Genomic DNA, 72,089 nt, shown 5'->3' with positions numbered 1-72,089 from the left:
TTAGGAAAGGATTTGAACACTGAACAGAGCATGTTCTTCGAAGCCGTTGGAGTTTATTGAGTGGGAGTGGGACTGGGGAGGGTGATGTGATGCAATCATTCCCCAGAAGAATGTTTTTAAATACATAAAATAAATACCTGGTAGAAAAACAGAAGGGTGTTAGAATAACAGAAGAGCCCAGATCCTCAGCAAATAGTTCAGCAGAGTTGGAAATTGTATCATGAGGAAAGAAATAGGGCTTTCCTCTACCCCATCACCCAACCTAGGAATCTAGAGAGGGTCCCCTGGGACTTGTGGATAAACTCAGGCAATTTGGGGAAGGTGTTGAGCCCAGAGCCCTTGCTTTTGCTGCTGCAGAAATGCTCTAGGCAGAATCCAGCCAGAGCAGTTCCTGAGGCCTGTGGCAGCTTTCCAGTACAGGAGAAACACCTTCCATTTCTCTGCTCTCCTTCCCCCCACACCCCAACAACTGAGGGAAACAATAGACAGATAAGGATAGGGAGAGCACTGCCCTAGGGAAGTCTGAGAGTTCTGTTCTGGAACGGCTTAGTGTAGGACCAGGCAGACCCTGCTCATGTCAATCAGTTCAATCAGTTGAATCAAACATAAGCCCCCAACTTAGACACTAAGAAAAGCTCTAAATCCCAGAAGGCAGACCTTGGTTTGGGAGATAATGGTGGTAAACTCTGAAGAGGAAAGTCGAGGTAAAGGAAAAAAGGAAAAATTATTCTGGGCTGGAGGACTTTAGGATTACCTGGAAGAAATAAAACAAAGAGAAAAGACACAGATTTGAAAAACTAGGGAGGGAGGAATGGCAACACTTCAGAACAGAGAGTGGCAAACCTCATTTAAGAACTGAATATCCTGAAAATTAGGATGGGTCAGACAGAAACTAATGGCTCACTAAGACAAGAAATATTAAAACCAAAGTATTAAAAAACAAATAAGCAGAAGATGAATGTAAGAACTATAATGTTAAGAAGCAATTAACTAAGAAAACAGATCAAAGACAGATAATCCAGGAATTATCAGACTATATGAAAATTAAGATTAAAAAAAAAGTGTAGATACCATATTTTATGGAATTACAAATGAAAACTGCCCAGAACTCTTACAACTAGAAATCAAAGTGAAAATAAAAATGAATCCACTCCTGAAATGGAATTAGAAAATAGCCAAAATCTAGGATTTGGGGGTCAAAGAAAAAAAAATTACAAACAACCAAAAAGAAAGTATTCAAGTGACAAGGAGTTATAATAGGGATCACATAAGACTGGCACATTAAAGAAGAAGAAAGCTTAGAATATGAAGCCAAAAGGCAAAAGATAAACTCTACAAAAAAGATAATCTGGCCATAAAATGGAGTATAATCCTATGGGGAAAAAATTGGTCCTTAAAAGAAAAAGAGAATTTCTAAGTACCTCTCATAAAAAAGACTGAAATAAGTAGATACTTTGAAATCGAAATGGAGGCTTCAAGAGAAAAGTATAAAAGTATCAATATCTGTCTAATTGAAAGGGAATATGTTGGTATGGGGGCAGCTAGGTGCCAGAGCTGAAGTCAGAATTACCTGAGTTCAAATGTGACCTCAATTTACATTGTGTGCTTAAAGATATAATGAAAAATGAAATCATATTAATACTTAGTAAATATATATATATATATATATATATATATATATATATATATAAGCCTAGATATTATAAATTTATAACATAGATATTGATGAATACTGACAGGAAAAGTTAAGCAAATTGAAAGTGTAAAATTAAAATAGGAGAACTTTCAGACATGGATAAACCTAACCAAAAGGCAAAAGAAGTAAACTACTTGAAGCGAATTTTAGAAAAATATAAGCTGATAAATTTCTGGTGATTTCTTAATAAGAATACTAAAGAATTTATATACATATCTTAGTTATATCCGGTACCTTCACAAAAATCAACCCTTGGAACCAAAAAATATAGAAAAGCAGAAATACTAAACAATTTACTAATAGTGATACAATAAAAATTATATTAAACAGAGTCCTCAAAGAAAAAAAATTAAAAAATAAATAAATTCTAAAGAATTAGTGAGTCAAAGAACAAATCACAGAATAGAAGAGCTCATTTTTAAAAAAATGACCATTCATGTATACTTATTGTGTATCTAATTTATATTTTAATATATTTAACATCTACTGGAGGGGAAAAATTGGAGCAAGAAGTATGGCAATTGTCAATGCTGTAAAGTTACCCATACATATAATCTGTAAATAAAAGGCTATTAAATAACAAATAAATAAATGACCATTATGAGAGATACCAAAACTAATGGGATATACTTAATGCAATTCTAAGAAGGGGGGAGGTTCAGGAATTATATATTTATTTTTTTCTAATAATATTTTTTTATTTTAAAAATACATACAAAGATAGTTTTCAACATTCACTCCTGCAAAACTTAGGGTTCCAAATTTTTCTCCTCCCTTTCCTCCATCAGCCCCTGCTATATGATAAATATATGCAATTCTTCTATATATATTTCCACATTTATTATCCATATTTTCTTGCTGCACAAGAAAAAGGGAAAAATGTGAAAGAAAAAAGTAAACAACAACAAAAAAGGTGAAAATACTGTTGTGATCCACATTCAGTCTCTATAGTCCTCTCTCTGGATGCAAATGGCTCTCTCCATCACAAGTATATTAGAATTGGCCTAAATCGGTTCATTGTTAAAAAGAGCCAAATCCATCAGAGTTGTTCATCACATAATCCTGTTTACTGTGTACAATGTTCTCATGGTTTTACTCATTTCACTCAGCATCAGTTCATATCAGATCAGACTTTTCCAAAATCACCCTGCTGATCGTTTTTTTATAGAACAATAAGATTCTATTACATTCATTTGACACAAATTATCTAGCCATTTCCCAACTGATGGGCATCCATTTAGTTTCCAGTTCCTTACCACTACTAAAAGGGCTGCTACAAACATTTTTGCACATTTGGGTCCTTTCTCCTTTTTTATGATTTCTTTGGGATACAGTTACAGTAAAGACGCTGCTGGATCAAAGGGTATGCACAGTTTGATAGCTTTTTAGGCATAGTTCCAAATTGCTCTCCAGAATGGTTGGATCAATTCACAACTCCACCAACAAACCAGTTTTGCTACATCCCCTCCAACATTTATCATTATCTTTTTCTGTCATCTTAGCCAATCTGAGAGATTTGAAGTGGATCCTCAGAGTTGTCTTAATTTGTATTTCTCTAAACAATAGTGATTTCGAACACTTTTTCATATAACTAGAAATGACTTTAATTTCTTCATCTGAAAATTGCTCATATCCTTTGACCACTTATCCATTGAAGAATGGCTTGTATTCTTATAAATTTGAATCAATTCTCTATATATTTTAGAAATGAGGCCTTTATCAAAACTCTTGGATGTAAAAATTTCCCCTCAATTTTCTGCTTCCCTTTTAATCTTGGCTGCATTTGGTTTGTTTGTACAAAACCTTTTAAATTTAATATAATCAAAATTATCCACTTTGCATATTATAATGTTCTCTCATTTTTCTTTAGCCATAGGGAATTACATCTTTAAAAACTTTTGTAAAGAGAAGAAAATACAAAGTAATAAGTTGGACATGCAATTAAAGATACTTAAAAAAAAAACCAAACCCAAATCCCTAAGTTTAAACCAAGTAGAAATTCTGAATGTTAAAGAAGAAATTTTTAAAAATTGAAAGCAAATAGATCATTGAATTGATAAATAAAATTAGGAGCTTTCTTTAAAAAAAACTAATAAAATAAAGTCAGCTAATCTGATGAAAAACTCAGGAGAAGAAAACAAATTAAAAAGAGATGAACTTATAATAAATGAAGAGGAAATTATTAGGAATTATTTAGCCCAATGATATGCCAACAAAGTTGATAACTAGAAGGAAATGAAATACTTATGAAAATATAAAATATCAAGAAAAACAAGAGAAAAATAAATAACTTACATAAACAAATACCACAAAAAAATTGAATAACACATAAATTAACTCTAAAAGAAAAAAACAACTCTGGAACCAGATGGCTTCATAAAAGGGCACCATCAAACATGCAAAAGACAAGTAATTTGCAACAATAAGAAAAGAAAGTCCTTTTAAACTTATTTACATAATACTGATATGGTCCTAATATCTAAAACAGGGAGAAATAGAGCAAAGAAAGATAACTATAGAACAATAATCCCAAAGTTAAATGACACAAAAATTTAAACAACATTTAGATACAAATAGGGTACAACAACATATGAGAAAGATCACAATCTATGACTAGATAGGATTTGGACTAGAAATTCAGGATTGGTTCAACACGAACAAGTCTATAAATATAACAAACTATGGTAATTTTATTTTAAAAAATTATATCAATAAATAATAAAAGATTTTTGACAAAATACAATATCCATTTTTATTAAAAACTCTGGAAATCATAGGATTAAATGGATCTTTTTAACATAGTAAATCCATCTAATCCAAGAGCATACAGTATATGTAATGGTAAAGTTAAAATAAGATTTTCCAATAAGATTAAAGATAAAGCAAGAATTTCCATTATCAATATTATTTTAATGTAATGTTCGAAATGTTAGTTATAGCCAGAAGTCAAGAAAAAGAAATTGATGGAATAAACATTGGCAAAGATGATACAAAATTAGCACTTTCTACAGATGATGTGATGATATATATAGAGAACCTTAGAGAATAAACTAAAAATTAATTGAAACAGCATTTTCTGTGAAATTGCCAGTTATAAAATAAATCCAAACAAATCATCACCATTACTGTACCTAAACCAACTAAACCCATTCAGAAGACTTATAAAAGGAAATTCTCCTCAAAATAAGTACAGAAGCTATAAAATATTTGAGTGTATATCTGCAAAGACCCACACAGGAACTATATAAATGCATCTATTAAGTATTTTCTCTAAAGAGACATAAGTATTTATATAAATATTAATTGCTCCTGGGAAGGTCCTGGGAAGCAAATAAAAAAATTATAATACTACCTTGAACAATCTATTTATCCACTCCTGTACCCAATAAAAATATAAATGGGATATTTTTTAGAACTTAGGAAAAACAATAATAAAATTCATAAAAAGGTCAAGAATCTCAACGATAATAATAGAAAAAATGGGAACGAAGAGGATCTATCAGTGTTGGATCTCAGAACAGTAATCATTAAGGTGATTTTATTGGTTCTTAAAGAGAGGCTAATCAATGGAATAGATCAGGTATACAACATATAGAAATCAGCACAGCAGCATAAACCCAAAGACTTCAGTTTGGGGCATGGGGATAGAACAGGTGTTGGGGAGAGGATGATTCAATAAAAATTTGGGGGGAAACTGGAAAGCAGGCTGGCAGAAATTAGGTTTAGATCAGAACCCACGTTGTATGTCAAGATGAACTCCAAATGGAATATTCTTGTTATTGTTCAATTGGTTCAGTCATATCTGAGTAACTCCATTTGGGGTTTTCTTGGGAAAGATATTGGAGGGGATGCCATTTCCTTCTCCAGCTTATTTTACAGATGAGGAAACTGAAATATACAGGGTTAAGTGATTTGTCTAGGGTCACACAGCTAGTAAGTTTCTGAGACTAGATTTGAATTCAGGACGATGTTTTTTCCTGACTCTGACCAGGCACTCTATCCACTGAATTACCTAGCTATCCATCAAATGGATGCATAACCCAAAAATAATAGATACATGATAAACAAATGAAAAGAACAAGAATGAATTTTTCTGAACTATGGAAAGAAGAGGTGATAAATAAACAAATAAATAAAAGGATCATACACAAGAAAGTGGATCATCTTTTGATGTGGAAAGGATCTTTTGATCATCTAAAAAAAAAGTTTTGCATAAACATATCTAATGTAGTAAAAATTAGAAGGGAAACAACTATTTGTGGGAAAAAAATCTTTGCAACAAGTTTCTCTGATAAAAGTCTCATTTTCAAGATGTACAAGGAACCAATTCAAATGGATAAGATTAACAGTCATTCTCCAATAGATAATTGATCAAAAGATATAAATGGGCAGTTTTCCAAGAAAGAAATCCAAGTTATCAATAACTACATTAAAATAATTTTTTTCTTCATGATAGTTTTTTATTTTCAAAATACAAGCAAAGATATTTTTCAACATTTACCTTTGCAAAATCTTGTGTTCTAAATTTTTCTCACTCCCTTTGTCCCACCTCCTCCCCTAGGTAGTAGGTACATGCTAAACATGTGCAATTCTTCTATTCATATTTCTACATTTATGTAGATGCAAGAAAAATCAGATCAAAAAGGAAAAAATAAGAAAAGAAACAAAAAGCAATCAAACAACAAAAAAGTGAAAATACTATCTTGTGTGATCCACATTCAGTCCCCATTGGGGTCCTCTCTGAATGCGGACAGCTCTCTCCATCCCAAGTCTACTGGAACTGGCCTGAATCACCTCATTGTTGAAAAGAACCACTTCCATCAGAATTGGTCATTATATAATCTTGTTGCTGCTGTATATAATGTTCTCTTGGTTCTACTCACTTCACTTAGTTCATGTGAGTCTCTCCAGGGCAGCCACTCAGTGAAAAATAATTTAAATGCTTTAAATGATTAATACTTCATTTTCTTCGTTTTAATTAAGTGTAAGAAGTAATCTATTCATTTCATTTTGGCAGCTTTCCTTTGGGCTTCATTATGCTTTGCCAATCCCCTTGTAACTAATTTTTGTGTGTTGCCTTCCCTCATTAGATGGTAAGCTCCTTGAAATCAGAGACTATTTTTGTTTTTCATATCTGCATCCCCAGATTGGCACATCATAGGTGCCTGTTAAATATTTATTGACTAAATAGAGAAATGCAAATTAAAGCAATTTAGAGGTTATTCCTCACACTCATAAGTTTGGTAAAAGTGACAAAATTGGAAAATAATGAAGATTGGAGATGCTGCAAGAAAACAGATTCACTCCCAAAAAGAGAAAAATTCCACATGTGCAAAAATGTTTATAACAGCCCTTTTTGTGGTGGCAAGTAACTGGAAACTGAATGGATGCTCATCAGTTGGGGAATGGTTGAATAAGTTATGGTATCTGAATGTAATGGAATATTATTGTTCTCTAAGACATGATGAGCAGGCTGGTTTCTGAAAAGCCTGCAAAGACTTATATGAACTGATGCTAAGTGAAGTGAGCAGAACCAAGAGAACATAAATATGTGATGATCAACTATAATTGACTTTTCTTTTCAGCAATACAGTGATATATTCCAATAGTCTTGGGATGGACAGAGCCATCTGCATCCAGAGAGAAAACCATGGAGACTGAATATAAATTAGTATAGTATTTTCACCTTTTTTGTTTTTCATTTTCAAGGTTTTCCCCTTTTATTCTGATTTTTCTTTCACAAAATGAATAATATGGAAATATGTTTAAAATGATTGTACATTAAAAAACTTGTATCAGATTGCTAGCTGTCTTAGGGAAGGGGGAGGGAAGGAGAAAAAATTTGTAAGTCAAAATCTTACAAAAATGAATGTTAAAAGATTGGGGGCAGCTAGGTGGTACAATGGATAGAGCACCAGCCCTGAAGTTAGGAGGACCTGAGTTCAAATCTGATCTCAGACACTTAATACTTCCTAGCTGTGTGACTCTGGGCAAGTCCCTTAACCCCAATTGCCTCAGCAAAAAGAAAAAAAAAAGAATCATTTAAAAGATTATATGATGATCAACTGTGATGAACTTGGCTCTTTTCGGCAATGAGTGTTTTAAGGCAATTCCAATAGACTTGTGATGGAAAGTGTCACCGCATCAACAGAGAACAATGGAGCCTGAAGGGGATCAAAATATAGTATTTTCACCTTTCTTGTTGTTGTTATTTGTTTGTTTGCTGGCTTGTTTTTTTCCCTCATGTTGTTTTCCCTTTTGATATGATTTTTCTTGCATGGCATGATGAATATAGAATATATTTCAATTCTATTGACTGGAGAAAAAAAAAAAAATAAAAACTATGATTAAAAACATCCCAACAAGAAGTTGTTTTTGCCAATTGGATATAACCCTGCCTTTTTTCTCTTTTTGAACTCATTGGCCACTCTGTCTTAAAAATACACAGTGCACAGTTCAATCCAATTGCAGCCAGGGAAGAATATCCCCAACTCTCAAATACCGATTCTCCCCAGAAACCGTCACAGGCTTAAAATGACTCTATTCTTCTTTATTTCAAGACTGTCTAAATAACAAGGTATGTCCTGCCAAGGATTGTATCTTTCCCCTTTGCCAAACTGGGTTTGTCTGCCCTTTCCAGGCGTTTCCGAGTCCATCTCCCAGCACAGAGAACACAATGTTTGTCCTTTCCAATTCCCCAGAACTATCTTGATGGGGCGTCTCCCAGCTCAACTGCTTGGCCCTCTTTTTCCTGACTTTCTTTCTCCAGGTTAAAGCCCTATAGCATTGTCCATTGTGGGCATCCTTTAAAAAACAAAACAAAACAAACTGAAAAGCTCTTTCTCCTCAAGCAAGGAGATCCACTTCTGATGTAAGAAATTCAATTCATGGTTCACAGGCTCCAGGGCTGGAAGGGAACTCAGAGGCCCTGGAAGTCTAACCCTTTGATTTTACATATTAGGTAACTGAGGCTCAGAGAGGGGAATGTATCTCTTTAAGCTTGCACAGAGAGTGGTACATGGTAGAACTGGTATTTAATATGAATGAATGAATATAAATTCGTATTAACAGTTTTTCCACTATGACACACTTAAAAATCATAGGATTTATAACCAAAAAGGGGCTTAGACACTACCTAGTTCACCCACCCCTCATTTTACAAGTAAGGAAATTGAGACCTAGAAAAGTTACCCAAAGTTACTCCAGTAGCAATCATTCAATCAGTAAACTCCAAAGTGTTGGAGATACAAAAAGATGCAAAAGACAGTCCCTGCCCTCAAGGAGCTTACAATCTAATAGAAGAGACATCAAGTAAACAAATATGTACAAAACAAGCTATGTACGGGACAAAAAGGAAATAATTAAAAAAGGGAAGATGCTAGAATTAAGAGATATTGGAGAAAGCTTCTTGTAAAAGAGGGAATTTTAGTTAGGACTTAAAGGAAGCCAGGGAGCTCTATAGGTGATCGTGAGGAAGGAGAATGTTCCAGGTAGGGGGGACAGTCAGAGAAAATAACCGGAGTTCAGAAATGAAAAGTCTTCTTTGTGGAACATTCAGGAGGTCAGTGTCACTGAACTGAAGAGTTTATGGCAGGGAGTAAAGTATAAGAAGTCTGGTAAGGTAGGAGGAAGTCAGGTAATAAAGGGCTTTAAATACCAAGAAGAAGGTTTTGTATTTGATCCTGGAGGTGAGAGGGAGCCTGTGGGATTGATTGAAGAGACCTATGCTTTAGAAAAACTCATTTTATGACCAACAGGATGATTTCAGAAAGGCCTGGAGAGACTTACACGAACTGATGCTGAGTGAAATGAGCAGGACCAGGAGATCATTATATACTTCAACAACAACACTATATGATGACCAGTTCTGATGGACCTGGCCATCCTCAGCAAGGAGATCAACCAAATCATTTCCAATGGAGCAGTAATGAACTGAACTAGGCTACCCAGAGAAAGAACTCTGGTGATGACTAAAACCATTACATTGAATTCCTAATCCCTATATTTATGCCCACCTGCATTCTTTATTTCCTTCACAAGTAATTGTACAATATTTCAGAGTCTGATTCTTTTGTACAGCAAAATAACGGTTTGGTCATGTATACTTATTGTGTATCTAATTTATATTTTAATATATTTAACATCTACTGGTCATCCTGCCATCTGGGGGAGAGGGCGGGGGGTAAGAGGTGAAAAATTGGAACAAGAGGTTTGGCAATTGTCAATGCTGTAAAGTTAGCCATACATATAACCTGTAAATAAAAGGCTATTAAATAATAATTAAGAAAAAAACAACAACTCATTTTAGTGGCTGAATAGATGGATTGGAGTGGGGAGAGGCTTGAAGCAGGTAGATCCGCAACAGTTATTGTAAGAGTCCAGGTGATGAGGGCCTGCACCAGGATGGTGAACAATGCCAGAGAGAAGGGGATGTATTGAGAGTTAGTTTAGGGTGAAACTACCTGGGAACCAGTTTGGATATGGGGGATAGTGAGGAATTCAGGAGACTCCTAGGCTGGGAGCCCCAGCACTGGGAAGATGGGCTTGCCCTCTATTGCTATAGGAAAGGTAAGGGGTGGGCAGAAGGTGGTTTGGAGAAAGATAATGAGTTCTGTTTGAGACATAATGAGTTTAAGATGTCTACTGAACATCAAGTTTGAGTTGTCTGAAAGGCAATTGGAGATTTGAGATTGGAAGCCAGCTGAGAGGCTGGAGCGGGATATTTGGGAACCTTAGCAAAGAGATGATGATTAAATCCCTGGGAGCTGATGAGATCACCAAGAGAAGTAGGCTAGAGGGAGAAAAGAAGAGATTCTAGGACAGAACCCTGGGGAACACCTATGGTTAGAGGTCATGTTTTAGAAGAGGATCCATCAAAAGAGACTGAGAAGGAATCAGAGAGGTAGGAGGAAAACTGAGAGAGAGTGATATGGCTAAAACCTAGGCAGAAGAGAGTATCAAAGAGGTGAGAATGATCAGAGGTTGCAGAGAGTTAGAGAATGAGGATGGAGAAAAGGCTGCTGGATTTGGCATCTCAGAGGTCATGGGAAAGAGCAGTTTGATGGGATGATAAGGTTGGAAGCCAGAGTGTAAGGGGTTAGGAAGCAAATGGAGAAAGAAAGAAAGAGAGAGAGACAGAGAGAGAGAGAGAGAGAGAGAGAGAGAGAGAGAGAGAAGAGAGAGAGAGAGAGAGAGAGAGAGAGAGAGAGAGAGAGAGAGAGAAAGAGAGAAAGACAGACAGAGACAGAGACACAGAGAGACACAGAGAGGCAGAGACAGAGAGAGAAGGAGGAAGGGAAGAAGAGACAGAGACAGACAGAGATACAGAGACACAGACAGAGAGACAGAGAGAGGAAGAGGGAGAGGGAGAGACAGAGACAGACAGAAAAGGTAGAGTGTTTTATTATAAAATACCTTCTTGAGGAGTTTAGCTACAAAGGGCAGAAGAGATATAATATGATGATTAGTGGGGATGGAAGGATCAAGTGAGGGTTTTTTCAGGATGAGGGATACATGGGCATGTTTGTAGGGGGGTGAGAATAATCTAGTAGACAGGGACAGATTGAAAATAAGTATAGACTGGGATGACACCAAGGGACAATCTGTTGGAAGAGACAGGGTGGAGTGAGATTGTTTGAATAGATGGAAGGGTCAAACTGGAAAGGAGTAAGGCCATTTCTTCATGTGAGATGGAGTGAAGAATGAGACAATGACAGAAGATAGATCATGGCAAACAGTGGAATTATTTCTCCCGCAAGGCTGAACTATTCTGACTGATGAATAAGCGCACCCTTGAACCTACTGTATCACTCTGGATCCATGTGGACCAGATTCCCCATCCCATCCTTTAACTTCCAGATGGCATCTTGACACTGCACATAAGCCTTCCCCCTTGTTTTCATTCTGAGAAAGAGAATTACATTACAATACTATTGCTACTGGAAAGGGTGCAACAATTAATTGCTTTATGTCTACTTGTACCTCTGTGACCATTAATATTAAAGAGATTTTTTTTAATTTTATTTTTAATTTGTGGAACTAAACAAGCATTTCTATAATATAGTACAATTCTTAAAAGATGATTGCACATGAAACTGCAAATCTGCTATGCACAACTTGCTATTCCTTTCAAATATATAATAAAATTACGATATAAATTTATTTTTTTTTCCTCTTCTCCTCCAGATTATTATATTAGATCCAAATTCTTAACTCTTTTTGTATTCTGGACCCTTTGGAGGGTCTGGGATGCCTTGGGACCCGCTCTCAGAATGTGTTTTAAATGCATAAAACATGGAGGATTGCAAAGGAAATGAATCATATTGAAATAGAATAATCAATCGATAATCATTTATTATTACTATATGCCAAGTACTATGCTAAATGTTCAGGATACAAAAAGAAGGAAAAGATATTCCCTGTCCTCAAGGCTCTTGGAATGTACTTGGGCCAACAATATACAAACAAATATATGCAAAGCAAATGATCTATCAGTAGAAATAGGAAATAATTAACAGAAGGAAAGCATGAGAATTAAGAGGTAGATTTCCAGTAAAATGTGAGATTTTAATTGAGATATAAAGGAAGTCAGGGAAGTCAGATATATGTAGTTTTGTGTGTTATGTGTGTGTGTGTGTTTTTTTTTTATGTCCAACTTTTTTTTTTTTTTTAGTTTAAATGAAAACTTTATTTATTTATTTTATTTAACAGCCTTTTATTTACAGGTTATATGTATGGGTAACTTTACAGCATTGACAATTGCCAAACCTCTTGTTCCAATTTTTCCCCTCCTTCCCCCACCCCCTCCCCCTGATGACAGGATGACCATTAATGTCTAAATTCATATATACCTATTCACATATACTTCTCTTGATCTTAAGTTAAGTATGCTGACCTGATCAAAAAAACCCTTCTCTGGCTATTGCTTTCCTATTTATGTTATATCACTTTATTAGTGTATAAACTCCTTTAGGGCAGGGTCTATCTCACTATCTGTATCTCCAGCACTTAGCTCAGGGCTTGGCACATAGTAGCTTTTTGATTGAGTGAGTAATTTCCATTACCCTATAGTGCCTGCCAAGTTTTTTCTCAACTGTGTCCCAGTAATCACCTTTTGTCTTTCCCTAACTCCATATACTCTTTATTTCACCTCTCCCTTCTCTGAATTATTTCAAGGGGAATTCCCAAAGTAGGGTAGGACATATGACTGGGAAACTAGTATCTAGGTCATAGGATTCCAAGGCCCAATTAAGAATAAGCTCCAGACTGTAAGTGTGTCAGGACTGGACTTGAAGGACCCCTTGGAGATGGCCCCTGGCAGTTTCCCACTCATTACTAATCACCAGGCCTGAAAGCCCTAAGCAAGGGACCTCTGACCTAGCTCTGCAGTCTTGTCATAGCTCCTAGAGATATTTGGACTAGATACTAGATGACTCGTTATAGACACACCAGAAAGGAAGAAGTGAGGGGAAAATATTAATAGTAACAGATGAATATTGAAGTTGTCTTGGCCTGAGATCTACAATATCAGAGGAAAAGGGAAAATTGGAGGCAGGAAGTTCGATGGGACCCTAAAAACAAGCTAATAATAAGGAGCTTCCACTACATTGAGAGATGTGGCTTATAGAGCTTCTGGTTCTCAGGATTCTGGTTTCAGAGTCCAAAGGCCCCTTATCTAATCCAATCTTCTCACTTTACAGAACATCTGAACCCAGAGAGATTATGTGCCTCAGGTTGCCTCAGAAGGGATTTAAACATAGGTTCCTTCATTCCAAATCCAGCCTTCTTTCCATTGTACTCTGTTACCTGGTCAGAACCCATTGGGAGTATTGTGTACCATGGTGGAGACAACTTTTTAGTGAGAATCTTGACAAGATGGAGGACAGTTAGTTGTCCAGGGAGAAAGTCCACAGTGGTGAACGACCTTGAGGAAAGGCAGATCAGTCCCTTCCCAGACTGGGAGGTGGCTATATGAGCAAATGGAGACTACCAGAACACTGGATTTATGGACGCAAGTCCCTGACTCCAAATGACTGCTACTAATCACTAGTTAACCTTGAATCCAAGGGTTAAAACTAGAAGAAATCATAAAGGGCTCTAAATCACTATTGATCAGAGAAATGCAAATTAAAACAACTAAGGTACCACTACACACCTCTCAGATTGACTACAATGGCAGGAAAAGATAATGACGAATGTTGGAAGGAATGTGGGAAAACTGGGACACTGATGCATTGTTGGTGGAACTGTGAACTGATTCAACTATTCTGGAGAGCAATCTGGAACTATGCCCAAGGGGCTATAAAACTGTGCATACTCTTTTTCAGATTGGGTCTGTATCCCAAAGAGATCATAAAGAAGGGAAAGGACCCACATGGGCAAAATTGTTTGTAGCAGCTCTTTTTGTAGTGTCAAGAAACTGGAAAGTGAATAGTGCCCATCAGTTGGAGAATGGCTGAATAAATTATGGTATATGAATGCTATGGGATATTATTGTTCTGTAAGAAATAATCAGCAGGATGCTTTCAGAGAGACTTGGAGAGACTTACATGAACTTATGCTGAGAGAAATGAGCAGGACCAAGAGATCATTGTACACGGCAACAGCAAGATTATACAATGATCAATTCTGATGGATGCGGCTCTTTTCAACAATGAGATGATTCAGAACAGTTCCAATGGTCTTGTGATGGAGAGAGTCATCTATACCCAGACTCAGAGAGAGAACTGTGGGGACTGGATGTGAACCACAGCATAGCATTTTTACCTTTTTTGTTGTTTGCTTACTTTTTCTTTCTCATTTTTTCCTTTTTGATCTTTTTCTTGTCCAGAGTGATAATTGTGGAAATTTGTAGAGAAGAATTGCACATATTTAACTTAGATTGGATTACTTCCTGTCTAGGAGAGGGAGTGAGGGGAAGGGAGAGCAAAAAAATTTAAAACAAGATTTTGCAAGGGTGAATATTGAAAACTATCTATACATATGATTTGAAAATAAAAAGCTTTAATAATAATAATAATAATAATGAAAGAAGGAATCTTAGAGGTAATTAATCTAATCTGCTCCTTTTTACAGATGAGAAAATTGTCACCCAGCCCAAAGAGGTTATCAGTAATTCAAACCAGTGGCAGCCCCGAGATTTAAGCATACATCTTCCAATTCTTCATATAATACTACTCTTGCCACTGCAGGGTACAGAGATATCCAAAGATGGCAGGCTATTGTTTGTTGAAGAGGGGAGCATCCAGTTCTATCTGTCTGGATAGATCAATGTAGATTTAGATAGACAATCAATGTCATTGTCTGTCAAATTGAGTTAATAACTGCATTACCTACATTGTAATACTGTATAAAGTGTGCTCTACAAACATGAGTGATTTTTATTTTATAATTGAATTTAACACCCTTGTTGGTAATTCCTGGACATATTGCAGGTCCAAAAATTGATAAGGATTGATAAGGATTTGAATAAACCTTTAGCCAATTCATACCTATTCTCATTGTTTAGAGATCCTAGATGAGGCAGCATTGTGTAATGGGATTAGAGCTAGATTAGTAATCTGTGGGATCTTGGGTAAATTACTCAACCTATTTGGCTTCTCTGAATCTTCATTTCCTTACTCATAAAATGAGGGGTTTGGAATAGAAAACCTTTAAAGTCCCTCCCATCTAATTCTATATCTTCCTAAGATTTCTGCAAAGTGCCAACACAGAAGGTAATTCTGCTATGTCTCACCAGATGCTTTTCATGGATTGTTACTATCTGATGGATGCAACTGCTAAAAGGTTGGTCCTGGAAGCAGGAAAGCCTGCTTTAGATTCTGCTATTGATACCTAGTAGCTATGTGACTCCTAGAAAGTCATTTAATCTTGTAATTGGAAACATGTAAAATACTATTAAATAAAAAATTTTAAAAGAAAATCACAACATTATAATTGGAAATATATAAAATACTATTTACTAAAAAAGTAAAATAAAAAAGTCACCTAATTTTTCTTCCTCGGTTTCCTCATTTGTGTAATGGAGATAATAATTGAACCTATTTGCTATGATGTTTGCTATGAAGCTAAAATGATATAATAAAAATAAAAACACCACACAAAATTATTGCTATGACCAAAAAAATTCCCTCTTGGTTAACCTTCTGGTGATGACACATAAAATCTGTCATGGGACTATTAGATAAAGTATTTCCTGCTTGGTAAGGCCTGCCAGAGCTTGTATTCATATGGCATCACCTTCAAGAGCTCACGTTCACCTTCCCATTCTGATGAAACATTGGAGTACGACTTTAATGGCCAGTAGAGAAACATAAGTACTATTTGATCAGATGTGGGAGAGATCACTTTTAGATGGTGAAAACTGAGGCAGACTTCAATCTGATGGGTGAAGAGGTGAAGAGGTAAAGATATATCTGTGGAATAAATCCAATATGTCATTATTGCCAAGTTTAAGGCCAAAGTCAGTAAGGCTGGAGAGCAAAGACATGCTCACAGGGAAGAGTACTCCCTTTTGCTTAGAGTACTGCAGGTATGATGGTGTATAATAGGACACTATATGTGAAAGCTTGGGAGGTATCATATAGTGGTGGGTCTTGAGTCTTGTTTATTTAATAATTAGCAGGGAAACATTAAAAGATTATGAGTATAGGAGAAAAGTAATCAGATCTATGCTTAAGATTAGTTCTATGAAGCAATAGATTGGAGAAGGGTAAGGGGGAGGGGAGAACGGTCATAGGAAGACCTCCAATAGGAATACACTTTCTCTTGTTTACACAAGGTAGTCCAGAAGGGTTGTGTGGAGGGGGTTGTTTTTAAGTGGTGGGAGTGAAAATGAAGAAATATTATACTCCTATGGGTAAAGGAATAAATTTATTCACAACATTTTGCTTTATTTTTCAAGGAGAAATTAATGCTTGTTAATTGAAACACAAAAGAGAGAAGTTATTTAGCCATTCATTAAATAGTCAACAGGCAGTAGGATTCTAAGGGAAAAGTAAGAAGGAGAAAAAATAAGTAAAGGAAGAATAAGTTAGTGAACAAATAGCTAGAAAGAAGTCCTGGAAGATTGGTGGACTTCTTTATGAATGGCAGTCAAGATAAACCTTTCTCAAGATACAAAGATTCATACAATCTAGAACTAAAAGTTACCTTATAGATTATTGTGACATTGATTTTCAAACTTTTTGGTTTCAAGACCCCTTTTGTACTCTTAAAAATTATTGAGAATCTCTGAAAGAACTTTTCTTTATGTGGGTGATAGCTATTGGTATTTATCATGTCAAGATTATTATGAAAATAATTGACTTTGTGAACTCCTTTATATGATCTTACTGCCATAATGAGTATGATTGATTGCTAAGAGTCTGCAGATTACACTTTGAAAATTGATGCTCTAGCTCATTCTCTTGATTTTATATGTAACCTGTGATCTGGCATTCCCAGCTCCTGGTTTACAGAAACTGGGTTCAACACTGTTGGGATTCAAAAATGCAAGGGGAATCCCAAAATATACTGGGCTTCTGGACAGGTGTCCCAAAATAATTTAGAAGCTTGGATAATTTCTAAATCGAGATTATAACTGTAATGTTAATTAGAGAGAGCTAAATTCTAAAAGAGGAAAATAGCAAAGAGCAGAGAATAAGCAGGTACATATATAGGGAAAATTAGAGATGGAATTGGGAAGAATAGAAAAAAGAACAGGTCAGGATAAAAGACATTATGGGATTGGGGTCAACATGATTGGTGGGAAGTTTGGTAATGGGGGCTAACAACGACTCCCTTTCTTCTCTCCTGAAGCAAAGAGCCCAGGTGCAAGACAGAAGCCCAGATTTGTGGAAGACAAGCCAGACATCCTTGAAGGATAGCTTGGTGGAATAAAGATATCTATCTAACTCCCTTTCTTTCACACACATTCTCCAAGGCTGTCACCTGACTCCCAATATAGGAACTACATTCCTAAAGTGAGACAGTTTGATCTGGTGTTTCTTGAAAAATTTTGGGGTCCTTACTGTTATTGGGGTTTTTACTACATCAAGATCAGATGCACCAAAATAAAAGCCTCTTACTTATTTTATCATCAGTTAACTCTGGAAACTCTCCTAATATAATTCAAATAAAGCTTGTATTTAGGTCTCTATCATCTACATCTCTCTAATAAAAATATTCCTAGAATCTGCATCAATACCAGTTATTATTTATATACTGATTTAAGATCTGTAAAGGACTATACAATATTATCTCACAAGGATTCTATAAGGGAAGTGCTATTGTTAGTCCACAAAATTCTATTGTCTTCTCAGAGAGCCAAGGAGCATAAGATCCTTGGATAAAAAAGGATTAGACACAGGGAATCCAGTAGGGAATCAGGTCCCTGAAAATGATAGGGCTTGAGTGGATGAACTCCAAAGTCCTTTCCAGTTCTAAATTTGTGACAAAGATGACAAAGCTGAACGAGCTCTGTAACCAGGCAGTACACCCATAATTTGCCTGTCTATATATAATTCATGCCCTGAGAATCCTCAACCGTGTACTCTTATTGCATTTGTAAACAATCTGCCTTTATATGAGATGGATAATGAAAAGGGTGGACACTTGAGAGATATTGGGGGAAAGCTGGAAGACTGCAGTTCCAAGAGTTCCAAGTTCCCAAATTCTAGTAAGGTATTATTATGATTATGTGGATAGAGAGCTGGATCTGGAGTCAGGAAGAACTTGAGTTTAAATCTACTCTTAGGTACTTTTTAACTGGGTGACCTTGGACAAGTTATATAGCTGTTTGCCTCAGTTTCCTCAGTTATAAATAGGGATAATAACAGCGCCTATTACACCGAATTGAGATTGTGAGATTCAATTCAATTAATATTTATTAAGCATCTCCTGTGTGGCAGACACTGCACTAAGCATTGGGGACACAAATAAGAAAAAGAAAGATAATTCCTGCTCTCAAGTATACAATCTAATGGGGAAGGTAATATGTAAAAGAAGCTGAAAAAGGAAGAGATGAGTTACCAGGGAGTACCCAGCTCAACCCCAAGATTTTGCTTGAAGCACAGGTAGAGTTGCCAATGAAAATTCTCAGATTCTGAGTCTATAAGGGAAGGATTTGGGAGGAGTTTAGTGCTTCATTCCCAGCCCTCCAATCAGAGGGGAGAGACCTTGGAGGAGTCTGGAGGATGATTATCAAAAAATCAATTAGCATGATGATGAGATTTCATGTGATCAGGTATCCTGGGTGGGGCATCCTAGTCTCTGGAGTCCAAACCAAGTAGAACTACTGGTGAAAATTCTGAAAGTACAGAGATAAAGAGCTTAGCCCAGTGCCTGGTACATAGCAGGCCCTATATAAATAAATGCTTGTTTCTTTCCCTTCCCCTACTAAGAAGTTTATAAATGTTTGTAGAGTGGCTGATAGCAACAGGATATGATAAATGCCTTAGAGAGGTACTGAATCAGACACCATCTATGTAAAGTGGAGATCATCACCCCCTGGAGGGATCTGGGAAGACCCAGACAGAAGCTGCTAACCTAATTAGTCTTTTGTAAATTAGCCTTTTGCCAGAGGTTGGAGGCCATTCCAGATTTAGGCAACAACAAACAATTCTAGAAAGCATTTGAACTCAGGTTTTACTGATTACAAGCTAGATACTGACAAAGTAAAATGTTGTGAATAAATTTTAGTCCTTTACCCATAATAGAACATGCTATATCAGGTGATAGTAATGGTTTTCAGTCTCTTTTTTTTAAGACACCCATTTGATTTTTATTTTTTCTTATTGTTCAAGGGAATTTTGAAAAGCCATTTTGAAAAAAATTATAATAATAACAATAAATATATTTACATAGTAAAAAGAAAAAGAAAAACAAAGCAAAAGCCTAGTAACAAATGGTCTCTCCCAATTTCAAGGTTAATGTACTAACAAATATTATCAGCTATCTTGGTTTTAGTGCAGTTTTACTTTTGGGATTAAGTATACTTAATATTTATTTTTATATTCCACTTCTACACCCTCCTTGCCTAACCTCTTCAGCACATAGTATCTCAATTGTGTTATGCATTAAAAAAGATTTGTTGAATTGGGTTGAGAATATTTTTCAATAGTATTTTATTTTTCCAAATACATGTAAAGATAGTTTTTAACATTCATCTTTGTACAACTTCATATTATGAATTTTTCTTCCTTCTTTCCTTACCTTTCCCTTCTCCAAGACAGCAAGAATTCTGATATAAGTTAAATGTGTGCAATCCTTCTAAATATTTTTGTCATATTGTATCAAAAAAAAAAATCAAACCAAAAGGGGGGAAAAATGAGAAAAAAAAAACAAAGGAAAAAAAAAGGTGAAAATACTATACTTCAATCCATATTCAGTCTCCACTAGTTCTCTCTCTGGATGCAGATGGCATTTCCCATCCTAAATCTATTGGAATTACCTTAAATTACCTCATTGTTGAGATGAACCACCTCCATCACACTTGATCATCACATAATCACATAATCAGTTCATGTAAGTCTCTCCAGGCCTCTCTGAAATCATCCTGCTGGTCATTTCTTAAGGAATAATCATATATTCCATTACATTCATATACCATAATTTATTCAGCCATTCCCCAACTGATGGACATCCACTCAGTTTCCAGTTTCTGGTCACTACAAAAAGCGCTGCCACAAACATTTTTGCACATGTGAGGCCTTTTCCCTCCTTTAAGATCTCTTTGGGATACAGGTCTAGTAGTAACACTGCTGGATCAAAGGGTATGCAGTTTGATAACTTTTTGAGCATAGTTCCAAATCGCTCTCCAGAATGGTTGGATCTTTTCACAAGTCCACCAGCAATGCATTAATTAGACTAAGAATAAAAGAAGAAATCCTTTCATTATAATTTCTCTGATTAAGAGAACTTTATGTTAAAATCTCTTTTTGATCCTATATGCTTTTGAATCTTGGAGGACCACAGCTTTTGAGATACTGGAGTTGCAGGTGCCCCAAAAGGCAATGGAAGCTAGGCCCAAGAATATGGAGCACCCACTAGCCCTACTTTAGGCCTGGTCCTAGCCATCAACTAGGGGAGTAACCCCTGTGGAGAAGGAATCTGCCTATTTTCCTTAAGGTCTCCAGGAACATCAGTGACCACAGCTCCTGAAAACACAGAGAAGAAAGTTCTTCCCACTAAAATCATCGGCATCATGAAATAGTTCAAGAAATCTGATTTCCCCACTGGCAATGCTGCTAATGATAAGACGATGGTACCATCTCTTTGTCATTGCCTTCTAAGAGCCCCGGAATGGCCTTTCCAATTTGACTTGCAGCTGAAACATCCTATCAGTTTTGGGAGCTCACTGGGACAAGGCTAACTTTTTTATTCATGTCCCCAGCTTTTAACATAGAGCTAGGCCCAATTCCTAGTTTCTAGTGCCTACTTCTATTGATTATTTATTCTGTATATAGCTTTTTTGGTCATTGTTAGTCGCATGCTGTGTCTCCCACTAGATTGTGAACTTTACATCTTGATCACTTAGGAGAGTGCCAGAGTAAATACTTAATAAATGCATATTGACTGATATAGCAATTTTTCATTCATTCACTTATTCATTCTTAGCGGGTAAAAATCGGTTAAAGGACCTTTCTATGACCTACGGACATGGCCGAAAGAATACCAGAGGTGTATGATCAGGAAAGGAGATGAGCCAGTCAATGCAATGGGATAAAGGGCTAACAGTTGGACAGCCAGGGTATCTCCTAGCAGCAAGGAACTATAGCAAAAACTAGAAGAAGTCCTTCAGTCTATCAGATAGATTCTCTGGAGAGAGTCTATGGAAGAATAGACCTTTATGGGAAGAATCACAGTGATAGGAAGCCAGGGATTGCCATCTAGACCTCTGCATGCATTGCCCAATTACAGTAATAGGCACTGAAACACATAGGATGCTGTCTAGGGGAGGAGAGCAAGGGGAAAGGGAGGGAGGAAAAACTTGGAACACAGGGTTTTGCTAAAGGCGAATATTGAAAACTATCTTTGCATGTATTTAGAAAATAAAAGGCTATTTTAAAAAAAATTTTAAAAACCTATAGGAAAGAGCATTTTAATATTAATTTTGCAAAACAACTTTCCAAAGATTTTATTACAATCATTAGATTATTAGGATGATATTCAGAGTAGCATCTTTCATCATTACCCCTATTCTGCCTAAGAAGTTAGCACGGTGTTAGGTACAGAGCAGTCACTTAGTCCATGTGTGTTGATTTGACCTGGCTCTTTGGCCAGTCTCCTGCCAAATCATGGGCTGAGCTGGGAGCCATCTCAGAGAGGAACATTGCTTTGTCTGTTCTCATTATGGACCTTCTGCATGGTACCGGGGAAACTGGATTGAAAATCTGGCTCTGGAGATTATACATGGGACCTCGCTCATCTTTCTTGTGCTTCAGTTTATCTGTATAAAGTTGGATTAGATGAGGCCTAAAGCCCCTTCTACTTTCAGATCTATACTATATCTAGAAGGGAGTTATTGCTGGACAGAGGTAGGTTATATAGATGGACATTTGCAGGTTATGGGACCATGGATACACTTGGAAGGGACCTCAAAGCCCATTTGCTCTTTCCCTCTTGTTTTAAGGATGAGGAACCTGATGACTAGAAGAAAATTACTTGTTTCAGGTCACATAGCAAATACTCTATTTCCATGTACATCCTTTTTATTAGTCTTTTTTTTTTTTTTTTTTTTTTTTTTTTTTTTTGATGAAAACCCCACTCCCTCCTTGTGCTCACCCAGGAATTAGAATGGAATAGAATACTTATGGAATTGATTGGGGGTTCAGGGACCCAAGTTTTAGCTTTGATTCTACTATTAACACCAGTTTTATGTTTACTGGTGACTGTTTCCTACTTTTGTGACCCTGAGCAAGTAATTTCTCTTTTGTGGCTAACTGATCTTTAATTCCCCATCTGTAAAACAATCTGATTAAATGAAATAATCTTCTAAGATTGCCTTTCCAGGCTGACATAACATCTACCAATGATATCCTCACCCCCAGCCTGCCTGCCTTCCTTCCTTCTTTCCTGGAACTGGAGTTACATGATTTGCTCAAGGTCACACAAGTAGTGAGCGTCTGCTCTATCCACTGTATCACCTAGCTGCCTCTATACCCTTAGTCTTTTTCTTTAAAACAAAACAAAAAATTTTGATCTTTTTTATAGTTACATCACATTTCCCAAGATATCCCTTTGCCCTTGCTCTCCCAGAAAGTCATATTCTTTATAATAAGAAATAAAAGGGTAGAGAAAGCAGCTTAGCTAAACTGACACATCCATCAGGCTTGACATAACAAATAGCTTCTGTCATATACTCGTAGACCCCCATCTTTAGTGTTAGAGGCAAAAATGGATAGAGCTGGTTCTGGAGTCAAGAAGTCCTGGTTTCAAGTTTCCCTCTGATACTTAAATGTGTGATGCTGGGTAGATCATTGCATGACCCTGAGTTGCAGTTTCCTTACCCTGTGAAAGGAGGGGGTTTGAGTAGATGGCTTCCAAGAAGCTTCCAACTCTCATCCATTGTTTTGTAAGAAATGACAAGCAGGATGTTCTCACAAAAATCTGGACTTACATGAATTAATGCAAAAAAAAAAAAAAAAAGTGAGTAGAACCAGGAAAAGTGTTCAACAACAACAACAACAACAAAACAGTAATTGCAGTACTGTAAGATGATAACCATGAATGTTGCAATACAAAGATTCCGGACAATTCCAAAAGACTTATGATGAAAAATGCTTTCTGGAGTCTTTTCTTCCCCATCCCTTCCCCTGACTTTTCCCCTAATCTGACTGCTGAGTGGGAAGTAGGGAAAGTAGGGGTGGGGATCCATTGCTCCTTTCCTTCTGCCTTTTACCCACATACAAAGAGGTTTTTTAGGCCCCTTATCTCTACTTCTCCATTCCTTTGGAACCTAGTTTTTGCCAGTTCTGAAAGAAACAAAATCTCACAAATTGCCTGGAGGAGATGAGGAAGAGGGGAAGTTTAACTTAATTTGAGGCTTTTCAAGACAAAACATACATTACAGATTTCTTCTTTTGGTTTAAGAATCCAGCCCCCTCCAGGCTCCCCATCTAGAAGAAAGAAGTTTTTGTTTGTTTGTTTGTTTGTTTTAATGTAGGGTGGGATGGGGGAAGTGTTGTCTCTTGTCTTAGAAATCATATACAGTGACCATTAGTTCCAGGGAATGGGTAATATGAATATGAATGTAATAGAATATTATTATTCTATAAGAAATGATCTGCAGGATGATATCAGAAATGTCTAGAGAAACTTACATGAACTGATTCTGAAGACGTGAGCAGAACCAAGTGAACATTGTACACAACAACAAGATTATTAAAATGATCAACTCTGATGGACGTGGCTCTTTTCAGCCATGAGGTGATTCAAGCCAATTCCAATGGACTTGTGATGGAGAGAGCTATCTACATTCAGATGGAGGACTACATTCAGAGGAGGATCATGGATCACAACACAATATTTTCATCATTTTTGTTGTTTATTTGATTTTTTAACCTCTTTTTTTCCTTTTTGATCTTATTTTTCTTGTGCAGCATGACAAATGTCAAAATATGTTTAGGAGAATTGTACATGTTTCACCTATATTGGATTACTTGCTGTCTAGGTAAGGGGAGAAGAAGGGAGGGAGGGAAAAAATATAGAACACAAGGTTTTGTTTAAGGGTGAATGTTGAAAACTATTTTTGCATGTATTTTGAAAAAAAATTTTAAATAGAAATAAATAAAATTATACTGTTATTTGAAAAAAAAAAAAAAAAGAAATCATATCCAGAAAAGCAGCCTTCTACTTCATTTATATAGGTGATATTCTCTCTTGAAGAGATGAAGATGACTATGGTCTTTGTCTCCCACCACAGCTTCTGCCCCTTGGTTCTATCTCCCTTCTCTCCTTCTTCCCCCCATCAAAAGAGTCCCATACCAGGAAGGCTTGGAGTTCAGTTGAAAAGCAGAGGGGACTAGCCTGTTATACTTGAGAACTTGGAGGACAGAATTTAAAGTGTGGACATTTATAAACTTCATACCCTCCTCTCCTTTCTTTCTCCCACTATTTTTCCTTCCCCCATCTCATCTGGTCTTTGTAATCCTAGGACAATATAGATCATCAATGGGAAAACTTTTTTCTGCCAAGGGCCCTTTTGGATATTTATAACATCATTCATAGGCCATATAAAATCATCACTTTATAGAACACAAGCAATGGGAGGTTGTTCTATCTAGCTTTCATCTCATCTTTTGAGTTCCCATCCCTGATCTAGAGCAAAGGGCCTTGCAAACATTAAATGCTGAATACATGTGTGTTGAATTGGATTGAATAAATATAGTTTTGAAAAAAAAAAAACACCTCACTTGGAGAATTACCTTTCAGGGCTAATTTTAGGGAAATCCATGGCCAACTTTAGATTGTAGATTCCTAATTTTAAAGTTTGTAAGGAAGCTGCAATTTTCAATTCTATAAGATTACTGGACAAAATAAGGGAACCCCAAGTGTAGAGTAAGGATAGGGAGGAAGGGGGAGGAGGCTTTCCTATGTGAAAAGATATATGAGAAAAGAAAGTATCCTTTTCTTTATTCAATAACTCTCCTTCTCTTGAACCTAAGTAAGGCAGCTTACATTTTCCTCCTAGGCAAAGATTACAGATTTGGCATTGGAAAGGAATCCAATCTAACCCCTACATTTCAAAAATGTGGATGCTGAAACAGTGAAGAGTGAATTGATTTGTCCATGATCACACAGTCATTTAAAAATATTTATAAATAAACATTTATAAATCACCTACCTCAGGTCAAGCACAGTGCTAATCAAGGGGGATACAAAGAGGCAACAGACAATCCCTGCCCTCTAGGAATTTACAATCTAATGAAGAAGACAACGGCTTAATATGCATAAGCAAGCTCCATGTAGGATAACAGAACATACTTAGCAGAAAACCCTGGAATTAAGATGGGTGTGGAAGGGAAGGGCTCTGGTAGAAAATGGAATTCAAAGGAAGTGGGATGCGGCAGATATTCCTGGCATGGCAGCTAGCTGGAGAAAATGCCTGGAGCAGAGAGATGGAGCATCTTGTTTGTAAAAGAGCCAGGAGGTAGGTAGCAGAAGGAGATGTGTATCCAGCTTGATTGACCTCAGAGGTCTTAGCTTGATTTGTTAATCACACTGCCTTGTTTTTCCTTAATAATAACTCAATAATAATAATTCCTTTGCACAGGTGTGGAATGTTGCATCTAAATGTTGGATTTGTTTCATTAAAAAAAATTATATGCAGTTGTTTTATTTAAAATTTATTTATTTTTTAAACACATATTTCTTTATGAGTCATTTTTGGGAGAGAAAAATCAGAGCAAAAGGGAAAAACTATGATATATATATATAAATTTTTTTTGGATGGAGATGACATTTTCTGTCCAAAGTTTTTTGGGATTGCTTTGGATCTCTGAATCTCTGAGAAGAACCAAGCCTTTCATAGTTGATCATTATACACTTTTGCTGTTATTGTATGTAGTATTCCTGATTCTGCTTGTTTCAACGTTTTAGTGAATTTCCTCTTTTTGGTATGATTCTTTTTAAAAAATTTCTTTGTTATAACAGGATTGGGGGAAAGGAGGGTGACAGGTAAAGGGAGAGATTTAGGCTAAGAAAAGCTAGCAGCTTTTTATTTAAGGTAGTAATAAAGACTATCCCCATTTCAGAGAAGAGGAAACAATTCCAGGAGAACTCTGGAGTGACTGAGATGAGACTCAAAAAAAGCATTAAAAAGTCTCCCTTCACAATAATGGGGGTAAATGAATATTATTATTATCCTTACTCTACAGGTGAGAAAATGGAAGCTTAGTAAAAATTAAGTGATTAGAAATATACCCCAGCTAGCTGCTGATGCCGTTAGTTAGTTCTCGGCTACTTCGGCCAGCTCTGAATCTGCAGTCACAAAGATCTGAGTTCAACCGCTTGAGTTCATCAGCTGTGAGACATTAAGCAAGTCATTTGACTTCTATCTCTTCAGTGTCCTCATCTGTAAAATGGGGTCCTCAATACACCTAATAATAGCAGAAACACATTAAACCTTTAGAGTTTGGTAGGTGCTTTACAAATATTATTTATTTTGGATTCTCCCCATTCTGAGAGGTGGGTGCTATTGAAATTCCCATTTTACAGAGGAGGTAACTGAGGCAGCTAGGTGACTCACTGAATAGAATGCCAGGCTTGGAGTCCACCAGACTCATTTTCCTGAGTTCGAATCTGGCCTCAGACACCCTTTAGTGTGTGAGCCTGGCCAAGTGACTTCACCCTGTTTGCCTCAGTTTCCTTATCTGTAAAATGAGCTGGAGAAGGAAATGGCAAACTATAGTACATTTATTTTGCCGATAAAACCTGAAAGAGTCATAGCTCCATCCGCTGTGGCAGAGGTTGAATGGGACCTGCTTGAAGTCACATAGCTAGTAACTCTGGGTCGGGATTTGAACTCGATGTTTTCCTGACTGCGGTTCAAGTGAGGTTTTATTGGGGAAGCATTTTGCAAACCTTAAAGCGCTACATTGTTACTAGTATTATTTATTTTGTACATTTCTCCCTGGGCAGGATGTAAAGCAAGGACTGTTTAATTTTTGCTCCGTATCCCTTAACTAATTAACCACGACCGGCTACTTGGATTGTGGTTAGAACTCGGCTCCCCAGAGCCCAAATCCACAGGGTTCCCGGGCAGGAAGAATAAGGGTCTAGGGAGGAGGCTCGGAGAGAGGAAGTGCCTTTAGACACTGCGCATGTCCAACTAGCGGGCGGGGCTCCGAGAGAACCAGGCTGGGGGGAGGGAGGAGGAAGAGAGAAGGTTCTTCTTGCGGCTGCGCAGCAGCTTCTTCAGGCCTTCGGCACCTCCTCCGCTTCCGCCGGCTCACCCCATCCAGCCATTGCGCCGGTTGGCGTGCGCGCTGACGTCAGCGGCGTGCCCCTGCTCGGGAGCGGAGGAGACCCCGCGCAGTGCTGCCAACGCCCCGGCGGAGAAGCTGAGGTGAGTGCTCGGGAGACTGGGGCTTCTTTTGGGGATAACTCCCCCCTTCCCCCGACCCGACCCCTGGTGCCTCCCTGCCTGCGGTGGGTCCGCGGCCCCGGCCGCTAGCGAGCGAAGGCGCTGGCAAGGTTCCGGGCGTTTTGGTGGCGGGGACAGGTCCTTCGGGGCGGATGGAGGTTGGGGGTGGGGAGAGAGAGCCGGGGCTCGAGGGGGTCTCCGCTCGGGCCGGGCTGTCACTGGTCGCGGTGGGAACAGGGGGAGGGGAAGCCGCTAAGGAAGGGGGGTCCCACCCGTTGGGGGTGGCTGCCGCCGAACGCCTACCCTCGCTCCGGCCGGGTTCCCACTTCCTGCTTCGCCGCCCGCCGCGGACATCTTGCTACGCTGGGGGAGGGGAGCGGAACCACCGCTGCCGCCGCCGCCCGGGGAAAGCGGGGTCCGTCAGGGTTCCCGGGCCGGGCGGCGACGCCCTTCCTGTCCCACCCCTATCCCTGGGGCAGCCCCCTCGAGCCCCTCGTTCTGCAGCCCCCGATTACCTGGATCCCCCAGCCCACCGTGGCCAAGGCGATCCGGACCGCCCCCCCCCCCCCAGGTGCAGCACCTAGGCCGCGACCCCTCCCCCTCGGCGAAGCTCACCTGATGGCTTCCCTGGGCGCTCGTTTTCTTTGTTCCTTTTATTATTTTTTTTTAAAGCCCTCTACAAACGCAGTGTGAAAGATTACGTCATTGCCGAGTGAAGGGGTGAGAGTTTTGACTCTGTACTGGGGCCTCGTCGCGGCTCCCACCCGGTGATTGTGGGCGGCTTCCCTCCCTCCCAAACGGCACCCTAGCAATCCGCCCGCTGTTTCGGAGACGAGCCACCTTTGCCTCAGTTGTCTCAGTGCCTTTGGTAGAAGGTCGGCCCCGAGTCATTTTTACAGGTGAACTTGACAAAACGAAGATTGGCTTCCTCCCTCCTTCGAGTAGCCTTTAAAATAGCATGCATTTGATCATCAGTCTAAGGTTTTTGGCTGTTTTTGCCGCGATCCGGGTGGGGGGGAGAGAAGGGTGAAACTTGAAACAGCTGATTTCACATATGCTTTGTTTACTTAGGTACGTAGTTAAAAATAGCATTTTGGATTTTTAAAAATAATCTACTATGAAAAGAAAGCAGGAGCGATTTTTATTTTATTAATAAAAAGGTCTTAGGACAGGTAGAAACTAATTACTAATCTTTTGAATAGAAAATGAAGTAATGGAGAAGTTAATGTACTTTCAAAACTTGACACTTGTGTGTTACATGAAGTATGGTCAACTCATGTTTGAACATGTAGTTTGAACTGGTTTTTCCTTTGTGTACCGAGGGGAGCTCAAGGACTGAAGTCACAGGTTTTAGTTTTGATATGAAAGAGCCGACTATCCTTGAGTTGAGATTTTTCACGTGGTCTTGATATTTGGAAGAATTCAGGATATTCAGCTTGAAATTTTCTGAAAAATCTGTCCTTTAAAAAGAGTAGTGCCTTGTTTTAGAAATGTTAAAATGGGACTTTTTTTAACCTGTTTATAAGAAACTTTAGTAAGAAACTTACTGCTTAATTAAATATGGTAGTAATCACACAGTTTAGATTTTGTTGGTTTTGAGAGTCCGAGAGTAGACTCTGGTACTTGAGTGAAAGTAGCAGCCTTCAATTGCAAAGTAATTAAGATTTTTTTTTCTACAAGCCCAGAAAATAAACATTGAGAGGGAATGATGTAAAGAATTAGAATACTTAGTCTTGGAGTCAGAAGGTCTAGGTTCAGATTATTCCATATATATTCCATATATATATATAGCTGTCACACAAGGCAAATTAATAACCTCTCTGTATCTCAGTTTCTTCATCTCTAAAATGAAGAGTTTGGTGTTGAATGTCCTCTAAGATCCTTTTTAGCTCTAAATTTTGAACTAATTACTACTTTGAAACGGCTGTAAATGCTACAGCTTTTCCACTAGTTACGCTGCCTGCTGTTCTGCTGAATTAACTCTTAAGTTAACTGATCATGAGGTTCTTTGTAGGAAATTGGGGAGAGGGTATCCAATTTTAGAACTAAAGAAGTCAATCTGGAGAATTTAGGGGTAGCTAACATCAGACTAATATTTTTGAGGTTGTGGTAAAATCTACCACAATGCAGCTCAGTGCTTGGTAAAATTTAATCTTGATTTTAGTAATTTGTTTTTCTTTAGTTGGAATATACTCCATGTTTGTATCCCATCTTAGTTAATTATTGAAGATTCACTGTCTTTTTTTTTTTTTTAATGATTGAAGAGATAAAAGAAATGAAATATTATGAATTTACTTTTCACATCCAGAGAATGTTAAGGATAAGTCTTAGAAATTCAAAATAAACTATGTTGCCCACTTAGTCATAAAATCCCTTGAATACATCATTCCTTGATGCTGTTTGTTTCTTTTGTTGTCTGCCTTGGGGTCCTTTCTCTTTTCCTCAAGAAAAAAAAAATTGTATTTAACTTTATAACTAGGAGGGTTAGCTTTTCTAACTTTGTGTTAGAATTGCCAAGTATGCTTAATTGCTAATGCTCAACTGAATTGTATTTCAGATTCATGGTTTAACCCCAATCTCCATCCTCACTTCCTAGTTTGACAATTTTATCCAAGCTTCTTTTGGCTAGTACCTTTTAAAAATCTTCATTCTATTCTAGGATTTCATGATACTGCTTTATCCTGGTTTATCTTGTATAATGGAAAGAATACTTATCTGGAATCAGGCTCCCTAGATTCTTTTTGGAATTTGTCTCCTTAAGATTCGTTAACTTTGAGGGAGTCGTTTAGTTTTATTGAATTTTTCTTGTGTAAAACTAATTGCTACATGGATTTATGTAGTGATGTAGATTAAGCAAGGAATGTAACTGCTGCAAGCATATCGGGCCCAAAGGGTAGATAGGTCTGTTATTTGGATTTTTCTGTACTTTTTCTTTAATCTGTTTCTTAAGTAACTCTAAAATTTTGATTTTTTTTATGGTTCTTCCTTATCTATAGATGACCCTTCTCCACAATTGTTTCTTGCTTCCTGTCACCATCCATAGATTTTACCACAACCTCGAAAATATAGTGACCTATATATTCTTCTTCTGGGCATAAATTATCTTCACTGCCTTATCTTCTCAGTCATTTAAAAATTAATAGCTTTTCAGTTCTGACCATAATTATCTCCTCAAGGTCGTTCCCTCTTTCTCCCTTGCCCTCACTTTAAAATCTAGAATCCAATTCCCAGATATATGTTTAGACTCTTTTCATTACTTATTTTAAAAATTTCAGCTAAAATCTTTTATTACATCTTAACTTACTGGAGGAGTTTAGTATCTATGTTGCTTTATTTTCTCTTCCCCTTTTCACCTTCCTTGCTTCTAGAAGGGAATCTTTAAAAATAGGATTATGACAGGCTTTTTCAAGGAGGAAAAATAAGTCGGTGCTCTTCATGGCTTCCAGATTTGACAACATAGATAAGGTAATTACTAATATCTTAGGAATTCTCAGTGAAGATAGTGACAAATAGATTTCTGTTGTGGCAAAAATGAGATAAAGGATGATTTCAGATCAACTATATTTACCAACTATTTTTATTAGATTCGAGTTCTGTACAATAAGTTTTATTAGTAGAAAGGAAATCTAAAACTTTGAAAATAAGTTTTCTTACCAAAAAAAAAAAAGTAAATTCTTATTATGGATTAGAAAATTAAGGTGTATGGTATTTAAAGAAGTGGATTGCTATAGTGAGTGCCATGGGTTCCAAGATCTACAATAGTTTCTGACATTATTGACTGTAATTTTTAGATATTATGCCTCTCAAATCTAAAATCTGTTTAGGTTAGCCTAGTAAATACATGGCTTAATGTTTTTGAGCAATTTGGGGTTATTTTGTATTTGGTTCCTCAAGTTATTTATTTTGCTTTGTTCATTATATAGTTATAGGGAGTGATTCATTAGCATTTAAAGATAAGTTCTGTAACACTGACAGATAATCTGCATTTGTAGGGGTGGTGCAAAGGGGAAAGTTGCAACAGATTTGTTAATTAAGGCCAGTCTTTTTTTTTTTTTTTTTTTTTTTTAAGCCTCAATAGAGAGCAATTTCTGTGGAAGGATGGAAGGAAGAGATGATTTTTATCTTACCTTTGCTTCTGCCCCGAAAAGTCACTAAAGCTTGTGTACTATGGCTATTGAAGACAGGTTTCTAATTTGGAATTACTTGGGAGGAGTGTAGTGTTTTTTATGTTAAAAAGAGTGGGAAATAGTGCAGAAGAAACAGACCTGACCTGGAAGTTATAGGTGGTGAAATCTTTACATTTCCAATCTTTTTTTCATCCCACTTAATTCAAGTGAAATAACTACTAAAGTGTGGACTCTTCTGTCTAAAGTGTCTTTAGGTCAGCATAATTGCTTTTCAGGTGTCCTGGATCTTAACCTTCTTGGAACATTAATGGCAATAGTTTCAGTCCTTTTCAAACTTTGGAAAGGAATTCTAGACTAATATGGTAGAGTGAATGAAAAGTGTCCTGGAGTTGGAGTTTAAGCTGGGCTTAAATCCTGTCTCTGTCACTCAGTGGGCGAGTCACAAAACTTCCTGTGGGCCCCAGTTTTCTCATCTGTAAAACAAGAGTAGAGGGGAAGTTGGACTAGTTGCACCTACCATAATTAAGCCTATGATTAGTCAACAACTTTAAAATACTTGAGGATGCTTTCTTGGTTTCCTCAAGTGTCTTCTAGTTCCATCATTTGATGCTTGCAACTTGTCATTACCCCTTGATCTTTACTTTTTTGTCCCAAATGCACATCTGACTTTTGCATCCCACTTGTCTCTCCCTCTCCCCTGAATTCGGCACTAAGAGATTTCTTTCCTGAATGCCTGTTGCTTTTTGGTATTAAATGTTACAGACTTTAATAGTTTCACTTGGATTATTTGAGGTAACGCATGTAAAGTGCTCCATGGAAATCTGCTAGCTCTACTAGTAAACAGGTCAGAAGACTGATCACATAGGAAGAGAACTTGTTTATATTCGTGTCCCCAGGTCATGCATCTTTTGTATTCACATATCATATTGGACGTATTTTCCTTTACATCCATTGTAATTCATTGGAAAGAACACGAGAGTCATAAAATCTGTTAAAATTCTAGCATTCACTTTCACTACCCTGATGGCCTTCTTGAGCATCAGTTTACTCATCTGTAAAATGAGAGGGTTTTTCTTTGAGGTTCCCTTCCAGCTTTATAGCTGACTCTTTTGGTCCTACTGTTATGGTTGAACAGACTGAATAACCAAATTTGTATTTTGACTTCTCCACATAACAGTTGTTTTCAGGTCTTGCCTTTAAAGCTTTTTTTAAAGCTACACTGCTGGCTAATCTTATTTCTTTTCAGTTATTTTAAGCATGTCTTGCACTGGTTTTAGACACAAATTGCTTTCAAGGATCAGCCTATCTGTTTGTAGTGGCTTATCACCACTGGTAACTGGTAACTTGGTGAATCCTTGGGTTGTGGCTACCTCATGTAGCAGGGAAAAAAATGTACAAAAGGCTCCCTAATTCTTTGCTTTGGCATTGAGGAGGCATTGATGGCATTGAGAGAGTAAAGGCTGCTAAAATAATTTTTTAATTGTCTATAAATAATATCTTATGAGTTGGTATTATATCTAAGGTCCTTGTTCAGTGACCCAAGAATAGACAAACTCATCAGAGGAGCTGAAGGAACCATCTATCTTGACTTTCTTGCCAAAAGGCAAGTATATTGTCTCTTTGAATAAGGAGAATAAAAGAGTTGATTCTTTATCTACCATGCAGTCAAAGATAAGTTTCATGAGATGTTTTCTCATTTCTTACTAAAGTGCTCCTAATTAACCCTTACAGAAAGAATAACCAAGGGGCAGCTGCAATGGTACAATAGATAGAGAGCCTTAGCTGGAGGGGAGGACTTGAGTTCAAATTGGGCCTCAGACATTTGTCACTTAACCCCAATTGCCTTGCAGAAAAAGGGAAAAAAAAATTGTAACCAAGATAACTATTCATATGCTGCTCTGTCAGATGAGGAGAAAAAATTGTTGATCTTCCAATTGAAATAATCATATACATGGTCATCTTAATGTATAGATAGAGGGAGGACTTTGAAAAATATTTTAGAAGCTAGGGTTCAAGAAATAAGAAAGGAGGCAAATGATTTATGTAACACAGATGAAACCTCAGGCCTTCATTGCAAACCAGGTCCTTTTTCATTTATGAAAAATTGAGGATTCCCTTCCTCCAAAAAAGTCTTGTTTATGTGGGATATAGCTACAAACTGTTAAAAAAAATAATAGCTAGTAATAGCACTTTCATAACAATTTAAGGTTTGCTTTAGGTTAAGCTATGTCAACTAATAATGACTCCCTCAATCCCCATTTTTAATTTGTATATTAAAACCTTTTATATGGTAACTCATTTGAAATTAAAACCTCTTGGTATGAGGAAATACTTTGACCTTTGACCTTGAGACCCCTTTGAAAGTGTCTTTTGGATTCTTTAGATGTGTAGAGAACTCCAGATGAACAAACTTATTGAACATGTAAAGATCAACTTCTTAATTACTTAGTTTTAGAGTTGGGGGGGGGGGTAGGAAGGAGAGCTTAACTGAGATTGCAGAATGTAACAGCCAGTAAGAGTCATCTGAGGGAGTTGAATCCAAATTCTTTCTCCATTCTAACTTGGTATCTATATATTGCTTTATATCATGCACATCTGGAGAAGAAAATATGGAGGTGATGGACATGAGGAATAACAAATAACATCACACAAAAAAATTACTTTACAAATCTCTTTGGGAAACAGTAGTTGTCTATATCCTCTTATCCATTTCCCCTTTTTCCTCAGATTGTTTTAATAAGTCAGATTGGAATTGCCTCAATTGCATTTCATGTATTTTTCTTCTGTTTTTCCATAGTGAATAGTGTTTTTTACTTTGCCCAACTTGTGTAGGCTCAGCACAGATGGTTCTGAAATGATTCCTACATCAACCAGTTATTTCCTGTCTATTAAGTGATTATCAGTTGCCAGAAAGAAACCCAAAGAACCTAGTCTCAGCCAGCAAATGATTGTCTGTAGAAGTATGGCAGCCAAGGGTAACACCAGTTTATAATAAAAATTGTTTTAAAATTCTTATGTTGGAATGTTTTTTTGGTATCTCTATAATAGCAAAAAGGTTTCTAGAAAATTTAGTGAGATTAAATACAGTCCCAACAAACTGCATAGAAAACACCATCTGCATCCAGAAGAACTAGGGAGATTGAATGTAAATCAACACATGCTATGTTTGTTCACTTTTTTTTTCTGTTGGTTTTTTCCTTCTGTCGTGGTTTTTCCCTTTTGTTCTGACTTTTCTCTCCCAAAGAAATGGTGTATTAAAAAAGTTAAACATACATGTAAAAAAAAATTAACAAAAAAAGTTTAGTTAATCTACAAGGCTTTTAATGAAAAACCGGGAAAAAATTATGAACACAAAGAAAGTGGAGCAAAGAATTACAAAGATTTTTCTAACATTTGATAGTCAAAGGATCTACCACATTTGAATTCAATAGTTCTTGATGTGTGGCATGAACAAATGAAACTGATGTTAAACCACAGAAAGATGTAAGAACAGCTAAAATAAACACAAATGAGATCACTGCAGAGAGGTGGGTTGTGACTTGATTTTGAGTTTGTTGAGAGCTTAAGTCTCTATATCTCAAAGATGAAAGAATACCCAGAAAAAAATGCATGATCTACTTTAAAATCACAAAAATGTGACCAAGGGCAGCCAGGTGGTACAGTGGATAGAGCACCAGCCTTGAAGTCAGGAGGACCTGAGTTCAAATTTGGCCTCAGACATTTAACACTTCCTGGCTGTGTGAACCTGGACAAGTCACTTAACACCAATTGCCTCAGCAAAAAAGTGACTAAGAAATTATCAGAATTTCTTGGCCTTTGTACTTATTTTTACCATTTCTTCAATTTTTCCCCTCAGTGGAGTCAGGAAGACCTTACTTGAAGTTTTGCTCTTATTTTGATCTTCATCCAGTCAGTAGCTATGATCCAAGTGACCCTCGAAGACTGTTAACATTGCTGAACAGTTATGCATGAGGTGCATAAGGAAAAAGAACCTCTTCCCTGGCAAGATCCTTAAACTAATGAAATCACAAGTGGGGGAGGGGGAGAAATTGTGTACCAAAGGCATCCTTGAAGGTAGGAAAACAGAATAGTTGAGCTTACAGAGTTGATTGTGTATGCAATCCTCAAGAGATGTAACTTTTATTTTTAATTAATGATTAAATTTTTGTAATGATTAATTTATGTAATCTTTTATTAAAAGCAAAGGCATAAAATGAAAGCTGCTTATCAAAGATAATTTGTCAATCACTTCATGGAGGGCAGCTCATTGCAGAGCTCAAATGGCTTCTCTTTTGGTGAAGTTCTTTTGAATATTTTAATTGCAGTAATTGCATCAAGTTTGGAACTTGTCAGTCCTTAAGTGAGATCCATAAACAAAAGAGCTCAATAGCTATCAGCTTAGGGGGGAAAAAAACCAAAGTGGTTATTGTCCATCTGATTTTTAAGGACAGAATTGGTTTAGCAGCGTCATCTATGCTAGATAATCACCTGATAGTGATTTGGGCTCACAATGAATGGAAGGATAAAAGTGACTGCCTGCAATACTGCATTATTTGGAATAATCTAAATTGCAAATAAAGGTGAAGGAATAAGGAAAACGGCATTTTGGCTTTATTTGTTAATGACTTTGCTGTGAGCACATATTACTTGAAAAGGAGTTAGGCTGTTCTTGTAGCCTGTACAGTCTTATGTGTGTACATTAGTACAATTGAGATTAAAAGGTGAAGAGAAAGACCTATAAGCCGGTTGAGTTGAAGGTTTTTTGAATGGTACAGGGTATGTGGAAAGTGTTAATCCACAGTTGCTGTGGTCTATGATGTTGGTTTTTGTTATGATCTTAAAGCATTTCTCAGTTTACCTCATTTCATTGTATTACGGAATTTTTGCTCAGAAGTGTTAGTTTCTTTACTCATCTAACCGTAGGAATGTAAAGCCTATTAGAAATGGTAAAGCAACAAATCATTTTAGTGTTGTCCTATTTCTCCTACTAATCTTCCCCCAAATCTGGTTCATAGATCAGGAAGCCTAAGTGTTTCAAGTATTGAAACCCCCTATTACTTTCAAATCCACCCCCACCCCCCAAAAAAAACAACCCCAAACAAAAATAACCATTCCAGTATTGTTAGGTAATAGAATTTTTCTAGTGGTTAAAAGCTGTTGAAAAGGATTAAAAACTGATAAGCAGAGTGCTAAAGGCATCTGTCCATCTTCTCTCCCAAACAAAACACTTTATATTGTTCTGCCTTAAGAGTCCCCAGGGTCCCCACCTGAGTCAGTTAACCCAGATTGCTATGCACCATAACTACAATTTTTGCTTGTAGTCCTCGCTAGTGTTTTGGGAATGTGGGATTAATTTAAATCTTCCCCAGTTCCATACCAGTGACTCACCAGACTCCTTAAAGCCTTATTGGTAATTTCGGTCTGTTTTTATGTTAAAATGATTGTTTTGCAATTGAAAAGTGTCAAAAAGTCAGAGCTCTGGTTGGTACAGCTTGCTAGCTTGTGGGGTCTTGTGGAATCTTAAGTTAAAATGCTTCCATAATTTGGTTTCAAAGTTGGAGTGTTTGCCAGATTTAAAAGAAAATGTATTGCTCTTTCTTAAATTACCTTCTTAAAAGAAAGGAGAAGGTGGCTTTTCATATTTTTCTGGGAGGAGAGGAATGGGGGGAGGGGAACCCTCCTGGTCATTATAACTGTAGAGCATTCTTTTAATACTATTGTTATTGTTTATCATTTACCTAGTTTAATTTACTTAATTTTACATCATTTCATACAAATCTTCTTGAGCTCTGAATTTTTCATAGTCATATATACCACATATATATTCATATACCACAATTTATCTTTTCATCATTGGATATCTACTTGGTTTCCAGTTCTTTGCTATTATAAATATTTTGGTATCCATGAGTCCTTTTTATCTTCTACTTCTTTAGGTTATATTCCTAACATATCTGTATGAGATTGGCATTTTCTTAAGTCTTTGTCATTTCATTGGTTAAGGAAGAGTGATATCAAGAAGAGGGTGTTTTTTTTCCTCCTGAGGCAATTGGAGTTAAGTGACTTGCCCAGGGTCACACAGCTAGACCGTGTTCAGTGTCTGAGATCAGATTTGAACTCGCGTCCTCCCGACTTCAGGGCTGGTCCTTTGTCCACTGCGCCACCTAGCTGCTCTGAGAAAAGTTTTTTTTTTTTTTTTTTTTAATGCCTATGCTTTAATATAATCATCAATGTGCACGTTTTCTTGGAGAATGGAATTTTGTACCTTTTAGAAATGAGGGGAAATAGACTTGTGATTTCATGGGGTCTGGGAATTCTGAAATGAAGAAACTTTTTCTAGACTCTTGGAGATTGGTTTGCCCAGGATCACATAGCCAGTGTGTATCAGAAACAGAACTTGAATCCTCAGGTCTTTCAGGCTCCATAGCTAGCTAGAACTATATCTATTATTCAGCAAGGTGCCTTGTATCTCTTAAGAACTTTTTATTTCTGTCAGGACAACTCCATTTTTCTAGGAGGCTAGCTAAATTAGGCAATGTTTACCCCTTAACAACTCTCATAATAACTCTTATTGTTTCTTCCTTCTCCCATGGTTCATCTGTATCATGGACATGGTGATTTAACGTTTATTCCCATAACTTGTCTCATTTCCAGTTTACCTTGTAGTCAATAAGCATTAATAATGTGCCAGGTTCTGTTCTGAGTGCTGAGAATACAAAGAAAGACATTTGACAGTTCTTGCTGTCAAGAAATTTACAGTTATAGGAGAGACAACACAGAAAAAAATTAGGTTATGCATGAATGAAATTGATGGGATATAAATTTGAAATTGTCAACAGGAAAGATGGCACTTCATAAGGTTAGGAAAGACTTCTGGGTAGAAAGTGGAATTTTAGCTGGAATTGGAAAGAAGCCATCAGAAGATAGAGCCAAAGTAGGAGAGAATGATTCAAGAGATGATGGAGGGCAATGGAATGTCATGTTCAAGGAACAGCATGAAGGCACTGTAGTGAGGGAGGGAGATATAGAATGACTTGGAAAGATGTGAAGGAATTGTAAATATCAAACAATTTTCTTTTTTGATCCTGAAGTTCATAGGGAATCTCTAAATTATATTTAATTTATGACCATGATCGGGAAAGTTAATTTGACTTTTTAGAGAATGGAGTGATGTGGGAAGAGACTTGTACTACTAGGAAGACAAAAAGTTATCGAAGTAGTTGAGGATGTGAGGTGATGAATTGTACTAGAGTGGTAGCAGTGTTAGAAGCAAAAAGGAGGTGTTTACAAGAGTTGTTAGAGGGCAAAATTGGAAGACTTTGGTAACAAATTGGATATGGGGAGAGTGAAAGTGAAGAGTTGAGGGGAAACTGCTTACATTAGAACTAGATGGTTCAGTAGATGAAGTGCCCAGCCTGGAGTCAGGAAGAACTGAGTTCAAATTTGATTGCAGATACTTAATTAGCTGTGTGGAAAGTCATTGGGCAAGTTACTTAACTCTTGGTGTCATTTTCCTCATCTGTTAAAATAAGCTGGAGAGGGAAATGGAAAATACTCCAGTGTTTTTGCCAAATGGGCGTCTGAAGAATTATATTCACAGCTACCAACCTAGATTGACCCAAGATGTTATCCTCTGTATGGTGTTCTCACAGTAAAACGGAAATTCAGAAATGGGGACATATTGAGCTCCAGTCTAGAGAACATCAAGTTTAAGATGTCCAATAGGCAATTGGAGATGTGATTCTAGTCCTATATATTGAGGTTTGGAATTGAGAATCACCAAAATAGGGATGATAATTATTACATTCATAGGAGCTGATGAAATCAAGGGAAGTGTAGTTTAAGGGAGAAGAAAAGATAACTACTACTAGGTTAATCCAAACTATTGCTTTGGTCATTCTTTTGTACAAGCCTTTATTCCCTAATCTACCTTACCATATATTTCCAACTACTGCTGAGGACTGATCCATGTGCTACATTTAGGCTGTTCTTAGTTTCCCTTTGCAATCAATAAGCATTTTTGGACTGAAAGAGAGTGAGGAATTGGGGATGACTGAAGTTGTAACTGAGTAATTGGAAGGATAAAGGTGCCTTTTTTTTTTTTTAAATAGCTTTTTATTTACAAGTTATATGCATGGGTAATTTTACAGCATTGACAATTGCCATACCTTTTGTTCCAGTTTTTCCCCTCCTTCCCTCCACCCCCTCCCTTAGATGGCAGGATGATCAATTCATGTTAAATATGTTAAAATATAAATTAAATACAAAATAAGTATACATGTCCAAACTGTTACTTTGCTGTACAAAAAGAATTGGACTCTGAAATAGTGTACAATTAGCCTGTGAAGGAAATCGAAGATGCAGGTGGACAAAAATAGAGGGATTGGGAATTCTATGTAATGGTTCTTAGTCATCTCCCAGAGTTCTTTTCGCCGGGTGTAGCTGGTTCAGTTCATTACTGCTCCATTGGAACTGATTTGGTTCATCTCATTGCTGAAGATGGCCAGGTCCATCAGAATTGATCATCATATAGTGTTGTTGTTGAAGTATATAATGATCTCCTGGTCCTGCTCATTTCACTCAGCATCAGTTCATGTAAGTCTCTCCAGGCTTTTCTGAAATCATCCTGTTGGTCAGATAATGGTGCCTTTCTGATAGTAATTGGAAAATTTTGGAAGAAGTATGACTTTTGAGAAAGAGACAATTCAGTTTTGGACAGGTTGAATTTGAAACATATAAAAAGTTCAGTTTGAAATGTTTCCTATGTATCCTTTACCTTAAATACTAACTTGTTCAGCATTCTCTAGATGCCAGGTTAATGGATCCCTCTTTTATCTGCTTAATAAGACTATAAATTTTGAAGGCCAAATTAGTATTTTGCACAGTTATAATTCTGAGCAAGTAAGTCCTTAAGAAATATTCTGCTAATCTTTGTGCTTTACTTCTGCCAAAAGAGCAGAAATATTTTATTGTCAACTTGTAGACTTTTAATTTTGTTCTTGAGTAGTAAAAATTTAATACAATCTTTATATACATATCCTTGTCCCATTCCATTCCCTTGATGACCAGCTTATACTACTTCAAAGTGCAGGAGTAATTCAAAATTTTTGTTGGAATTTTGTAAGGGGAAGGGAATGTGCATTTATTTTTTTATATTTATATAATGCCTACTTATGTGCCAGACATTGTGCTGAGTGCTGTATAGATAATGTTATTTGAGATAAAGAACAGAAAATTAGTTGCCCAGCACCTGCCTCTGCTGATAGTGTCAAAATATTTTGACATCAAATATGGTACAAATTACTGGTTGAAGTAAAAAATTTAGAATATTCCTTGTTTCCCCATTGCTGCATCCTAGTATGAAATTCTCCACTACCATCACTCGGTTAATCTCTTTTTTGAAGTTCATTCAGTACCTATATACACCTTATTTAAATTCTGGTAACTTGTCTAAGGGCCTCTAGGCAGTCACTTCTTTTTTCCATAAGTTCAATTCCTGCCTCACAGTCTTTCCTTCTCAACTTCTGCTTCTCATACTAGCACAGATATTAATTCTTCCTCAGCCACTCTTACCTCCCAGTTGCTCATTTTGCCCCATTTCCTATCATCTGTTCCTCCATCTCACTTCAACTACAGAGATGATCATACTCTTAATCTTGTTCATCATTCACAAATGTCCCATTTCCATGTTCATTAATTCTGAAAATTCCATTATCTGATGAAACTGCTCTCCTGATTCACTATACATGGGTTACTCGATCCTGGGTCTTCATTGCATATTCACTCTACATTGTAGCTTTTACAAACCTTTCATCTCCTCTCAGCCTCCCATATCTCTCCCCCTATTATGTCCTCAGCTGAAGATGTTTCCTTATTTCACTGAAAAAATTGACAATTTGTGGAGAGCCTCCTCTTTTCCCCTCCTTATTTCATATCATCCAGGTGGCTTCTACCACTACCTTTGTCTCCATCTCACATAAAGAAGTGGTCCTTTATTCTTATTAAAGCAAATCTTTCATGATTCCATTCCCTCTCTACAAGATCGTCCTCCCTCTAATAATTCTCTCCCATCTCAGAAAGTGCTCATTGGATCCTTTTGATCTGTCTTCCTTCTAATAGTTATTGTATCTGTCTTCCCTTTTGAGGTTATACTCCTTGAGAAGGCTATCTATAATAGGCACCTCTACTTCCTTTCCTCCTCCTCTTTACTTGTCTTCTCAACATGATTAAACCAAAACTGTTCTCTCCAAAGTTAATTGATCCCTTAATTACCTAAACTAATGTCCTTTTCTTATTTCTCATTCTGCTTCACCTCTCTGTACTTTTGACACTGTCATTCACTTTTCTATAGGTTTTCAGGACATTGCTGGCTCCCTAATTTTCTTCCTATTACATTTCTGGATTGTCTTTTAGGTTTTGTCTGCTAAATATAAGTCTACACCAGTGTTTGATCCTGGCAAGACCTTTTCCTTTGCTGATTTTTTACCTTGGTTTTTTTTTTTTAAACCTAGTGATTGAATCAGTTTCTGTGGATTTGGCTATCATCTCTAGGCTAATTGTCAGATCTACTTATATGGTCCTAACCTCACTGCTGACCTTTGATCTCACATCTCCAGAACATCTCAAACCAGGGGTCTTAAACTTGGCATGTCCAAATTTGAAATCCTAAGCTTCCCCTCAAACTACCTTTCTTCTTAACTTCCCTATAAAGACACCCATCATCCTTTCAGCTACCCTGGCTTACAGTAAATCAGTGCTTGTCAAGTTTACTTTTGGAAAAATTAGATCCTTTTTGTGGAAACAAAAAATATGCATATATTTTATCATCTCAAAATTAGGACCAGAATTAATATTTTAAATATAAAGCTAAATTTAAACATGTTATGTATTATGGGAGCACAGAGTCTTAGACCTACAAAGGGACTCTAGAAATCATCCATCCTTTTATAGAAGAGGAACAAAGTAAAATCTTCAAGGTTCTTCAAAGGATCTTCAAAGGTAGTAAATGACTTGCAAAGTAACATAGGAAAATGAGTGGTAGAGGAGAGCACTCAGGTCTTCTGACTTAAGATCCATTTTGTTTTCCATTATACCTGCTTACTTAAATAGTCATGATACATGCATCATGTGGGCCTGGGGAAATATTAATGTCAAAATGGTTCCCCATTGTCAAGTAGCATAAATTTTATCTGGGTAAAACATAACTTGACAACCAGGCATTTTAATAAATACTTATTGTGTGCAGCACCTCATCTCAAGGAGTTTATATAAAAAGGGAGAACAGTGTATAAAAAGTAGGTACATATAAGATTAGTACACAATAGATGGAATGAAATCTGAGCAGGGTAGGAAATAACAGTTGGGGAGATGAGGAAAGACTACTGAACATGGGATTTGTGTTGTCTTGAAGAAAGTAGGGGAACTAAGGTGGAGATGATTGAGATATGCCTGTTTGATTTAACAATTTGTGACTTTGGAGACAGTTTTATTTGAAGGTTAAAATCCAAGAGCCAGATTGCAGAGGGAAGCAACTTAGTGTAGACAGCTTTCTCAGAGTTCAGTCACAGAGGAGAGGAAAGAAAGAGGACATTAATGTAGCTAAAAGGATTGTTGCATTTAGTTTGGGCTTTTTAAGCATGGGCAAGATATGGATGTGTCTAGGCTCTAGGGAAAGAGCCAGTAGATACTGGCTGAATGCTGAGCTGAGAGACTGAATGTGACAATGGAGTGTGATTGTGAGGGCATATTTGCTGCAGAAGTCTGGAGATTGGGGGGGTTCAATCTTTAATTCTTGGGATTAATGCAAGGTGAAAATCTATCTTTTCATCGTAGTTATCAGCAAAGAAGGAATAGTGAAAAACTGCCAGTGTCCATTGAGATGAGTGGAAGAAAAGAGGGATATCTGCAAATGTCCTTAATTTTATTGGTGAAATTTAAAGTCAAGAACTCAGAAGATGGTTGAATTATATGGTTATTATAGGTTGTCATGAAGTCAGAGGAGAAGGAAGTTGTTGGTTGATAGAGTTAGAAAAACTTTCTTGGAGGCAACCTTTAAAGGAAGGTGATTGGGTAGAATTTGAAAGTGTTAAGCCATTTAAGGAAAATTTTGGGGATGAGTAAAGAATAGAGAAATTATATGGGAACCAAAAATGTATTGAATGACCGACATACCTAAGCTCAGAGCATTTGACTAAATGGGTATTTGGAAACTGCTGAGAAGATGGGGGACTTTGACAGCCTGTTTCTCTGCTGCCACAATTTCTGATGGTGACAGCTCCCAAGAATTAAAGATTGAACCAAACCATCTGCCAGTTCCATCTGGAGATGAAATATAGTCCCTGTTTTGCAGCTAGAGGCCTGAGGGGGTTGTTTGCAGCTACAGGTGCGAGTAGGATATTTTTGTTTTTCATTTAGGGATTATTTTTGATTTCCATGCCCTTGCCCTTATTGGTTAGGAACATGGGAAAGGAGATACTCCTTGTAAGGGGATCAGAGTACAAATTTGAACCATGGGTTTATGAATTTAAAAATAGAGACGTAACGTTTACAAGGTTCTAAGTCTATATCCAAGATAATTTGTAGAAAAACTGATTATATATATATATATATATATATATATATATATATACACCTATACATATACACACACACACACACACACATGCACAATGTAGGTGATAAACTTAATTCAATTAAATGTTGATCTTTTGTTTTTAACTTCACCTAATTTCCTAATGTTGTAGGAGAAATAATTTAACAAACACTTTTTAAATGCTTACATGTGCAAAATACTATTTGGATACAAAAACAGTTTTGGGCAGAGAATTCCAGAGTCTATGTTTAGACCAAATATCTGAAGATATTTTATACTGGGCAACATTTGAAAGCACCTCTTTAACATCAACTCTGTGTCCTTAAGTTTAGAAATTTAGTCAAAACAGTAACATTTTGTCATTGAATTTTCCTAATGTCCACTTTGTTGGTGTACAAGAATTGTTTCAATTGTCATCAAAAGGCTTTCTAATGATGGAGGTATTTTTTTTTTTCCTTTTTGAAAATGGCATTGGTACCTAATGCTGAAATATAGTATTGGAATCATATTGCCTTTATGTAGAATTTAAGGATTATAAAATAGTTTCATTTTCTCGGTTGATTTCATTATAGAAAAAGCCTTAGATACTAATCAAACCCTTGTAATCTTGAGTTGGTTAATTTACTTTTTCTGGGTCAAAGTTTCTTAATTTGTTAAGGGTGGAACATTGGACAAAGAATGCAGGACTTGGAATCAGAAAGACCTAAATTTGAATTCATACTCTGTATGATCCTGAACATTTTAATTTATCCTTACAGCCATTTTAATCATTTATAAAATGAGGATTATAGTAGAACCTATATCTCAGAGTTATTGTGAGGAGAAAATAAGACTGTATAAAGTGCTTTGCAAACCTTAATGTGCTACAAATGTTTTTTTTTTTTTTTTTTTTTAATAAAAACAAGGCAGCTTGCCTTGGAAGGAAATGTTGAGTATCTTGCTTTTTATGTTGAAAATTGTATTGTGAAGGATAGCCAGTAAATAAACTATAGGCATAGGGACAGGGAGTGTGATTTCAATGGTATAGGGAACACTTATCTAAGAAAACTCTCCTGGTAATGCATTTAGAACATTTTCTGAAATGTATAGTCCAGAATAGTTGCCCCAAAACATCAGAGATTAAATACTAATTTGTCCCCAACTAGTATGTGAGGTGGGACTTGAAACCATGTATTCTTTGCTCCTAGGTAGCTGCCCTTACTTACTGAAGTTGATGAATAATAGAAGAGGAACTGGCTGCAAGCTGGTTCTTCCTGTTTCAATTGGGTGCTTTGGGGGAATAGTACATGGTCTTTCAATTCTAATTCTGAAATTAGTGACTAAAAAGCTTTCAGTCTTTCAAAAAAACAAAATATTCTTAGGAAAAATGAAAAAACAATAACAAATCAAAATCAAAATCATTATCCAGGCTTCCTTGTCCCTCTCAACTTAGGAGCCATTTGTTTTAAGTGGCTGTGTGTTTGAAGAAAATGTTTTGAATGTGATACTTGTATATTGTATGTAATAAGCCAATTGTTAATGCCTGGGATAAGAGAGTTCCTTCACATTTAGGTCAGTCATGTCAGTTGAATTTATAGGAAGATTGGTTTATGACTTGGGACAATATTGGGTCAGACAGAGCCTGCTTCATGGAAGTATGTTGTCTGGAGAAAAATGAGTTTGAGGAACTAATTTTTTTTTTACATTAATGTAATGCTCCTAATTTTTTTGGGGAAAAAAAAACATTTTTTAATACTACGAAATTTTCTCTCTCTTATCCCCAAGGGCAAAAAATACAGTATCCATTATCCATATGAAGTCATATAAAATATCTTCAATTACCATGTTTTCCAGAAAAGTAAATTTTAAAAAAAAAATGTTTCAGTTGGCACTCGAGTCCATTGTTATATGTCTGTATGTGGAGAACATTTTATATTATGAATCCTTTAGAGTTGTGTTGGTTTATTGTATTGATCAGAGTTCCTAAGATTTTCAGTTTATTATTTTTATGATATTGCTGTTTATGTGGAGATTGTTGGCCTAGTTCTGCTCACTTCATATCAGTTCAGATAGTCTTTCTAAACCACCCCCTTTGTTTCTTAAAGCATAATGTTGAGGTCTAGATTTGGAGTACCTAAATGAAATTAGGGTTTAGTTGAGATCTAGTGGCAGGTTTGGAGTATAGGGAGTCAAACAGCTCCCCTGTAACCCCTTGGATTCGGCGCAAGGATACAGTGGTAAATGAGGTCTAGTAGCGGCACAAGTCCCCAATAAAGGCATTTATTGGACCAAGAGCTAGATTGATAAAAAGGTTTATTATTGGGTTTAGAAGTAAGGAGATGGGTGAAGGTAGAGATAAGGAGGGCACCACACAGAGGGTCCAGTGGACAGAGGGGCCTCACATGGCTAGCATGTTTGGGATCTCTGCAAAGAGGGGGTTCCCAGCGTGGCCCTTTTATAATAGGAGATTTAGCTAGAGGGGCTTTTTGGATGTAGCCCCAGATGTTGCCTTAGATCCGGGTAGAGCTGGGACAGGTCTGGATCTTCTTTCTATTGGACTACAAAGGGACCAGGATTTGTGAGTTAAAGGGTAATTACATTAACTAGGAGGGAGTGGGAATCTAGAAAGGAATCTTTCCCACATCAATAATGTTCCATCAAATTCATATAACATAATTTTGTTTAGCCATTCCTCATTTGATGGACAAATGTTTCATTTTCCAGCTTTTTACCACCACCAAAAGAGCTGCTGTTAGTACCTTTGAATATATGGATCCTTTTCCTTTTTTTTGATCAATGTAACATATTCCTGGGTCAAAGGGTAATGCATAGTTTTATAGCCCTTTAGGTTTAGTTTTCTAGAAATGTTGAACCAATTCATAACTCCACCAACAAGAATTAGTGTACCTGTTTTCATACAGCTTCTGCAGCATTTGTCATTTTCCTTTTCTATCATTTTAGACAATCTGATGGGTGTGGATTCTTTGGATAATAGAGCTAGAAGGAGAGACAGACAGACTAGACAGTCGATAGAGTTAGAGAGTTGCCCTAGGCTGGAGGAGAGTTACAGGTTGAACCCAAGTCCTGCTATTTTTAATTCTTTGGTTTGCCCTACGTTGCCTTTCTCAATCTACTGGCTGACATAGAAAATATTTCTTTTGACACTTGAAGAATAGAATGTTTATTTGTGAAATAAGGGTTTTTTAATTTTAAGTTTCTCTCTTTTTTTTAACGAACCAGTTTTCCCATTCATTCATTAATTTCTTTATAACATAGTAAATGCTTTATATTTGTAACATACCATGGGAGAGCTCAGAGAAGGTTTTTTCCATCTTTCTAAAGGTAAAATTAAAATTATCTTGGCAGGGGCATAGCCACCTGAAAGAAACCTAGAGAATACAAAAAATTAATTAGGACATAATAAGTAATTTAATTGATTTTTATCAATAAACATCCTAAGTTTCTCCACCTTAAAAAAAAAATATGCAATATGACCTTATGAGGCATTTGAGTAGACTTGCCAGCTCCTTGGGGATTGGGACTATCTTGTCTTTTGTACCTCTCATCCTTAACAGTGCCTGGCATATAGTAGATGCTTAATGTTAATTGATGGATTAGTTGAGGTATAGGTTAGCATTCCAGGTCATTGGGGACAGCCAGTAAGCCAGCTGTCATTGAATAGGGGAGGCTATGTGGAAGCAGGAAGAAATTTGAAAAGGGAGACAGGGTCAGGTTGTGCAGGCTTTAAAAGCCAAACAGGATTTTCCACTTGTTCTTGAAAGCGATAGGGAACTACTGGAATTTATCAAGTGAGAAAATACATGCAAAGTGCTTTGTAAATCTTAGTGTTTTATAAATGCTATGATGAAGAGGCAGAGGAGGTGACACAGTCAACTTTAACACATTTTCTCGGAGTAAAATCCATTCTAAAAAGACCGGCAAAATAAGAACATACCCACACCCGCCCATACCCATCTAAAGCTGGAAATTCTGCACTCAATGGATATAAATTATCAAAGATGGGGAAAGCATCTTAATCCAACTTTATTGATGGAGGTCAGATTTTCTGTGAATCAGTTTAGTTTAGTAGAAGCATATTCATGACTATTGCTGTCATAAAGTTAAACCACATCAAAATCACTGCTTGTCTCAAGCAACATTTGTGAGCTAGGAGGGAAGGTAATGTATTAGGAGAGTAGGGATCGCCAATTTCATAATTTTGTCAGTGACCACTAGAATCAGTGCCATTTCATACTTCAAGTTGGCAGACCCACCACATTGCAAATGAATTAATGAACATATAGCACTTGATTCTTGGAGAGGGAATACTGAACTATTTGTGTCAAATATTTTAACATCACTTCACAGTAAGATGGCTATTAGTAAGATAGTTTCATTTTTCTTGCTACTGATGTGACAGATTTTCAATAGGAAATATAACAGGATATATAATATATTTGGCGTACTTCCCTCCCAGGTTGCTATAACTGGTTTTAAACACATTGCAAAATTGGTCAATTTTGTTTTGACTTTTCCTTTGAAGTATTTATTATCTTCAGTTGAACTCATTCAGACTCAACAATTAGTTACTATGTCTGATTTTACTTAAATTTGTCCTCTGAGCAATGTTTAGGACTAGTGGTTGCAAAACTACAGCAGGGGGAAAAGGAGACTAAATTTTCACATATAACTGATTGGAGTCTTAGCTGGTGGTGTACCTTTATATATCTTCTCTTTTATGAATCTTCTCTCTCTCTTTAAAAAAAAAAATTCCATGAATTGCTTTCCTCATAACAGTTCTGTAAAATAGGTGAAACAAATATTATTCACTTTTTACAGATGAGGAAATAGAAGCCAAGAAAAAATTAATAACTTTCCAGGGTCACTTACAGAGAATGTGTGCCAAGACTCCAAGTCAAGATCCTCTGGCTCCAAGACCTCAAGTGCTCTTTCCACTTTATCACATTGCCTCTGAAAAATTGGCATTTAATTCTTGGCTTTTTTTCTTAACTGTGCCTTATAATAAGAAAAAAAGAAGAAAAAAGTTTAGTAAATCAATCACTCAAAATAGCTTAATTAATTAATTAATACTCATTGATCCCTTCCACATCCTCACCCATTTGTATAACTGAGGGGAAGGAGATGAGTCTTCTCATATCTCTTCTTTGGATACAAACGTTGGGCTCTATGTCTAGTGGATTTTGGTTCGAAGAGTATGGACATTTTAATCACTTTCAATGATTCCGGATACCTTTTAGAATGGTGGGAAAGCTCTCCTCTATTCCACATAGTTTAAAAATTAGGTAGAATGAGTTGCTAGATCTAAAAACTGTTTAGCTGTAGGGGTAAGATTGTATGACAATCACAGAATTTTAGAGTTGAGAGATTTCAGATTGTCCCATCTCTGGGAATGTTTCATGTAACACAATTTACAGGAATGATAAATGATAATGATCATTCAGCTTCTTGAAGACTCCAAATGAAGGAGAACCTTCTGAGTCAGTTATTTTCATTCTGGATAGCTCCCAAGTCTGTTCCTTTTCCTACATGATAATAGTCTTAGAATGTTGAAGAAAGTTATTGTCTTCCTTTCTCTCCTTCTTCCCTTTTCTAGACTAATCATCCTTAATTCAAAGACTTCAAATCTCTCTTCATATTCAACACATCAATACAAATCTCTCTTCATATTCAACACATCACATTTTGGGTCATTTTCTTGAAATATTTTCTAACACAATTCAAAATTCTGCCTCAAGACGTTTACGAGTTTTGTGACCCTGAGCAAATCACTTAATATCTATTTCATTTTCCTCATATGCCAAATGGGGATAATAGTGCTTATATTACAGGGTTGTTGTTAAAATCAAATGAATAAATACATTATTATCATCATTATAATCAATGCTGCTGCTAATAATAAACTGATCCATCCAGAACTGAACTTGTCTAACCAGTACAGAAGGACTGGTAATCTTTGATATTCCTGGAAACTGTCTCTTGATGTAGCCAAAGATCATGTTAGAGTGATTTCTCCTTAAGAACTATGAAAAAAATTCTCTAAATCATTATTGATTAGACACATTTTTCCTGCCATCTTAGCCAGTCTGAGGGGTGCAGGGATACCTCAGAATTGTCTTAATTTTCATTTCTCTAATCAATAATGATATAGAGAATTTTTTCATAAGACTAGAAATTCCTTTAATTTCATCTGAAAATTGTTCATCAAAAACTGTTTAGCTATTGAGGAATGACTTACATTCTCTCTCTCTCTTTTTTTTTTTTTTTTTTGCTGAGGCAATTGGGGTCAAGTCACTCGCCCAGGGTCACACAGCTAGGAAGTGTTAAGTGTTTGATATCAAATTTGAACTCAGGTCCTCCTGACTTCAGGGCTGGTGCTATATCCACTAAGCTGCCCCGGAGTGACTTGTATTCTTATATAATTTGACTCAGTTCTCTATATTTTAGAAATGGGGTCTTTTTCAGAAACACTGGTTGAAAATTTTTCCCCCCTGCCTTCTGCTTCCCTTTTAATTTTGGTTTCATTGGTTTTGTTTCTGCAAAACTTTTTTTTTTTTTTTTTTTTTTTTTTTTTTTTTTTTTTTTTTTTTTTTATTTAATAGCCTTTAATTTACAGGATATATACATGGGTAACTTTACAGCATTAACAATTGCCAAACCTCTTGTTCCAATTTTTCACCTCTTACCCCACCCCCCCCACCCCCTCCCCTAAACTGCAAAACTTTTTTAATTTAATGTATTGATTGACATTTTGAACTGGATGATTCTTAGATTCATTGTGACCAGAATTTTAGAACACATTTCCCCAAATTTCCTGTTTCAGTAGAAACATGTCCAGTTAGTAATCAAAACTTCTTCTCCATTCACAAATCATCTCCCTAGTTTGTCTTTAACAAGTTTGTAGTGATTAGCTCTCTGCAAAAAATGTCTGTCCTTGACTTTATTATTGCAATTTCATAACCTCTGAGTTAGTTTCTTTTCCTCATTTCTTCACATTGAATCCCTTTTCCTAATAGGTTTGAGTCTTGTAAGGAGGGGGAAGAGGGAGAGGGAATTTACTACTTCCTTACTTTATGTCTAAGAATGCTTCTTCCCTACGAGTTACATTGTACTATTTTGGTTAATGTTCACATTGGCTTAAGAAATATAAACTCCTTAAGAACAGGACCTTTCAATTTTGTTTTTGTGTTCACAGTACTTTGGACATAGGCACTTAATAAATGCACTTTGATTTTAGTTTATTATATTACTTTTCCTTGTATAGGGAAGGCACTTAGTAAATGCACTTTGATTTTAGTTTATTATATTACTTTTCCTTGTATAGAGACTTAGAGTTATGGTCTAGTTTGTGTTCTAAGGAGGCTTTTGCTTTCAGTTGAAAAAACAACTTTTATCTTTTCATTTCCCTATGATAACAAATCAGAGGCAATGTGTTTCAAATTTCACCTTTGATAGTCACTGTGATCTGGGCAAGTAACTTGGTGTTTCATTTGGCCTTGCTAAGTTTTTAGGACTTGAAGAATTGTATAGAGTTCTGTACTTTAATGAAATGAGCAAAACCTATCATTGGGAGTGATTGTACTGAACACAGCTGAGTTGGAACGTGAATCAGTTGAAATTGCAATGACTTCTATTTCCTATGCTTTACTCCCCTGATAAACTTTAGTCAAAAAGTTTGTTATTTTATATAATCTAAAATTTAGGGTTGATGTTTATTTTCCAATCTTATTAGAAGGTACCCCTTCTGTTTGAAGACTAGGGATTTCTCTTTTTTAAACATTGTCAATTTTTTGGCCAGTCACTTAGACTTCAGTCTTAAGTTTTACCTAACTAAGGTCCAGAGAATGCAATAAATTGCTGGAGATTTGGAGGAAAAAAAGTAGCAGCTATTATAACACCTCTATTTCATTCTGGGACTCTCTTACTATTAAGTTTCAACAGTGAAGTTGGGAGAATTATAAGAAGGAAAGCAAAGACTTTCTTCAAGAAGACTCCTTGAGTCTTCCTTCTTCCTTTTAAAGAACATTGATCGTGACTCCCACACTATCCCATTTCAAGTGCTTTTAGTTAGGTTTATACTGTCTCTATAAAATTCTTAGACTTGTTCTTTCTATATCAATAAGTTATTTCTAATAAGTTAGTGAAATAAATACCTGGATATGCTATCACATATGCTAATTAAGTTTGGAACATGCTTCTTATTGTTTAACCTTGAGCAAGGTACTCTGCCTGCCTCATTTTCTTCATCTGTAAAATGGGGATAATAATAGCACCTATTATGAGGAGTAAATGAGACATTCGCCAAGTGCTTTTCCAGCTTTAAAGCACAATACACATGGTAGCTATTGCTATTTTATTAATTTTTTTTCCCCAGTGAGACAGTTGAGATACAGTAGAAACTTGCCATTTTACTGCTTTTGTTACCTTGTTATCACTCTTTTGGGAATGCTTCCAGTTTCTACATTTTTAAAATGAGGAATGAACTCTGAAATCCCTTACAACCCAAGAGGTAGTTTTTTTTTTTTTTTTTTTTAGGACAGGATGGGATTCTTGACTCTTGTAGGGGATTTAGGGTAGAAAAGAGCTTAGGGGGTGTGTGTGTGTATGGGGAGTATGGGGGTGGAGGTGTGTGTCTACCCACCCATTTGGGCAGCAAATCTGGTAGTATGTGGATACCTTTTCAGAAGAATGTTTTTATTTTCTTAAAATATATGAAAGTACAAAGAAACGCAGTTATGTTGAAATAGTTATCAAAGAAGAAAGAAAAAGTAAAATTCTTAGATTTTTAACTTTAGTTTAAGATGAGAAAAACAGTAATTGTCCTCACATAGGTGACTTCTTGGTCTATCTCAAGTCTTCTTGGTTCTGCTGTATGGTAGCTTGTCAGCATATTTTACTTTTTACAAATAGAGACTTTCAAGAAAGTCATAACCAAGGGTTACCCAAAAGGAAAAATTAATACATTTTAAGTCAATTAAAAAGTATCTTAACAGATGAAATTTAGACTATGGTTTCTTCCCTCCAAAAGCAAGTAGCCATGGATGATTATTTTATTGTGCTATCACATGAAGAAAACAGTGCCTTTATGCAAATTATAACATTCAGGCTTCAGTTTTTCAGCTGTAGATCCAATTTTGATAGTTTGAGGAACAGTGCTTCCATATTCAGGTATCCTTCTAGCATTTTTTTACACTTTCAGTTTTAAAACTAGTTTCTTTTTGCCACCATAAAGTCAAATTACATTTTCAATAAATAGCAGTTTCTTTTCTTCTTGGAATTTATTTAAGGCATCTGTCATCAGATACCATTTGAAGGGTGGACTTTTCCCAGATGATCTTAAGCAGTGAGGCTGGTATGTTTGGAATTTTTTTTTTCCCAAACCCTCACTAATCTATCAAAGAACCTTTGTTTTTTGGCCCTTTTCTTTTTAGTACTTGTGATAGGAAATAAAAGGAGAAATGCTTTAACTAGAAAACTCTAACTTACCAAAATAACCTGAAAAGATCAAGGAATTTGGACAAGCAAAAGATGGGGAAAGAAAGCCTGTATTACATTTCCTCTTTTTTTCGACTAGCTCTCAGAAACACGTATTTAAACAGAGTAAATGCAAATATTTCATTGCTTTCTTCTTGGAACTGTGACATGGAGTAATATAGACTGAAAACAAAATTTTAGAACTTCCCAGGAATCCATAGTTTTAAAAAATAAATTTTGATTCATCACATCTTGTGATCATGAATGTGATTGATAATGCATACAATTTTATACCTCAGTATACATCCTTTGAAGGACATATTTGACTTTTGAAAATGTTATTACCAGTGTTGTCCTTGAATTTTGAGGTGGAAGAGAATGCTTTACAGGATGTTAGACATGATGGATGGACTTAGCAACTGAATCTTGAGAGGTAGTATACTTGAGTATATTCTAGGAATAGAAGATTGTCTTTTTTAGAGAATGCACTTCAGTTTGACTTAATTGCTGAGATGAAGTAAATAATGTGAAATTAAGTTGAAAAGCAAGTTGGAATTTGACATTAGAGGACCTTAAATGACAAGTCTAGGGGTATATATTTTTTTAAGCACTCGAAGCAGTGCTTTTTATTAATTTTAATTTTTATTATTATAGCTTTTTATTTATAAAACATATGCATGGGTAATTTTTCAACGTTGACCCTTGCAAAACCTTCTGTTCCAACTTTTCCCTATCCTCTGCCATAGATGACCGATAGTCCAATATATGTTAAATATGTTAAAGTATATGTTAATTCAATATATGTATCCATATTTATACAGTTATCTTTAAGCAGTGCTTTTAAGACAGAGGAGTAATGCTATGGTCAGACTATTTTGATAGCAGTGGGAAATATTTCTATACTAAAGTTCTTATTGGTTCCTCATTATAGTGTGGAGGTGACCTTGTGTTCTTAAAAGCTTTTTTATCAGAAGGTAAATTCTGGCAGATCATATTGAACTAGCTAAATTTGGGGAGGTTTATCACCAGAGATGACATTTTTTTGACCAGATTCTCTCCCAGAAGATGATTTAAGAAGCCATATGTGTACTCCCATTGATGAGATCATAGATGTTGAAATGGCAGGATTGATAAGGAATAATTGCAGATAAAACTGCCTGTTGGGAATTGGAGCTTGAACAAGGATGGTGATAATATGAATTGAAAGAAGGGGATGGATGGAAAAGATGCTGCCCAAAATAGACAGCAATCATTAGGATTTTGGAGATGATGGAGTGAAGGGGGGGGGTGCACCTGGAGGTTTTGAACCTAGATAAATGATTGTTTGATAATATCACCAGAATCCAGGGAATTTGGGGTGGAGGATGATGAGATTAGGCTAAAATATAAGTGTTTGGGAGGCTGCTGTTTAGATAAACAAACCCTCGGGTTGAGATTACTTTGGAAGAATGTTGAGAGATTAAAGGGATTATGACTGACCTTTGATCATTCTCTGCCTGGAGATTGCTACGGAGAGCAAAATGTTGTTAACAATTGGGATATAGAGGGAGAATGATGGCCAAATAACAGAAAGAATGCTGGTTTTAGCATATATTAGTTCATTTCATAATTATGTTACTTTTGTTACGAAGTCTTTTTTTTTTTTTGCCTCATTTCATATCTGTAAAATGAAGAATTTTGGATTTAGTCTTTAAATTCTTAAATCTTACAATTCAAAATCTTTGAAGTCTTGTGTCATGAGACAAGTAGCATACATTTTAAAATCAGTAAGCAATTGATAGAAGATAATTAGGGTAATGGGAAGAAGAGACAAAAGAACCTAATTTTTTGATTTCTTGGAAATATCTAAAGTTAGCAACATGAAGACTAGAGAGAAGAGGGAACGGTAAATTGACCTTTTGTTCTCTCTCCACAAACAGCCAGATTCCTGCTTGGAGTCTTTGGGCCCCATCAGAATTATAGATTGTTATCACTTTCACATTTTTATAAATTCCCTCTTGAATTTATTTCTTTGTTCCTTGAATAGAGAATTCGGAATATAATTCTGGGTGTTCAGAATTTCTCTCTAATTTTCTGGAACTTTTTTCTTTGCAGTAAACTTTATCGTGCTGCTTCTCTGGACCTCCCTGCTTGTGACATCAGAGGTAGGAAATTAAATAAATGCCTTTGAATTGACCCCATGGGCTTTGTGTGTAAGGGTGTAATGTGGGATCTAACTTGAAAAGCCTGTTGTAAGCTGGGTGCCAAATTAAGTAAGGCAAGGCCCTTTTCTTTTTGGGTCCTTTTTCTTGCCAAAGTTAAGCCTGAAGATCATCTCATTCAAAGTTGAGAGTTTCACACTGGCTAAGTTGAGGCAATATCCTCCCTTGAGAGTAACTGGTCTGGTATGTCTTTCATTTTTCTCCTTCCTCCTCTCACTTCTCATCTCTCTTCTTTCAACAAGTTAAAAAATTGATACATTACCCTTTTAGTGGATAATGTGAAATCCAGTTTGTTGTCAATTATGTCAAAAAAGTCTTTTTTTATTGTATTTTTCTTTGATAATTCAGCATTTACTAAGTGTCTGTAGTAATATTCTTACATGGGCATAAAAAAGTTTATCATGGTTCCGGCAGTTAAGTTGAATTGTATAAAACATTTATTCAGCATTGCATATAATAGAGTTGGGGGGAGGCTGTTGGATTTGGAGTCAGCCAAGTTGAGTTTGAATTCTGACTCTTAATTGTGGCAAGTTAGTAATCTTTCTGGGGGTGTGTGTGTGTGCCTGTGCCTGTGCCTGCCTGCCTGCCTGTCTGTCTGTCTGTGTGTTTTTAAAAGAGTTTGAGTGGTAGGGCATCATAGAAATCTTTCCTAGAGTATTTCAGTTGAATTTTAATGGGTAGAATAGTGAACACTTTAGCACTAGAAATTAATTGAAGACTTGTGAGATCAGGCTACCATGGGTATAGTTGGATGTAGAATTTATATAGAGAGTTAACCCGCTGATGTATTTAGTGTATTTTTTTCATCATTCTTAGCCAAAAAGAATTTTATGTTGCCCTGTGCTTTTACATATGTATTATCTCATTTGAACTGAGGTTAACTGCCCTGTGATATTAGCAGAGAAATTTTTTTCCCCATTTTTTAAGTAGAAAGGAAGCTAAATGACTTGAGTGGTAAAAGTAGATTTCAAGAACCCAAGTCTTGAGTATTCTAATGTTCAAGTCATTCTTCTTTCCTTGAGCACTATCCTGAAAGCATGAACCATGGGGCTGTGGAATAAGCTAATTCATGGACCTTTGGAACCTCTCTTTTCCTATAAAAAGCCCGTTTTAACTGCAGTAATTTTCATGATTTTTAAAGTAGATTCCTATAGACATTGAAAGAAATTTTATGAATGAGTTTTTTTTTTTTTTTTTTTTTTTTTTTATTTAATAGCCTTTAATTTACAGGATATATATACATGGGTAACTTTACAGCATTAACAATTGCCAAACCTCTTGTTCCAATTTTTCACCTCTTACCCCACCCCTCCCACCCCCTCCCCTAAATGGCAGGATGACCAGTAGATGTTAAATATATTAAAATATAACTTAGATACACAATAAGTATACATGACCACAACATTATTTTGCTGTACAAAAAGAATCAGACTCTGAATTATTGTACAATTAGCTTGTGAAGGAAATCAAAGATGCAGGTGTGCATAAATATAGGGACTGGGAATTCAATGTAGTGGTTTTTAGTCATCTCCCAGAGTTCTTTTTCTGGGTATAGCTAGTTCAGTTCATTACTGCTCCATTAGAAATGATTTGGTTGATCTCGTTGCTGAGGATGGCCTGATCCATCAGGACTGGTCATCATCTAGTATTGTTGTTGAAGTATATAATGATCTCCTGGTCCTGCTCATTTCACTTAGCATCAGTTCGTGTAAGTCTCTCCAGGCCTTTCTGAAATCATCCTGTTGGTCATTTCTTACAGAACAGTAATATTCCATAATTTTCATATACCACAATTTATTCAGCCATTCTCCAACTGATGGACATCCATTATGAATGAGTTTTTAAAAATGAGTTTTTATGAATGAGTTTTTAAAAATTTTTCTAAATTTTATCTTTTTTAAAAAGTATTTTGGAAAATTACTAGAGTATGAAGGATGAGGATTGATTGATAGAAGCCCTGCCTAAAATGAAATGGCATCATTGAAACAGAAGTAGAGGAATGGGATACTGGGGGTGCATTGTGGGAGCATTAGGGCTTGGGCAATAGAGAATCCTTTGGGCATAACTTAGCTTTATTTTTTAGATTTGTCAGCACTAAGAAAGAATTGTTTTAAATATTTTTTACTAGAAGCTGTATCATAAAATGGAAAGATAGTTTCATTATAGTGCAAAGAACATAGGATGTGGCGTTTGATAATCGTTTGATCTAAGTCTTTTAATTTTGTTGGGCACCGGCTTCTTAATCTATAAAATGATGGAATTGGATTAGCTTTTTCTAAGTTCCTCTTTCCCTCGATTTCCTGATTGCCAAAGTATAGCTGTACACTTAGCAGTTCATTGTTATAAAATTTTAGAAGCCATCCTAAAGAGGAAAAATACAGAAAAGGTCAAATTGGTTTTAATGACTTGTCATAAGAAATCAGGCACATTAGGGGTAAGAGAAAGCTTATTGAAATTGGGTGTCTAGTACATTTAAGTGAGAGGGAATAGGTTGCTGGATACCCTAGCATATTGGAGGGTGATGTGTTGTGTGTAAGGGTAAAAAAGTTTACATGAGTTTTGGTTTGTAGCCTGGGAGGAAAATGCTTGTCTTGTGTGTGTTCTCTAATTTTGGATAAGTTCTTACAAAGTTAAGATGAGGTAGCCAGAACAGAGGTTCTCATAAAGGTTCTCCCAACTACTTTATTTGGGGATAAAGAGTGGTTCTGAATGCTGTATTTTCTGCAAATCTTTATCCTAACTAGTGGTACTACCTCCTAGTTAAGTCTCAGAAGTGTGGGGTAAATGGGTTCTAAAACAATAATAAACTGGTCTCAATGTACTAACACAAAGGAGTAGTAATATATTTTTACTTTTTCCACAGATCACATTAGATTTGAAATACTGAAAGTGAATATAAAAAGGCTTCAGCAATGCAGACTATTAAGTGTGTTGTTGTGGGTGATGGTGCTGTTGGTAAGACATGTCTTCTGATTTCATATACAACAAACAAATTTCCATCTGAATATGTACCAACGGTAAGTGTTAATGCCTTCATTTATCAATAAAATGCTTAATAAATTCATCTCATTAAACATTTCATCTTGGTGGATATTTGAAATTTTTCATGCATTTGCTTTCATACACTGCCCTTAGAGACCCTTTAACATCTCAAGGGTAAATGATTTTGTTTTTTAAAAATACTTTAAATGAGGAAGATGGGTTTGTTTGTTAGGGAGTCTCAAACGTTTTTTTAAAGATGTATTTTAATGGTATACCATATTTAGGGAAAGGTAGTTTATTTTGGTATTACATTTATGTTAAATGTCTGGAGGAGGCATTATTGCAAGCACTTTTGGTGGAGCTTTGCTCTCTCTTCTTGAAACATAGTAAGCTTTATTTTCTTTTCTATATGTAAAAATGGGGAAGGAGGGAGAGTAGTGATAGGTATTTGAGAAACCAGGCTACTTAGATTTTTTTTTTTTGGTTTCTCATTTTAGTTTTGGTGTGGGTAGGGCAACAGAAACATCTTAAAGTTTGAGTAGGCTTATTGGTATTCAAATCCCAGGAAAGATTGTACTCTAGTTTATCTAAACTAAATTAATTTCGATATCAAATGGGAAGTTGATTCAGTGTGAAACAAAAAGTGGTAATATGCAGAATAATCCTTAAAATAAGAATTCCCAGAAAGAGGAAAATAGAGTGGAGAGGTGAGATATTAATAAAGTTATTAAGCAAAAGGATAAAAAACTGGAAGGCAAGTACTTCCTTCCAGGAATTTATAAGTCATTTTCTCTAGAAACTTGTTTGTTATTTCCCTTTCATCTGATAGCCAGTGCCAAATTCCAAAACATTCTCTCCCAAACTGTTATGGATTCATAAATGAGAAAATAGTAATTGTTTACAAATAGTTTACATAACTATTATGCTGTGTGTTTTGTTTTTTCTTTATATCATCGGTGTTTTTTTTTACTCAAGACCTCTTAATAAATGAGTGGTGATGTGAATTGGTTGTGTAGATAGATATGATTGTCTCACCTTTAAAAGTTATTTGGGACTGGTGGGATCTAGCTAGTCTGTGTGGATTCACTCATTAAATAACATGTGCAAAGCAGGGGATTGTTTGTGTTGTCAGTCAGTGACTTTTAGGAAAAGAAGGGGGAAAGATGATGGGGTTCTCAGTTTTAAGGTATTTTGTTTATGGGGGTCTTGGTGTAGTGAGTTTGAATTCATTGGTAGAAGCAGAATTTTGAGGCACTCTTTTAATTATTGTGCTGCTTACAAAGCAAGATGAAACCAGTCTCTGATTTTTGGAAGAAGCTCACATCTGATTCAATCAGAATTAAGCACTTAGTAAGTGCCAAATGTGCTAAACTCTAAGGCTACCAGTCCAAAGGACAACTTCCTACCTCTAAGAAGCTTACCTTCTTGATAATTATGTACAAATAAGATTTATACAAGATTTTATAGATGGTTCACTTGTCCAGAGTCATGTAGCCTATTAGTGACAGAGTGTGAGGGCTGTATTTTTTCTCTATATGTTTATAAATGGATCTCTCTATTTAGACTTGAAATTCTATGTTCCTCCCAGGATACTACCATGTTGAATAAATTCTGTAAAATTAATGATCCTGTAAGCCAATGCTTTTCTATGATCTATTTTTGTATACTAGGCATGCTATTTAAATTGAGTTCATTGTTTTAAATTAGATGCTTAGCTGAGTTTTGTCATTTAAAAAATATATATAATCTGTCACTTGAACAAACCTACTTAATATAAAGCACACAAGTCCAGGAGTGACAATATAAAAAAGCAGTAATGATGACATTTGTCTCTATCCTAAATGTTCTGGAACATTTGTTTTTACTTGCCAACTAACTCCCTGCCGAGTCATTTTTTTTTTTTTTTCCTTCTATTTATTGAAGGGCATAGTTTCTCAAAGTGCATTTAAAATTTCTGTTTATTGAGTATGTTACAATTTTTTTTTTTTAAACGCAAGTGGACCATTTTTAGGGTCAGTTATGCCCTGAAATGCAGAAAAGTAGCTGCCATAATAGGAAATTTAATTTTTAATTGAAAGAAATATATAATAAAGAAATTATCCTTTAGAAACTGAACAGGACATTTAAATAAAACAACAAACAAATATAACAAGATTGAATTTTCTACCTTAGAAAATTGGAGATTTCTATCCCGAGTAGGAGTCTGGAATTTTCTCCGTTTTTTATTTGCTTCATTTCATACAACTGTTTGAAAAATAAGTGCTTTAAAATCTCCCATTTACTTCATAAAATTTGAAGAATGCAGAATTTTAGTTGGGAATTATGGCTGAAGAAGAAAAATTACATGAAGAATTAGAGAAGAGGCACTTTTTTTTGGTCCACGGGTTCCCCCTTCTCTAACTTTTTGTATATTTTTCTAAGGTGTTTGACAACTATGCAGTTACGGTTATGATTGGTGGAGAGCCATATACTCTTGGATTGTTTGATACTGCAGGTGAGAATGTTTGGCATGTTTTATTCAGTACATGTACATATTACTGGTGGTTCATCTTTGTTTTGTAGAATGCTTCTTTAGTTTGCTTGAATCCTTATAGTCACATAGAACATGAGAATAACCACTGATACTTCTGTAGTGCTTTTCTTGTTTATAATCACTTTTCTTCTCCCAAATCCTATACTGTAGATGGGATATTCATCTAGGGAAATAAAACTTTTACAGTGTAGTGAGTACAGATGGAAGAACCATTGGTGAAATCTTAGTGCATAGTGAAATTCTGAAGGGCTGGAGACTGGAAAAAGACTTCTATATCAAAGGAGCTAGAAGCTTTACTAGCTCCCTTATTGATGATCCTTGTTGGATTGGTTTTTTCATTACTTGGTTTATTTCATTACTTAAAATACTTATGATTTCATCTGTGTCAATGAGCCCTGTAGTTAGGGCTTCTTCACTTGGTGCCCATGGCTCTTCTAGGAGTTGTGGACAGATTTTAAGGATTTGTGAACTTAGATGGGAAAATAACTAACACTTTAAATTGTTAATAAGTTTGAATTAAGATTTAGCATTTCCTTAAATTGTGATTGTTTTGTAATATTCACACACTTAAATTATGATTTCACACACACACACACACACACACACACACACACACACACACATATATATATATTTGCACACATCTATACCCCACACCTAGAAAACGGTCAAATTTTATTCTGAGAATGAGTTCATCTCAGTGTGTTCCCATTCTAGTTTACAGTCTCACTAGGTGACTAAATCTTTTGAATTTGTCAAATTTTAAGCTGCTCTTAGTTCTAGCTTGTATAAGAACAGCCCAGAAATTATTTTCTGAGATTAATTAATCTTTTGGAGACTGTGGTCATTATAATGCCATCATAATAATGAAGCATCAGTAGTTCCAGTTTATTAGGGGAACATTATTCAAAATTGCCAAGATGTCAGGAAACTGACAAATGTAGAATTTGACTTTATGTTGCCTTTGGCCACAAGGTGCCATTTTTAACCACTTTAATGAAGGTATTTTTCAAGTTATAACATTAGTCATAACTAATTAGGTGGTTAACTTATAGAACTTATGCATCACATATATAATAAAACATATAACAAGTTGATCCCAAACAAGAGATCACATTTATATTGCCTTCAAGAAATTGCCCACATCCCTTAATACTCCCAAACCTCTCAGAGTCAAATGCTCATTCTATTAATACTAATGTTCTACTGGTATTTTATGCTATATTTTATGGCCACTTTGTACCATTGAGAATATAAATATGAAAAGAAAGTTACTACTCTTAAGCTTAAAATTTAATGGGAGAAAACATGCAAAGGAAGGTGAAGGGCGGAGGAGAATAAGGAGGAATCTTCTTAAATAAATGGAAGTTTTGGAGGAGCTAATCACCCCATACTTCAATTAGAGGGGACTGATGAAGTATTAATACCAAGGCACCTACCTTTTTAAGATAAGGTTTTTAGTGACATGACTAATTCAAAGGAGTTTAGCTGGGAAGGAAATGAAGTTATTTTAAGTCAGCCATAAAAATCCCATGTAATAGTACCATCTACTTTCTGAGAGACAAATTGCTATTAATGTAACCAAAATGTAATTGATGCTATGGTAAAAACTGATTTGTGTGTGTACATAAGTACACATAAATATACATATATGTATAATTTTCATGCTTTGAAATGATCTAGTTTCAGTGCTTGATAATTTTCCTTTTGCCTTCTAGGACAAGAAGATTATGACAGATTACGACCTCTCAGTTATCCACAGACAGATGTGTTTCTTGTCTGTTTTTCAGTGGTATCCCCATCCTCATTTGAAAATGTGAAAGAAAAGGTGTGTTGGTCAAATATTTCCACATCATTCTTCAGGTTTCTTTGCTTTGTGAACCATTTTGGAAGCCTAAAAATTAACTGGCATTTGTATGTTTCATGTCTTTAGTGGGTACCAGAGATTACTCACCACTGTCCAAAGACTCCTTTTTTGCTTGTTGGGACCCAAATTGATCTCAGAGATGACCCTTCAACTATTGAGAAACTTGCCAAGAACAAACAGAAGCCCATCACTCCAGAGACTGCTGAAAAGCTGGCCCGAGATCTGAAGGCTGTCAAATACGTGGAGTGTTCTGCGCTCACACAGGTGAGGCCTTATTTGGAGACTATGCACCACTACACTGCAGTTGGCAACAGTTATGGTATTTTTAGATCATCTTAACATATTGGGGTTAATTCTACTATTAATTGGTCAACTGGGTCCACTCTAGCTTCCCAGGAAAAACATGAGAAGACTCATCAGAATAGTAAGTGACAGTTTTATGAAAGCCCTTTTGGGGGGTGAAATTTATAGCTTTTAAATATATTCTTTATCTTATTTGTAGAAAACTTTCTTTTGTGTAGTATTCATGATATTCAGTGCCTATAGACATAGATTGTATAATGTTCAGGGTTTTTTTTTGACTAACAATACAAAGTAAAGTAGGATGGAAGTTTTTTTAGTTCTGTTCTCTTGGGCCTAGCATTTTTTCAAAATACATTTTTGCTCTATTAGTATTAACATGTGGAGAAACTATTTTGATGGCTAGAGTAATAGTTGAATAGAGAATAGTTGAAAACTTTTTTTCTCATAAGATTCTTAGATATTGCTTCCTTAGCTAGGTCTAGATTGTGTTAATATTTTTGTTTACTCTCTTTATTTTCCAAGTTTCCCAAAAATTTGTAGCTCCCTTTCTTTCCATTGCTTTGGTTTTTAGTGATTGCAAATCCACTAAGGAGTTTAATTGAAGTGTTGCATTTCCATTTTAACCTAGATTTTTTTTCTAACAGACTTTTTGCATTGTGGGAAACATGATATGAAGCAACTAGTATAGAAATCTCACTGAAACCTTGGATTAGATACCAAGCCATTCATGCCTAATGTGCTGAAGTTTATGTATTTCTGTTAACTTTACGAATTGCTTTTATTTGTGCATCCAGATAATCTGGATTGTTTTGGAGGGCGGTGGTTATCATGTACTTGTAGATATCCTTTAAAGCCATTTTTTCTCAGTTTTGTTTCAAAGATGATTTTGTAATGTTGATTTGTTTTGTGATTGATATATAGTACATTTTTATTTTGATTTATTCCATAATTTGATAGTTCATTAACTTTAGCTACATTGGGCATTTTATAGGAAAATGCTAAATTTATATATTGTGTAGAAAAATCCTTATAAATAATCATTTGACTGGAATGAGTAAATTTAATGGTGATAAACATAAAGCCTTAAAAAATTTGCTTTTGAAAAATAAAGAGGAAAAATTTGTTTTTATCAGGCTACAAACTTCAGTGTAAGTCTCCATCCCCTCCTTTTCCACAGTAAAGAGAGCAAAGGAAAAGAAAAAGCTAATGTGATCTTGGGCTAGTAAAAGAGAACTGATATTCTAGGAGTAAGGAGGTTATAGTCTTGGCTGTACTTTGGTACCCTGGTCAGACTACTTTTGGAATATTAGTTTAGTTCTGAGATGTACAGATTAGGAAGGAGTTTGATTAATTGGAGCATGTTTAGAAGAACAACTAGGATGTGAAAGACCTTGTCCAGGCATGTCAGGAAAATTGGTTGAAAGAACTTGACATATTTATCTTAGAGAAGATTATGAAGAGGTTTTTGTTGCGTAGAAGACATGGATGGAAATGATAGTTTTTTTGTTTGTTGTTGTTGTTGTTTTTAATGTTTGAAAGGCTTATGTAGAAAGGTGGTTAGACTTGTTCATTTTGATCCTAGAGGGCAAGAACCAAGAACAGGTAGGCAAATTTAAGCTTGTGAGAGGGAAAAACTTTTTACTTAAAATTTTATTTTGTTTTAAAAAGTTGACCAGAAGTATAACAGACTGTCTTTTAAGAAAAGATTGGATGAATCCTTGTCAGGTATAACATAGTAGAGATTTATTTGGAGTATAGGTTGAACTAGATGGCTGCTGTGGTCCCTTCTATCTATAAAATTTGGTAATTCATGTTTAAAAAAATGTTGCTTTTCACTCTATTTTTAAAGATTCCAATATTCCAATTAGCAACTCTTAAATTATCATCTTTTTCATCTCTTCAGTGGTATGTGTATCCTATTCTCCTATCCTTTTTAGTAAGTGGATTGCTTTTATTTCTCCTTAATATTCATTGCTCTTTTACACATATTCATTTAAATTTTTATTGTGTACTTGTTTCTTTGAGGTGTTATAACAGTCTAGTATCTTGATGTGACCTCAGCCATCTAGTACGACCATTAACTAAAGAACAAGGATCTCTTGTACAGTGTCTATAAAGTCTTCACTCTAAGATTTCCCTCCACATAGTCGTAAGACATGACCTTTGTACTCAAAGAGCATGTTATATTACAATAGGCTAAAATGCTCTTATTCTTAAGATAGAGAACAAATGAGCTTTTCTTAGACCTTAGGGTTTTCTTATGTTTTATGTGCTTTAAAACACACACACACATACACACACACAGAGCGCGCGCGCGTATCAGTGTGTGTTAAGGAGCATTGAAAGTGACATAGTTATCTAATCCTGATGCAAAACTTTGGTGACATATAAATTTCTGTGTTTCAGTTACTTGTTCCCTGAGTGAGTTGGCTGTATAGCAGGCAACTTTATGGCATGCTGTGAGGGAATTTTGGGAGACTTTGGTTTTTCCAGGATTTCAAGGCTTTTGGAGATATTCTTATTATGGATAAAATGATTGTGGGCTAATGGAAATGAGAAATTTTTGGGGATATCCTTTATATTTACTCTCTGTAGAGGAGACCAGAGTGAGTATAGATAGTTTATCAGGTTTTTTAGGACCTACCGCTACATTCTGAGTTTCTGGCTGTAATGCAAGGTAATTCCTTTCTGTATCTGTGGATGCAAGCGACAATTCTGTTTCTCCACTCCATGCTTTGTGCACATATCACAAGCACGTTGGACCCGCTTGCTTTTATAGCGTTAACTCTTTGTATCAGTCTTTGTTTTCCTATAACTTGGGTGATGATGACGCTTTTGTATTATTGAATAACTGAAGCCAATGCTATTTTAGGGCTTTCTTTGCTAAACTTAAAACTAGTTGGAAATTGCTGAGAATTTGTTCTGAGAAAGATGACCTTGTTCAGAAATGTGGTTTCAATCACAATGGGTATATTGTTAACATTTAGAAACAAATAGCATGCCCATATAGTCTATTGCTTTGTGTTCTTCAGTTATTCAGAGGCTGAATTCACATAAGTCAGAAATTTTAAGTACCAATTAAAATATTTTTTGGAACAATCATGTAGTTTCTCCCAAACAAATAAAATGAATTTTCAGGAATATACCAGATACTTAATTATCTACAACTCTTAACATCTGGATTTCTGCCTACCTTTTAATTTTCATTTATTTGCTGGAAAGAACATATGTATCCATCTATCTGAAATTCTTTAGAATTTGACATGTCCACAATATTTCCATTACAATTGGGTTCTTACCCTTTACTATATTCACAGCATGGTGCTGTAACAAATTGATCTTTGTACTAACCTTCTAAAGAATCTTACATTATGTTTCTAATTCTGTTAACCCTGAAGTATTTAACATTGAGCAAGTCCCTCTTTCTGATACTTCATTCCCATGTGTATTAAGTGAGAGGTGGGGAACAGAGGGCCAAATGCCTTGCTTTGATCCTGTCTTTTACCCTTTTAAATTCTTACATATTTCCAGGTGTTGTGTGTATTTTCTTTCGAATCTCTTTAAATCCTGTACTCACCTACCTTTTTATGTGCATTCAGCTCTTTTTTATCCTTGGGTGCTGTTTGTATCTGCTAGTCTCTTTGTAATCCTCTAACCTAGCTGCTGTTCTCTTTCCTCCCCTCTGTCTTGTAGAGAGGTCTGAAGAATGTGTTTGATGAGGCTATCCTAGCTGCCCTCGAGCCTCCGGAAACTCAACCCAAAAGGAAGTGCTGTATATTCTAAACTGTTTTCTCCTTCCCCTCTTTGCTGCTGCTTCCTGTCCCACCATTGTAGAATCTCCGTTTTAAAAAACAAACAAAAAAACCACAAAGGAATAAAACCATCCTGTTTGAAAGCCTCTGCGTCTTTTTACTTACCACCTTAGAGCAACCTCTGTATTAGTTTTCTGATTAAAACTGCATTATATATCTATCTTTATCTTAGTAAAACACAAAGTATTATGTTATCAGGAGGCAGATTTGAAGTGGATGAACTCTTGTCTGCCCCTTGAGTAGCCAAACGCTTGGAGCTTAATGGTTTTGGTAATTGGAGTAAACGGGGGCTCAGGTGTAGCATTAAAAATGCCCTCTAGGAGAAAATAAAGGAATACCCCTCATTCGGCGGTGTTTGGAATCATGCACTCATTTCATTTTATACTTGTGAAGCTGTGATTAATTGTACTTGCATGACAAACTTACGTGGGAAGAGGTGGCCTGCTAGTAGGCACTATAATGTGATGGATTTTTCCTGGGTTTTCCCTTGTGCATCAACCCTTTCTGTTGCTAGTGCTTTGGCTGTCTGTGCTGTAGTGGAATTATTTGTTAGGCTTGGGGGGTGGGGAGGGGAAGACAAGTTGATGTATCTGCCACTGCTTTACAAATGCATTTGTTACAGTAACTTTTATAATCCCAACTCCATTTTGAACAGTTGAACTTAAGGTTTGTTAATGTTGACATGTAAAGTTCTGCTACCTTTATTTTCATGCTTCTTCTGATTTGTCACTATGAGGGAAAACATAATTGTAGCCACCTTAACATTTTGAAATTAAAAGAATTGTAATTGTTTGTATGAATGCCTGAAGCTTTATTCCTGTTGCACTGACTGGCTTTAGATTGACCTGTGGACAAGGTATCCATGTTTCTTGCTTTCCTTATATCTGATTTTGTTGTGTTACACTCACTGCTTCTGGTGTTGCCCCAGCTACTTTTAATGGGTGGGACAAAGGGTACTCTTAGTGAATGATCCTTTGCTAATATAGGCTTACTGAAGTCTGACTGATGCTCTTTTCATCTGTGCTTGCATTTCCCATCACAAGGATGCCCCTGTATTATATTTTGAACCCTCCAGAACCCTCACTTGGGTCCATATCCCACTACTTCTTTTGAAGGCAGTTATTATGTGGTATCTGTGTGCCAAGTTTTAGTACATCACAAACTTGCCTTGAATTGAGCAAATTACATGAGTGCTTGTTTGCTTTTTGATTTACAAAAAGCATCCTTAAAAGTCCAGTGTCTGTCATGAATATCTCAGCTACCCTGCTACAGAACTGCCTAGCCTTTATAAATATATATCTTGAACCAAGCTTGATGGAAGGAGATGATGGAATTGAAATCTTGGGTGGTTATTTCCTGTTCTCAGATCTCGTTTACCATTCTGGGGGTGTTTGTTTCCATTTTGTCTAATTATTGTACTGAATCAGACTGCCCCTTTTCTTTTTCTACCCCTTTTCAGAAAGGCCTAAAGAATGTATTTGACGAGGCGATACTGGCTGCCCTGGAGCCTCCAGAACCGAAGAAGAGCCGCAGGTGTGTGCTGCTATGAACATCCCTCCAGAGCCCCCTCTGCAAAGCTGGTGTCGGCATCATACTAAAAGCAATGTTAAATCAAACTAAAGAGAAATTAAAATTCGTTTTTGCAATAATGACAAATGCCCTGCACCTACCCCCACACTCTAGTGTGAGATATGGCCTAGGGGCCCCCAGTTTCCCTCCAACTTGGTTTAAATGCTAGTTAATTTTGAGTAATTATGTATTGTCAGAAAACTGATCAGTACTAGTTTTTTTATTTTTGTTTACTGTTTCTAATTTTTTTTTTTTTTTTTTTTTGGTTGAAAAAGCAAGGCATGCTTATGATGACTCTGTAACAGACTAATTCTAGGCTTAAAATTTTTGAAGCTGCTCCCTGGTGCCAATCTGGCAAGTAATCTGGGAATTATTGGTTTTTTTTTGAGGGGGGGGTGGTTTGGAGGGGAGGGAAGAAGTTGGATTCTACTTCCCAGATCTGGTTCAGGAAACAGATATTCCCCTCCTGGTGCTCTTTAGGAAGGAGTATAGGGAATACTCCCCCTCAATAACTTATACTCCTTTTTGAAAGTTGCCTTTTTGTTCCCCACTCTGAGTAGGTCCAGTGTTGAATGAAACCATCCCAAGTGGGGTGAAGCATGTATTGCCCCTTCTCCTTCCCCCTATTGTGGGATGCACTGTATTTTTGACTATGATACTGAGATTTGCCAGTTGCTGCTTTTGAGGTTAAGGTTCAAACTTTATTCATCAATAAGTGAAGAAAACCTGTACCTTTGGAACCACACCAGATGGGTTTAGATTAGAATTTTAAAAAGAAAATCTTATTTTTCCTGTCACTCCTGGTCTGATCACCTGAGCCAAGATGCGCAGTTTGTCATGGTTCATGAAACACAGCTGGTGAACCTGGTGTGTTGAGACTTAAGGATAACAGGAGTGCTGCTGGCAGAAGAAGGTTTACAAAATGATTCTGATCATTTTCAAGAGAACTTGGGATGGACAGCCAACTTCATCAAGAAGCTTGGTAGGAAGGAGATGTAATACCATAGGGACCAGTTAGGGGAACCCCCTTTATCTGTGTTTTGCATATGAGATACCCCAGAACAGAGACTGGGGCTCTAATATAATAAAAATCATGGGAAGAAGTCTTATTGAAGACTCCAGTGTTAATAGGGATTTTATCAGAAAACTATTGGTTTGCTGTTTCCAATTTTTTAAATATCTAGGGATTCTCATTCATCTTCCCCAAATCCTAATTCTTGTAGATTCATTAGTGTTGAACCAATGCTTTTCTCATGTCTCAATTCTTTGTATATGCATTCTTTTCAGATGTATTAAACAAAACAAAAAAAAATACCTTCACAAACCCGCCTGAGGGTTGTTATTTGCTCCCTTCTCCACTGCCTCTCACTTTCAGCTTATTTAAAGATTGGGAACTTGACTCTCAGGCACCAATTTTTAGCATTGAATAAAAGAGGCAAAACTTTAAAAGCTTCATTTTTGTATTTCCTTTTCTGACATTTTACATGTTGTGTTTTCTTCAGCGTCTAAAAATTTCCACTTTCATGGTCATATTGACATATAGTCACTAGAATCCTTTCCCTCAATAAGAAGTGGGAAGTCTTAGACCTCTTTTTGTTTGTAGTAAAGAAATATTCTGTCTGCTAGTTCCTGGATTATTAATACATCTCTTTTCTTTGGATTCAGATCCTGTGAAAATCAAGAAAGGAGCTCTTATAAAAGTTATAAAACGGGTAAAAACTGTTAAAGCTTCTGAAATATCACTATTAGTCTGCATAACGAACAGATTTCTGTCTTTTCTTAAAGTTTGCTGGTCTGTATGACAGTCTTGTAAGAAGACTCCACTCTTAACTCACTTCATATTTTATTATCCACAGAAAGCTCTTAGTTTTACTAAGGCCCAATCAACGTATATCCATAAGGAGTAGCAACATTTTGCTCTTTTGCATCCTTGCCCAGAAGGATACCAGATGTGGAAAGTAAAGGCAGTTCTAGGCTTTTGCTTGCTCAATCCTTGACAACTTCCATTTTTCCTTGTAGTTTAGAAGTGGTGATAGAGGCTGTGTCCTATCAGTGAGTGACCTTTTGAAGCAGGTATCTGTGGCTCCTCTTTTCTCTACCCATCTTGACATTGATCAGTGTTTGACATCTTTTCTACTCTGCTTCCTTTAGGGAGGTATTTCTTTAATGTGATTTTTGAGCATCTTTGGTCTGCTTCTCACATTTCTCTATTTTATCTGTCAGATCATGTTTTGAAGTGTTTATAAATTTGAATTGGATGGTTTCTAAGATCTGTTTAAATTTTGATAGTCTTTGTGCAAATCTCACAAATGGTCTAAAAGTGACTAAACTTGTCTTAGTTGTGGGATGGTGGAAACTTTATATTCAGAAGATTGAATTAATTTTATGAACCAGTTAGGAATATCACTTTAGTATTTTCTCTCCCTCTCTGCTAAATAGTATACTTCTTCAGTATTTTCTTATTTGCATAGAATATTTTCTTGGAGGCAGTTTCCTCTTGGAGGCAGTTTCCTAAGATACCATTATGTCTAAATCTGTTTTGATATGGCCTGGACCCCAAAGAATGACTAAGCCAGCAAAAATTTTTCAAAGTGAGCAAGATCCATTGCTGCCAGAAGTTAGATGCATTTTGTGAACCTGGCATTGCCTGGGTTTCTTTCTTTTCTTTTCTTTTTTTTTTTTTTTTTTTTTTTGAGTTGAGCTTTAGTTTTTCCCATCTTTCATCTTAAGGTTTTTCTTTTTGACAGTTTCTCAGGCTGCTTATCCTGTTGTCAGAGAGGACTTAATAGTTCCAGCGTGAAGATGATATTAGAATATAGGCCACATTATGTGCCAAATGTGTAGTACATTAAAATGCCTTGGTAATTTTGT

At 36.2% G+C, this 72,089-nt stretch overlaps 1 protein-coding gene across 2 annotated transcripts; it reads left to right on the top strand.

The window, feature by feature from the left end:
• Window positions 1–27,643: 27,643 nt before the first annotated feature.
• Window positions 27,644–69,483, top strand: CDC42 (cell division cycle 42). Of its 2 annotated transcripts, none has more exons than XM_031962646.1 (7): window positions 27,644–27,743; window positions 56,046–56,095; window positions 59,016–59,169; window positions 61,556–61,628; window positions 63,386–63,495; window positions 63,601–63,798; window positions 67,531–67,735. In XM_031962646.1, the coding sequence occupies exons 3-7, from the start codon at window positions 59,065–59,067 to the stop codon at window positions 67,618–67,620; spliced, it is 576 nt and encodes a 191-aa protein (XP_031818506.1). In that variant the 5' UTR covers window positions 27,644–27,743; window positions 56,046–56,095; window positions 59,016–59,064; the 3' UTR covers window positions 67,621–67,735. The 2 variants fall into 2 exon arrangements, with proteins under 2 accessions (XP_031818506.1, XP_003764928.1); XM_003764880.4 differs by lacking the exon at window positions 67,531–67,735 and adding an exon at window positions 69,109–69,483 and having other exon boundaries at window positions 27,645–27,743.
• The last annotated feature ends 2,606 nt before the right edge of the window (window positions 69,484–72,089 follow it).

The sequence above is a fragment of the Sarcophilus harrisii genome, chromosome 3 (genome assembly GCF_902635505.1).
Source record: "Sarcophilus harrisii chromosome 3, mSarHar1.11, whole genome shotgun sequence".
Taxonomy (NCBI): Eukaryota; Metazoa; Chordata; class Mammalia; order Dasyuromorphia; family Dasyuridae; genus Sarcophilus; species Sarcophilus harrisii.
The sequence above is the reverse complement of the archived record's forward strand: the minus strand, read 5'-3'. Positions and strand labels throughout refer to the sequence as shown.

Excerpts from the sequence above, each read along its gene's own strand:
- CDC42 (XM_003764880.4), top strand. The coding sequence starts at position 59,065 with ATGCAGACTATTAAGTGTGTTGTTGTGGGTGATGGTGCTGTTGGTAAG. Across the intron at positions 61,629-63,385 it reads TGGATTGTTTGATACTGCAG|GACAAGAAGATTATGACAGA; the intron begins GTGAGAATGTTT and ends TTTGCCTTCTAG. Across the intron at positions 63,496-63,600 it reads TTGAAAATGTGAAAGAAAAG|TGGGTACCAGAGATTACTCA; the intron begins GTGTGTTGGTCA and ends TCATGTCTTTAG.